Below are 71,681 nucleotides of genomic sequence, written 5' to 3' on the forward strand. Positions count from 1 at the left end.
AAAACTAGGTTTCAACTTCCACCAGTTCTGCAGCTGCAATGGTGTTAGGTCATGCATGGAGACAATTTTCAGGTGTTCTACCACTATGTCATGAAAACGTGCTCTGTTGTAAACCTGCCCTCGCCTCATCAATGCAGCACTGACATCCTTGCTACCTAGTGCAGGTGCAGGGTTGTGAGAGTTTCCTTAATGTAGATTGTGAACTGAAAGCACCCTAATGCCAGAGGGCAAGGGCTTCCCCATATCAGTGAATCTCCACTGCTCTGACCAGCTGGGTGTACCCCAACTCACTGTTGTAATAATCTGTAGCTAAAAGGTATCATGCAAGGGATCAGATGCAAACTGGTAACATGCTGCTCATTAATATTATTGTGTGGTGTATGCAGAGGTGATATATGAAAAATTATAAATATATGATGGACATATGTCCTTAACATGTGTTTGGCAAGTAAGGTTGAAGTCATCCTGCCCTAGACAAAGGAATGTGGTCTTGCCTGCTTGAATGTCTCCAGTATAAATTGAGCAAGGAGAGACAATGCAAGTACATTTACATAAAAGGTCAACAAAGCCATCGAACTAGCAAGTGGGGGAGATAGTTAAGAAGTGATCTTGACCAGGGGAGGAGACTGCACAAATGAACATGTCATCAGCTTGCTGGTGGACCTCCCAGAAGGGCTTCTTGCCTTTGAAAACAAAGATAAAACTTGGAGGCCATTTTGGCATTGTGATGTTGTCTAATTAAAATGTAACCATGCAAATTATTATTGCTACCACTGTTATATAATGGCAACAAATCTTATATAAAGTATAATACATGGCTAGAAAGGGTTAAACAGCTTGCAGGCTGAATGACTGAAAGCCAACCTTTAAAGTCATGTTGGAATGGTAATGAGGGCCATTCAATGCTAGATAGGCTAGAACTTTGAAATGCAAACCTATGTTGGTAGAAGTTAGAAGTAATACTAATTGTCTGTGTATATTCATAAATGTTAGCCATGTAAACAGACAGTTCCTGTCTGTCACTATAACTATTAATTCAAGGATCAAAAGGAAATATTAACATTTAGACGAATACTGGGTGTAATAATGTAATTGTCTGTATGTCTCTTTGAAGTTTGTGATAGATTGCCTAATGGATAAATTGCCCTATGTTAATTTGTGTAACTAATTACTGGTGGTGCTTAGGAAACAGAAGGCTACATCAAAAGCCTATTGTTTACCCAGGACTGTATGGTCAAGTGGCTGCTAGAAAACTGTATAAAAGATCCTTGGATCCTGATCCAGTCATCTCAGATCTGCTTAAGCTTCATCAGGGGAAGTTTGAGTCGCAAGATTGAGATCCCAGTTAAGCTGGAACACCCTGAATATGATATTGGACATAGGACTATAACCTATGGACTAAATTCTAAAAGAACTCTTTGCAACTACAAAGCTTACCATCTCTGCTATGAATCTGAACCTCAAGAACTGAACTCATGTCTGTATGCATATTGATCATTTAACCATACTCTCTCTCTTTTCTTTTTTTAAATAAAATTTAGTTTAGTTAATAAGACTTGGCTGTAGCAGGTATTTGGGTAAAATCTGGAATATTCATTAATGAGGGAGGTAATGTGTCCGATCCTTTGGGATTGGAAGAACCTTTTCTTTTATAGGATGAAAAAGATTTTCAGTAATCTTCATCATTCTTGACTTGGGTATCTGGGTGGAGACCTGACGCTGGGTTACTTTAAGGGAACTGTGTTGTTGGCTTGTGGGCAACCAATGAGGTAATAAAGAAGCTGTTTTATGCTGGTTTGGTAAATCTAAGTATTGGAATATCCACCAGCTTTATGGGGATTGTCTGCCCAATTCTTTGCAGTTCACCGTAATTGAGTGACCTCGGCTGGCTCCCCGGAATCCCAGTCACAGGCATCTTTCTCCCTAGGAGTCAAATAAACCAAGTGCTTTGAGCTTCATTTATTGGGTCCTTCCTGGCTAAAGAATGGTCCAGCCATGCTGCAAGAATGACTGTGGTGGCAAAAACTTCTTTGGACTCTAAGTTGTGCTTTAGTCTTAGAAGCATATTTTTACTTTTTTTCGCTTGTAACCATTTTGGTCCTTATTCCTCATGGGTGGTATCCCTTAACCTATGTCCTTTTGGTAATAAACTGGTTTTCCTTTTACCATAAACCAACGTGGTGCTCTGATGGAAGTGTCAACCCCTGTTAGTCAGCTGCTGTGCAGTCCCTGTAAAGGAGCAGCAAACGTGAGACGGTTTTGTGGGTGCCACAGTCTGAGGGGCTGAGCACTGCAAAGCAAGATGGTTTGGGGGAGCACTTGGGCCTGGGAGGTTGTTAGTATCACCCTGCATGGCATAACCAGGCCACAGTAATGTGCGCACATTGCTGGCACCAGGGCTCTGAGCCAAAGCTGCACCGCACAGAGACACCCAGAGTTACAGGGCAGGAAGTGACAAAACCCCTGACTGGGCTGGGTTGAATTCCAGAGCGTCACACACATCCCCTGGCCCCAAATCCTTTTTTCTCTATTTGTGGATGAGTTCTCTTTCCATTTACCAGGTTGGCATTTGCTATACATGTGGGCATACTGCAGACTCACCCCCTGCTCTGATCAATGCCAAACCTCCCCCTATCCCAAAGGTTTGTTTTATTATTATCACATTGACATAACAGAGATTTTATTAAGGAGTAATTAGTTGATCAACACAGCAGACACAGAACAGTGTCAACCCCAAATAGTCAAAAGTCCTGAGTCATCCCCCCACAACTCAGAAAAATGGTTTAAAATCATGACTTAACCCCTCCCAATTTGCCTTCTGGTTTTTTAGCCTTCAGAGTTCACTTGCGTCATGTTTTAAACTTTTCTCTGTAACCAGAAGGGCCAGATGCACACTTTTTAAAACATGAAAGCTGAGGTTCTCATGCTATCTCGTCTCTTGGCTCCAGCAGCTGGGACTTAAACAACAAAACAAAAGACCGCAAGACATGGGGTTAAAATCCCGATCGCTGGCAACTCTGAAAAAGAGAAGCAGAATTAAAAACAGGATGATGCCATGTTCCCATTACTAATATCCATGGGGTGTGTATGCAGCCCAATCCCTCTCTGTAGGGGGCTGTAGGGTATAAAGCCACATCCGCGCACAGACGTGCCCCAGTTTAGCTAAAGGTGTGATTTCAAACCAGTTCTGTTTTACACATACACACCCACACCCTGTGTCCACACTCTTATCGGTGTCTTTCATCAGCTTAGCTTGCAAGGTGCATGTTAAACTGATATGATTGTGCGTGTGTCCCCTCATCCCGCCAACCGCAGCCGTTTCACGAAAAGGTGTGATTTCACACCAGTTCCGTTTACACACTCCCACACGGGCGTGGATGGGCACGAGGGTCCTTCATCAGCTTCGCATGCAAGGTGCGCGTTCACCCCCCCTGGGCGTGGTGTCCACCACCACACAGCCTTGCACCCGGTGCACGGCGCAGCACCCTCCGGAGCGCCCCCGGCGGCCGGCCGCGGGGCGCGAGGCAGGCGGAGAGTTTCCATCAGGCCCCGGGGAGCGGGACTCCCACCCGCGCCGCAGCCAATGGGAAGCGGGCGCGCGCTCCGCGCCCCGGGCCGCCGGCAGGGGGCGGGCTCGGCTGGTTCAGTCCCTGCCCTGGCCGGGTTTAGTTGCGCTCCGCCGCGCACGGTGCCGGGCTGCCGCTGCTCCTTTCCCCGCGCTGCTGGAGCGCTGCCTGGGGGAGGCGGCTGCTCCCCCTGCCCCCGGGGCTCGGATGGACGCAGTGGTCCTGGGCAGCGGCCCCGGGCTGCTGCTGGCGCTGGGTAAGGAGGGGACGGGCTGGGGGGGAAGGGAGCAAAAAGGCAGCCCCCACCTGCGGCTGCAATGGGACGGGGGGGGCCCAGGGGCGCTGCCGGGAGTGGGGAGTCGCTGCCGCCGTTGCGGGGGGATCCCGTGGCGAGGGAGAGCCCCGCCGCCCTCCCGGCCAGCTGTTTGCGTCCTGCAGGGCCAAAGCTCCCAAGTCAAACGTGGCAGGTTGATTTGGCCCTTCCTGGGGTGCCCAGTGGCTTGTCAGCCTGGCTGTTCGCCTGGTGACCTCGCCAGCCCTCACCCTGTTTCCAGGGGGTTGTGAGTCTCTTGGCTTTAGAAATCTGCCCTGAGCAAGGGGGCTATTTTTAGCTGTAGAACAAACATTTTATTTTAAGGCCCTTGAGAATTCAGGTTCTTCCTGCGTTTAAAATTATAGCAAAAGAAAAACAACGCTGCATGGTGTAACTAGGGGCTTTGTCTCCTGCCCCCCACCCCCTCCTGTAACTCAAAACGGGTTATTTCTTACATACTGACACTGTGTGGTCCTGGAGCCATAGATCAGGGTTAGAGCATGGAGTGTATCTGGCTACAAAACTCCTGATGTGTCTTGTTTAAAAGCTGCAGTCTTCTGCATAGGCCCTTTGAGATATTTTCAGTTAAAACCCTCATCAGGTTATGGGGGTGATGGGGGTGAGGGTGGCTGCTGGAAAGGTGTGGTCAGAGCTGTGATCTTTGAGCAGGGGGTTGGATGAGATGACCTTCTGAGGTCCCTTCCAACCCCGCTATCTATGATTCGATATAATTTTATGAAAATATGCTAATGAGTGTGAATATGATGTAACTGGAATATGCTTCATGCAAATTAGAAGGTCTGTGTTTGTAGCAGGCTAGCATGTCTGGCTCAAGCAGGCAGGGTTCTGGAGTCCCACGCTGGCAGGGAAAACGGGTTAGAAGTAGTCTCAGCACATCAGTTGGCAGTCCCAAGGGGTTTTCTGTGATCCAACCCGTCACAACAGCCATTAGCAGTCCGAGCAGGAGACACCAATAGAATATTGGGCTCCTTGACCAAAGTAAGTGAAGAATCAGTCACCCTGTAGATTAAGGGTGCATTTATAAATGGCATGTGAAAGGTTAATAAGTGACTGATAGCTGTCTTACAAATGGTTGATCAGTTGTTATCGTCAACACCTGGGTTATAACAATCAAGAACAGCTTTGACTGATGCACTTATAACCATGTAGAACACAGTACTGGTGTTGGTAACATGTATATAGCATCTCTTAATCCTTATTAGCTATTTATATTGAAGATATACTTTATAAAGTGTGGCCCCAAAATCTTCTATGCTCAAAACATGTCTTGTTTAAAGCTTTCAGCAAACAAAAAACCCCAACCCCCTTTAGATGTTTGATGACTTAACATCTGAGAATAAATAATAAAGGGATTTTTGGCTAGCATAAACAATGTGCAGTTTTTAACAAAATACATGTTTATCAGGTAATGGTTGAATTCCTGCTTATTAGCCTAAAATGCATGCCTGAAATGTCACAGCTGTTCCAGGCTCCTCTGAATGGTCCTTCTTCCATCTTTCAATGGAGTCCTTTAAATGATTGCTTTAAAAAAAGACCAAGAAAAAACTTACTGAAGGGGGAGAGAAAACCCCACCTGAAATAAGATGGGAGAAGCCTGGTAACTTTGAAATTAAACCTGTCAGAGTGGGCTCTGTGTTAATTCGGAACCGCTGACTTCTAATGGGAGCTCCATGCAAGTATTTGAGGGATGGATAGATTTACTGAGTTGTTAGCAAAAGTTATGGTTGCTTGACTCTCTCCCCCCCCCACCCCCGCCCTGATATAATATCAGCCCTAAAGTTGAACTGTAAAGGATTTTTACAAGACTTAGGCTTATCTCCTATTTTAGTCCTTTACCATGTATAAAGAGGGTCCAAAAGTCTTTTTTTAAAAATAATTTTGTTTTTCAGCCTTAGGCTTAGTCTGAACTTAAAAGCACCCTTCCAGTGGTGTACCTACATCGCACCAGGGTTTTCTTTGCTGCTTTAACTATAGTGGTATGTTTAGAGCAGCATCACTGTCCAGTGTCGACAAGGTCACCGACGCAGTGGGCATGTCAAGCCTTGCTCCTCCTGCTCTCCGTGGCAGAGCCAGCGGAGGTCTGGTGATGAGTGCTGCAATCGCTGTCCTTCACAATTGCTCCACTTTGCCTTTGTGCTGTCGTTTCGCTGCTTATCCTGTCATGACGCTGTCTCCCAGGGCCATTGGGACCTGAGGAGGGAGAGGAAATAAATTTCCAGCGACAAGCCCGTCAAGCCGTCTGGTACGTGATAAGGAAGCTAGAAAGGGCTCAAGTTCGTAATATTTCCCCTGTGCATGTTCCCTTCCGTGGGTTGGGTTGCCCTCACTGTCTGCAGAGGGACGGTTTTCAATTTGATGCGTGAGGGGCTTTAGACCTGCAGTTCTGTCCAGCATTAGTGTGAGGTGTGGGGCTTTCAGTGCTCATCTGTCCCATCAGGCTGAAGGTCTGTTCTCCGAGTGTGTGTAGTAATACGAGGGGAAGCTCCCCTGCGTCGTCATGGGGCTGTGCTCCACGTGTGGTGTTAGATACGTATTTCTGTGGGCACTTGGGATGGAATTAATCTTCCCTTTCCAATCTTCTGCTGTCTCCCATTTGCAGGGTCCTGCTCCAAGACATCAGACGATCCGGGTTGGTTGTTTTGTGAATGCCTGCCCTGTTTCCCCTCAGTGCGTGTCTGTAACAATCAGTATCAATGGGCAAGGAGCATGCAGGTAGAAAAATAGCCCCATCTCACTGGTGTTTTCATGGCAGGGTCTCCATTTTAAAGGCTTTGCTTTACCGAAGGCTGGATTGAAATTTTCTCCCCATCTCAGGGGGGTGGTGGTGAAGTAAGCTTTAAAGGTCCTGGGTTTTTTTTTTTCTTAGACCCTTTTATGTATACTTCTAAAAAGTTGCCCTATAAAATGTTTTACCAACCTTCGGAAAAGTGCTGGATTCCTGCTGGTGTTATGGACATGTGAACACCGTATAGCACAGTCCACTATCCAGAATTCTGGGCTTTTTACAGGAGTATGAAAACCACCAGCAGAACAGGGACACTGTTCCTAATCCCTTCTGAGTAACGCCATTTAAATAAACAAGTATGGCATGTTATATGTACATCAGCAGGGCGTGATGAATCCACTTAGCCAGAGTGAGTTGGTGGTTTTATCAGGTGAGAGGTTCTGCTGATGGCAAAGGTTTCATTTGGGGGTGTGTGTGTGATGGGGTGGCAATTCGTGGTTGGATTTTCAAAAGGACTTCACGCTTAGCAGCTGCCAAATCCATCCACCTCAATGTAGGTGTCTTAATGTCTGCTGAGCTCTTTCTGGCCGTATGTCTCCAGTCCTTGGGGTTGCCGAAAGAACCTTCCAGATACAAGCGCGATGCAAACTGATGCAGCCTTGTCTGCCTGAGCTGGCAGAGAGACTGCTGCCTTATCTGGAGGGCTGCTAGCATAGAGTGGGGTGTGGAGGCGGCTGGGAAGGGAGCTGTCCCCCATTGTTACAATAGGATGCTGGGGAGTGGGATTCCTACCACTGCTTCAAGGAAGGTGCGCCAAACAACATCAGCAGAGGGCTGTCTGTGTAGGGGACCCTACGAGCTGAAACGGCTGTCATCCCAGCACGCACTGATTTATTGGCAAGGGTGGGGCTGCCCAGTATTAAGTGACTTGGAGGGGGGGCAGCATTCAGCTGCGGGGAGAGCAAGGTCTTCGGGGCCGAAGCAGTGGTGATGCCCACCCAGCAGGAGACTGAGCAGGATAAGGTGTGAGGTGAGATGAGGGGGACGTGGCCCTTGGGGGATTTGGGATTGTGTGTCTGGGGTACCAGTGTGTCTTGGCCTGATGATTAGGCTTAGTCTGGGGGCTAGTAGACACTGAGTAACTTTTCCAAGCCCTATATACATGTGGTAATTTACTTTCTTTTGACATACTATGCAGCAGCGTTGTCTGCTATTGGCTCTGATTTCCATCTGAACACACGTTGCCCCGTCCTGGGCAGGGGGTCAGAAATGATTATTTCCAGGTATTCCTGCAGTGACAGTCTGCCAAGATTGCCACGCAAACTGTGAATTTGGATCTGGGTCCTAAGCATTCTCAGTAGCCTTAAAACCCATAGAAGCTAATGCCTGACGATAAGCGGGGCATTCTTTTTATGTGTTGCAGCTTTTTAGTGAAATCAGTGCAACAAGTATTTTAATATTTTGCTGGCTTTGGGCTGCTTTCATCCCTGCCCTGATACGCTAGATTTGAGCTCACCCATTTTAAATAAGACTTGTAAGTTGAAAGTCCACCGTCTGCACAGAGAGGAGGCACGCATTATTTCATCTGCCTTTGAGTGGAAGGGACTTGGCCTGGCAGATCTGGGTCTTTGGGGAATGCATGGCAGAGGGGAGTACTGCCTTCCCAGCATCAACTTGCTAAACTCCTGAGCCCTTTCATTACTGCTCTATGGGGTTTGGGCTGCATGGGTGAGGAGGGGCTAGCGGGTTTCTGTGCTTTTGTGGAGTCTACTAGGACCTTTAACATGCCAGTTGGGGTATAAGATGTGTTCATATGGGATTCTGCCCATTCAGAGATTCGTTACTTCTCAGTGTCGTGTGATTGAATAGAAACTGTGCTACTCTGGGCTGTAGCTATCCTGCAGCGTGGGGATTTTTGGACTGGCAAGCTCTGTGTACTCTTGTGTCAATAAAATTAGTGTGTGTGCAGACAGTGTCATTAAGAAATTATGCATAATATACAATTTTGTTTTGTTATTGACTGGCAAGCTAAGGGAGTTCTTATGGGGTTTGGCAGGAACAGGTTTTTTTATTTTTGCTGGAAGGCTCAAAAGAGTTGACGACAAACTCGGTTGCTTTGGAGAGCCCCACACCCTCCAGCTAAAGTTTGTAGGGAGCTACTTGTCCTGGACCCCATTCATAGATGTTAAAGCCAGAAGAGACCACTGTGTTTAATCATCTAGTCTGACCTCCTGGATAACCCAGTAATTTGTGTGACAGAGTGAATTATTCTTTTCTTCCAAGTAGGTGAATGCCACTGAGTCCAATAACTTGTGATTGGACGACAGTCCTATGAAAATGGGAGCCATGACCCCCTGTAATCAGCCTTTTAGAGCCCTAGTCCCTTCATGTTTACTCTGAAGAGCCCTCCCACTGCTTCTGAACAGAGGGGAAATGTCTTGCCCAAGGTGTCACAACAGGTCAGTGGGAGAGAGACAGCATCACCTCTCTCTCACCCAAATTGAATGTAATCCAACCAGCTGTCATCCAGGTCCTTATCTCTGCCAACCACTGGGAGAACAAGGAAATTTTATCATCCTAGCCAGGTTACTCATGGGGGTAGGCATGTGCGGGATTGGGCCCTAAGCATGGAACTAAAAATGAAGTTAGTTAAACTGGAAGCTTTAAAACAGAAGTGCTTTGGTATAGGTTGGGTGAGAAGTACTTGGCAGGAAAGGCTTCCTGACATGGGACTGGCTCTATATTTAACACTTGCGATAGATCCTTGTCTCATTTGCTAGAATGTGATGGCGCTTGATTGCTGACGTATTAACAGTTCTGGAGAGGAGGGAGTTCTGCCCAGCTACAATTACAGTGGTTTTGCAGTGGCTTTATTTTGCTAATCTAAAGTTCCTGAATTTAAGTCATATTAGACATTTAAGCCAAGATTTTCATAAGCGACTGACAATTTTGGCTGCTTCCAGTTCTAGAGACCCCATCTGAAAGGGATTTTCAGAAAATGCTAGGTGCCCACTCTTTGAAAATCAGGTCGTTTTAAGGTGTCTGAAAATAGGCACCCAAGAGCTGTACTCAGTTGGCCTTGTAGGGCTGCAAGTGCATCTAAGATAACGATTTAGGCCCTGATCCTGCTGTCGCTTAGACTTACGCTGAACTTCACCCACGAGTAGTCTGACTGATGTCAATGGAGCTGGTCCCATGCTTGCATTCAACAGGTGGGCAAATGTCAGGGGATTGAGGCCTTAGCTTCCATGTGGATAAAGTGTCCAGCTGTGAGATGGAATGATCCCAGGATGAGTCCGTGAGTGAACATTGGATGCCAAGATTCTAAATTCTGTCTCTTTCGTTCTCCCAGTGCCCTTGTCTTAATGTTTATTATTGGTGATTGAGTGGGAAAATATCTATATAGCTCTTTTTTTTTTTTTTTAAGGGGAGCAGTCAGGGGATAGTTCTGCCCCTGTGGTTCGAGCGGCTCCGTTGTCTGTGGGGGGTGGGGTAGCCATGCCAGCAATTTGCATTGCCTCCATGAAGGTTGGCTTTGTGTGCCAGTGAGCAGGTGCTGGAGGCAGGTGGGGCTGTGAGGAGCCAGAAGGTATCTACTGCTGTGCTGACCCACCAACCTCTTCCTCCTGCCCTGGCGGAAGGGGTGTGGGGATGCAGAAGCTACTGCAGTCTTCCCACAGGCTGAGAAGCAGCTCTGCCGGTTGAGAGGGGTGATTCTCTCCCCACCCATGTCCCTGCAAAGCAGGCAAGTGCTATCACCTTCCCTGCGGTCTGTGTTGCTCTGGCTGTGGGCGTGGTGGTATGGAGTAGGTGCATGTGCTCCGAGCAGATGCTGCTTTGCAGCCTCCTGCTTCCATGACCCTTCCCACTCGACTGCATTCATTCATGAGAGGCATGCCTGGAGAGGGTGCGGCCTGTTCCCAGAGAGACAGAAATACACACAGAACCGCCCTCCCCACCACCTGCAAAGCAGTAACTCTGTCCTCTGTGCAACCAGCTGGTTGGCAGAATAGCCCACCATCACCTTTATACGCAGTCGAGACTTTGCTCTGTGGACGCAGTACTGAGGAAGGGGAGGGAGCTGTCTCTTCTCATAACAGGTGTAACTTGCCGCTTCTCACCTGTTTCCCCTCGACTGCCCCTGGACGCTATTATGGCAGGCTTAAAATAAGGAAAAGAATTGTTTCTCTTGCCCTTCCCCTGCTATTATCCTAGATCAGTGACTGAGAACAGCAAGCCAGGCAGAAAACTCAGCAAGGCACGTATGTGAAATATGCAATATGTTAACTATCTGGGTACTGTATTCTGTATTTCCAGGGTCATGCAGTTGATCTGATGGATCTCTTCTGTTTCTAACTGTGGTGACCTAGGTGTGACACCCATGCTAAGTAAAATGGAAAACAGATCTATGGTTATCTTGACTGACTTTTGAACAGTGGTATAAAACTATGCATAAGGATAACCTACTATGGGCAAGGAGCTCTGAGGTTGGATTCTTCAAAGGCACCCACTGTTGATCTATGGTAAAATTCCCATTGATATAAATAGGAGCAGAGTTAGAAATACACGTAAGGGTAGGATTTTAAAAGTGACTAGTGACTTTTGGATGTCTCAGTTTTTAGGAATCCAACTTTTGAGATGCTTTGAAATGGCGTCATTGTCAGAGGTTGGTGCTCAATGCTTTCTGAAGATCAGGTTCCTTCAGGTGTCTTGAACTGAGGTACCAAAATCACTGGTCGCTTGCAAAATGCCCACCATATACAATCCTGCCTCCTGGCCTCATGACTTCCCTAAGGATCTGTGGCACTCCACTCCCACATCTGTTCCTCTGTGGAGAGGAGAGAAGGTTGTTTCAGTCTTGTCCTTAATTTTTCAAGATGTTCATATGAAACAGTTCGGTCCATTGACACAGCAGATCGTCAAGCATCTCTAAGGATAAAGCTTGATGCACGACCAAAGGCAATTGCTGTTTGAAAAGCCTCAAGAGCAGTCATGTAGCAATCCTAGTTCTGACTTAGCTGTTAATGGGTGATCTGACCCCCTTTTGGGTGGGATCCTTAGTTTGAGAAATGCTGATTTGAGGCACCTGGCATTGGCCACTGCCGGAAGACAGAATATTGGGCTAGATGGACCTTTGGTCTGACCCAGTATGGCTGTTCTTATGTTCTTAAGGGCTTTACGTGTTTATTTTGCCTTTTTAAAATACGTATCCCTGTAGTTTTTGTTGCAACGCTGTGAAATTTCAGATTTACATATCTGAAACCCTGAAATTCAAGCTTTTTAAATGTGAAATTTACAAAAATGGACTGTGAAGTTAGCAGGGCCATGGTGAGAAGTGATGGAGCCCTGTACTGCTGTCCTTTCTCTCCTTGACTTTCGGTGCCTGATCCTGCCTCCGATGGAGGTAGGGTGAGAAAGGAGCCTCATGTGGGTTTCCCCACAGCGGCAAAAGGTGGGTCAAGGGAGAAGGGAAAGGGGCCTGGGATTGCCTGCTCAGGAGAGGAGGTGAGAAAGAAAAGCCTCTGTTGTCAAGGCTCTGCCTAGAGGTGCGAAGGGCTCTGATTCCAGTAATGAAGGGCTGCTTCTTCTGAGCCCTCTGGCTGCTTCCCTGCCCCATGCAGCATTGTGAGGAGCAGGGCGAATGAGTAGCTGCTGCTGCCCTCCCTCTGTCAGCTCTGAGCAGGGTAGGAGAGGGTGAGCTGGCTGGGACCCCCATGGCAGGTACTCCAGGGGGCCAGTAGCTGGAAGAGGGATGAAAGGGCGGGACGAGGGACACGGGGAGATGAGAGTTGGCAGAGGCGGCGGCAGTGGTACCTACCGGTGCTGTGCATTTTGCCCTTCGGCTGTTTCCATCCTGTGTGGTGCTGGAAGCAGCACAGACCTGTACTGGGCACCAGTCGCGTAACTTCCTGCCTTTTCCCCGGGCACCAGTGAGAATGCTGCCGTGGCCCAACGTTCTCACTGGGCCCAGCCCCTTCCCTTAACAGGGCAGTTCAGCCTGCCCCACAGGGAGAGCCTGACCCTCTGCTTTCTGAGCTCAGGCCCCTCTCTCCCATCCTGAGCTTGAAATATTGGCTGCCTGTGTCCTTGCCTCTTGCTGGCCTTTCTGGGAGCCTGCCACCTCTTGCCAACTCCCTGCCAGCTGAGGGGGCAGGCCTGCCAAGGCCGCTCCGATCACAGTTTTCCTGTGTGATAGTGTGGGACCCTGCCCGATCGCGGCTGGGCTGGGTGTGGTACGGCTTAAAATGTTAATGACAAAGTATTTGCTTGAGTCTCTTGCTTGTGTAGAGGTCTGGCACGCAGGGGAGAGAGGCCGTGTTGTGTGGTTCCTAGATCACCCTGCTTCACTCAGCGCGTGTGTGTTAATTGCTAGTTTGGGCCTAATAGGAATTACATGGCCAAGGAATCCATCAGACTGCATGAGCCTTAAAGAGTAGGTCTCTTCCCTCTAACCTAGTAGTTACTTTCCCTTCATTCATTGGCATTTTGTTGCTCTTATCCCATATTTCAAAGTGATAGAAGTAGGGGACATTTGTCAGGTTAGGTCCCTAATGAAACGTGCCGTGACGTTGCTTGGAGCTCCATTCCGCTCCAGAGGTGACGCACGGGGAGTGGCCAGGAACGTGCACCAGAACTGTAAGTTAGGAGAGGATTGCTCAGGCCTTTCTAATTCCCAGCTAGCTGTCGGTGGTGGTGTATACCCCGCGCCTAGCCAGAGCAAGTGGAGCCCTTTGAAGACCCTGTTATAACCTCTTTTTGTTTTAATTGAAGGCCTAGCAGTTTTCAACTGTGTGGTTGCCAGCTGGAACGAGACTGCTGACTACGGAGTGAAGAAGCCCGTATGCAGCTTTCCGGAGGAATGTACAGGTAACTCTGTGTTATAACAAGATACCGATTCAGGTTAAAAACAAACCAATGAGTTGAAATGGTACAGTCAGTATAGGTCTCAGTGGTGCTACAAACAGCCAAGCGATTTTCAGTGCTCCAGTGTCCATCCTGGGGTAGACAGGCCTGCAAGGTGCATTACTGATTTTGCAACAGTATTTTAATAACTGTGTCTTTGTGATCTGGAAATGAAAGATAACGTTAACGTGCCCCTAGCTGTCTGCTTTGGGGATGTGGTAGCACTGTGTAGCACTGCGTACAACTCCTGAAATAAAGCTCTTTACGCCGCAAACTGTTCTGGATTCAGTTTTGCAAACCATTTATCCCGTGCCCCACCAAAGAGCTAATTGGCCTGTTCCCGGCGCACACTGACAAGGTTAACGCTGGCCATGGTTCCACTCGGCTTCCTTATGATCATGCTGTTTGTTGCTGCATCATAAGAGGGAGAGTTCGAAAACTCTTAGCCTGAGCTGTCGTTGGGCAGTGGTTATGGAATGTGTCGCTGGTGTTTCAGGCCTTCTCAGCTGCATTTAGACTCCACTCACGTGGTTGCAGCTCAGGCTATCCAGGAAGGGAACCCCTCCAGATCTGGTTGCCAGGACTGCAGTGTGCCAGGGATACTTTTGTATGCTTTCTGCATGTCCTTAATCCCAGGTTTTAGCCTTCAGATATGCACACCTCAGCCCCATTGCCTCCAGTGTCATTCATACACCGGACCCAGGATGGTCTTACAGAAGCATCAGAACTGCCATTGCCCAAATGTGGGTCTGTTGCTACCTTGACATGCGCGCGCCCATCTCTTGTGGGCATGTATCGTAGCAACGTGGGAATAGCATCATGCTCCGAAAAGAGCAGGAGACTTGAGGGAAAATCCCTTCGGGAATTGTCACTGCTCTCCAACTAATAGTCTGATTCCCTTAGACTTATATATGTATATATATAATATGTATGTTTATAAAAGAAAAATTTTAAACTGGGCAAAATCAGATATAGGAATTAATTGGATTTTGGTGGCTTCCTGCCACCCCGTAAAATAGCAGAAGGCTACTGTCTGCTGGGATCAGGTCAGATGGGTACATCTTGGTATAATGTACCAATTCTTTTCTTTAGGCTCAGTTTTGTGCCCTTGCTCCTCTCCTGTTTGGAACAAAGCACCCAAATGAAATTAACCGAGATCTCCCCAGTGCAGCACAGTGGTGCTGCTTGAAGATCTTGTTAACTTTGCTTTACCTGGTATGGAAGCGAAGGGTATCACTGGCTATCATCCTGGCTAATGGTAGGAAGTGGGACACTTACAGGCCAAACTTGTATGGCAGCAAGATGACAAACTATCAGCCACTTGCACAAAAAGGATCAATGCAGCAAAAATTCAGTATCTACTGAAAAGAGACTTTTAAATAATAAAACGTTTTAAATCCTATTTGCATTTTAAAAAATGACACTACAAAGGTGGGATTTTCTAAAGCATTCAGCATGGGCCTTACTTTGCTGTCATCAAAGGCAGTGGGAGTCTTGTCTTTATGTCAGTGAGAGCCGAGTTAGGCCAAGGAGATGTGAAAATCCCTCCTACGGTTGTATCGTTACAATTTGGAGAAAGAGAAACTAACGCAGCATGCACATGTGTGACTTCGTTAATAGGCCACACTTCTGTTTGTTGGTAAGAATGTAGGAAGAATTTAGAATGGCCTTCTTTAAAGAAATGCTCCAAACCGAGAGCAGCAGTATGTTAGAGAGGTAAGTTAGATTCATTTCAGCCTTATAACCGGTGAATTGTGATGCCAGGAAACTCTGACAGTATGGAATGCATTGATAATGGGAGCCTTAATGAGCTGGGGAAATGCAGTGCATTGACTGTAATGGAATGATTTTAGGAACTGATTTTCAGCCAGTTTGCCATGCCCACACTAGAATGTTTTCTCCTGGCAGCATGGGATTTCCACTTCAGACACCTGTTTTCCCTCCTCCAATCCTGCACTCCTAGCAGGATCTGGCTGCTGCTGTGGTACTGCCCTCTCTTTCTGGGAGACACAGACACGCGGCTGCAGTTCAGGCTGCTGTTTTATAGGCTGGTATTGCAACTTAAATGAGAGCAGCGTCAATCAGCTGCTTCTTACAAGGTAAACAAACTCATTTCTTTATGATACACCCAGCAGTTTAAAAATAATCCCTTAGGCCATTTCTGATGTAATTGGGATCTATGATCTAGTGGTGACATATTCGAGTCTGGTAGCCAAATGCAAGCTCTGTGTGTGTGTGTGAGAGAGAGAGAGAGAGAATTCTGAATTTCAAGACCCTAAATTCAAAGAAACTGCCTGATGACACTGTCTCACTGTTGAGCATTTTGAAATCTGAGTACTTATTACCACCTCCTCCTGCTTTAGAAGCCAGGTGACAGTGAAACCACTTTCATTGAATTTCAATTATTTTTAATGAAAACTTCACTAATATTTTGTCATGGAACATAATTAGCTAGAAGGTACACAAGTGATGTCTGTATCAGTATACTTTGCTAATACAGCTCCATCCTCCCCACTCGACCTTGGGCACAAAGCATATTTTTGTACTCTGAGCGTGCTCACTTAACAAATTCTTATATATTCACTCATGAGAATTATTTTTCCACCCTTGAACAGTTATAGACGCTAACATAAGCCAAACACACATCAAATACAATACAAGCGATCCACAAAGAAGAAACGAAGTCTAGGATTGTTGCAGATGCAATGAACAGAGAAGTCATTGGTAAGAAGCTAGAGGTATGCATCAGTCCCTTAAGCCCATCTAAGCACACAGAGGCAATAGTAGGGTGGCACCAGTCAATGCCGATGATGCACTTACAACGGGAATTTGCTAAATACAAGAATTTGAACGAAGCTGGCCTGCCAGGTTCTATGACACAATATCGAGGATAGTAGAGATGCAGGTGGTGACAAAAAAGCATGTAGGTTGGTCCTACAAAGGTATTTGATACCAACCTTGCCTATTCAAGAGCAATAGGCCTACAAGCAAGTTCATGAGAGTCTGACCTCAAGAATATTTTGTCAGTCCTGTACCAATGTCAATGTTCACGGACTCTGGTGACATGAGGATTGCCCGGCTAAATCTAACCTAAAGAAGCAGCTGCTGACAGAGGTGTCAACTTGACATACTTCAGAAGAAGTCATCTTCGCAGCAAATGATGTATGACTTGTCTTTGACGGGGCAAAGACTTCAGCACAAAGAGTGTCACAGGATCCAGCAGAGCTACAGAAGCAAGCAGAGTGCATCAGTTGAATACAAGTACACAGCTACCTCCAGCGAAAATTGTCTTGACAGTAACTGAAAATAAGAAACGTTTGATGGACATCAATTTTGTGCAGAACTCATTCAAGACAAGAAGTTTCACCAGCAACGCACTGGCTGGTTATTGCAGGCAGACCCAACATCCCCCCAGTTGAAATAAACCAGGCAGGTGTGGTGATCAACAGAGAAGATATATGGCCAGCATGGATGAGGAAGCCAACGACATCCTTGCACAACAAATGGTGGTGGTTGCAAAAGAGCAACCATTGGGAACGTCACTATTATCAGATGATGCTGATGTACTTGCCCTACTCTTGCACCATTGATTTGAAGAGTGTGTAATGTTTTTAGTGATCACGGGAACCCCCCAGTCTGAGAGAGCTGTGATGGACAGCTGTGCGACTGCCGGGCAACACTGGAACATTGTACCAGGACTCCTCGCTGCCTGCGCACTCTTAGACTATGATACAGGAACTTCCTATTTTGGTCTTGTCAAAGGCACTGTGCTGAAGATCCTGCAAGTTGCATGTTTCCTTCTCTGCTGGGCAGCAATATTCATGGCTGCATGCTACGGACACTCAAATTGTGCCACCGTGTCTGAAGCATGATAGAAACCATCGGCGGCATAAATTGGCAACGGTACCATGTAAACACCAAAGCGCTCAGTTCCTCATCACCAGCTGTGAAGCATGTATAGAAGAATGTCAAACAAGCATATCTTCAGACGTGTGTGGGAAAATGTTTTGGCTCCCAGTGCATCAGCACTCCATCCACTTCAGCGTGGATGGATATGTGATGACCGTTCCAAATCTGTTTCCAGAAATTGTACCAGACAATGTCTCACTTGCTCCTCCAGATATTCTGAAGTTTATCAAGTGCTCTTGTGGGAGTGTGGTACCATGTAAATCTGTGAAATGTGGATATATCCGTGTCAAATGGCCTCGTACCATATTCTGTGCAGGACATGGAGGTGAAGGGTAGTGGTGTGGGTATGTGTGTTGCAATGACCTGACAAAATCAGCTTTAGAATTTGCAGATGAGAATGTCGATTGACAAATAGTGACCAGTATTAGAATAAATTGCCTAGGGAGGTTGTAGAATCTCCATCATTGGGGATTTTTAAGAGCAGGTTAGACAAACACCTGTCAGGGATGGTCTAGATAATACTTAGTCCTGCCATGAGAGCAGGGGACTGGACTAGATGACCTCTTGAGGTCCCTTCTAGTCCTATGATCCTATATCAGGACACTCAACTGTAGTTTGAGTGAGAGAGAACACTAGTAATCATTTATGATTCCAAATGAAGTATTTGATTAAAATTATTATTAAAATTATAACTGTGTGTGTGTAATACTTGTTTGACTATTTTTCACATTAAAAAGAGTGGGCAGTGTCTCAAATGAAGATTGAGGTCTGTGCTGTTACTCTCAAATCCCCTCCTCATGTACCCCTATTATTCAGATATGTATGGTTATTGATTGATATTGCAAATGTTAAATACAGATGCTCCCTGACTAACTCAATCATTCCATTCCGTAATGCCTTGCGTAACTCTAATTTTGCGTAAGTCAGAAACGTATACCCGACCATTACACCAGAAAACCTCCCAACCCCTCCTATTTCTAGCTTACAGAACTCTTTCCGTAAGTGCGGATTTGCGTAAGTCCGGTCTTGTGTAACGTGGGGAGCATTTGTACATGCATTTTATGCATTAGAAGTCTTCTACCTTGATTTTTGTATGCCCCACATCATGCAAATTCTTACTGATTATGGGATGGTGAGAGTGAGATGAAATGTCAATATATCAAAATGCTCAGCAGTGATAGTGTCATCAGGCAGATTCTTAAAACGTATGATCTTGGGACATCGAATCCACCAAAAAGCCTTGTACAGCCCCAAAAGCAAGGCTGACCCGAGTGGCTGCCATGTTATTCCCCCGTGATACCGTCTCTTGGAAACAGAGAAGAGAGCAATTAGGTTTAGATATCCTGGCCATTGAGAACACAATCCCCTTAGGTGCTGGTGTTGTGCTCTTTAGAGTATTGCTTAGCACCAGCAGGGTAAGGCTATACTCCAGACTAATTATTCTTTTGTACTAGAATTAACTTTTAACCCTGGTGATGATTACTTCTGGGAGGGAGGAGAGCTTCGTTTCTGCTCTGCTACATCACTTGCATCCTGATCTTGGATATGGAATTTAGGTGTTCACAGTTCGGTTTGCAGGTAAGGCTGCTTTAGTGAATAGTAGATGACGAGAGCTTGGCATTTCATGCATACTTAACACAAGTTAACTGCTGGTGAGCTCGGATGGTTAGAGCCAGGTAGGACCTTCCTAAAACTCTAAGCTTGTTAAATATTAAGAATTACACCAAAAATAGAGAGGGGGGAGGGGGAGAAAAGCGCTAAAAACTTGAGCTGACCAAATAATTCACACTGAATAGCATTCAACATGTTTGTGGAGTCTCCACCCCCCGCTACCCCTGTTGGCATGTTGTCCTGCAGCAGGTTGTCAAATTTTTGAATGTTTCTATCTGAAATTCTTCCCGAATCTCTGCAAAGAATAATTCATGGTCTGTGCAGGTTGTTGTCTGCGTTCATTGTGTTCTGAGCTATGATGGTTCTTTAAATCCCGTGATGGTATTTCTAGTCCCTGATTGGGTGACTCATTTCACCAATGAGTGCACCCTGGGACTCTCATAACCTAAGGTACAATTTGAAATAGGTATTGAGTAATAAATACTCAAATAATACCTTTTTCCAGGAGTACTTGCAATAGTGAGGTTCAGGCATTTGAACATTCATGGAAACAAAAATGTTCAGACATATCCTACAGAAATTGTTGATTATTTCTCTGCCTTTGTCTCCCTATCCCACATCCTCCCTTTCCATCACTCATGCCCTTTGCTCCTTTGTTCTTCCTCTGTTAACTTCTGTTCCTCTAGCTTCTTCCCCTTGCCCTGCAGTGTGGTAGCACTTTTGTGCTGGTGGGACCTCCTCTGAAATGTCTCTGGTAATGGCTTCTACTCCTGAAGAGCATGGGCAGATTAGGGGTTCAGGGGCAGATTAGGGTTTCAGTACCAGTTGACTGAACTCTTGGAGGAACTCTGCAGGTGTCCAAAACGGGGACTAGTTGAGAGAGGCCATTTTCGTGGATCGCACCCGTCCTACAGCGAATTATTAAAGCGTGGAGGGTTAATTCCAGACACTCGGAAGAGTCCCTGAAGCGGTGTAGTTTTGAAGAGGTTCTGGGGTCCATTGGAATGCAGCATTCATGCATGGTGGTTAGTGACACTTGCTGTGGGCATGGACGTATGGATGGTACGGCAGAGGAGTGGAGAAGCGTGTGGTGTCCGTCTTGCCCTGACCAAGTCCGGCTTCCGTTCTGTAGCGGAAGGTGGCTGTTCTTTGGCATGGGTAGAAACACAGATGGATTCATGCTGTTAGGCAGAGGATTTATGCAGCAACTCGCTTGGCTGTTGAGACGAGACTCCTTATATTTGGTAAGTATTATGGACATTGACCAGCAGGAACATTAGAAGACTTTTATACAATAGTGACTGTGCCTTTCCTTATGGCATAGGTGCTTTTTGAGATCAGTCCGTGTAACCTTAACCAGGCTAAACCTGTGACCTCCTCAGGCTGAATAGCTTCCTGTCAGGAAACGTAGGAGCAGTTATAGAGGCCAGAATTGAAGCTGGCTCTACTAGAACTGCTGTCACCCGGGAGCTTACAGCACTTAAGAGCTCTGCCCAGGGAAGAGCTGCTCGACTGTGGAGCTTGGCAGGTTGTGCTGGGCAAGCTGGGAACCTCCCAAGGCAGGTAGCCAAGGTTATTTTCCTCTTCCTCCTTTCTGCTAAATGCCGGGGAAATTAAATGCAAAATCTCTCTACCACAGAACAAAGGCTGCTTTATCAGGCCTTCAAGAGTCAGGAAATCCCACTCATAATGTGGGGTCCATAAAGCCAGGTTGTGCCTATGTGATAATGTCTGCTCCTGGTTTTTACAAGTCACCTTTAGAATATTAACACGGCGAGTGTTGTCTGTGGGAGAAGTAGGATGTTCAGTGCAGCCGTTGCTGTGATTGGAGCAACTTGGACAGCTGGGATTTCCTGACTTGAGGGTCATGATTGTTAATGCCCTGTCACAACTGAACACTTACTTTTTCTTTTTTTGCATGTAATTTTTATTATTCTCTTTGTGCTGGGTGGTGTTACGGGACCTTACCCTCCTGGTCAAGAGGAGCCATGCCACAGCCAAGGGGAACATCTGTTCATGTGTGTGATGGCTCCTTGGCTCACACAGCAATATGGCTTTGAGTAGGAATACATCCCTGTGCCTCCCTCTCCGTTACCCTAATGGGTGTATAGAGCTTTGTTCGCATCCGGGCCAGAAATGCTCACTTACCCTACCCACCACCCCAGGGTATGTGCCCAGGTTCCAGTGACAGCCATGTCCAGGGACCCTGCTGTTACCTGGTTAGTAGGGTTAAGCATGTTAAATCAGTTCTAGGGTTAACTGCACCCCCTCCAGTATACCCCTGTGGGTCTCAAGTCTCCAGCCATCTATGGATGGGGATCGTCATGCTGTCTGGAGTGCTTCACAAGTGTGTGTGCCAACTACAGGGCAAACACACCAACCTGGTGGTATGTTCTATACCTAGATTTCACCAACTCAGTAACAAATGTGAACTCCTGGATCCCTGTGACAGTCTTACCATGGAGTCACGGACCGTCCCTGTGGGCTCTCCAGTCACCCGGGCAAAAGCTGGACTTCGTGATAAATGGTCACTTACACCAAAAATCACAAAATATTCAGGTTTCTCCCAGTTCCAAGAGACCAGTCACTTACCCCAGGTCAATTTATACCTTAGATCAGTGCTACTCAAAGTGGTGGTCCGCGGATCGGTGCCGGTCTGCGAACCATCGGCTGCTGGTCTGCGCGCACATTGGGGGGAAAATATTGCCAGTCCCCCACATCAGATAGCTTGAGAAGCACTGCCTTAGATCTCACATCAAAGGCAATATTGGTAGCCAATCCTATGGTAAACTAGTGAATGATTTATTAATTAGGAAAAAGAGAAGAGTTATTTTTATGTTTAATGCAGGTACCATATATGCACAAAGGAGTTCGGTCTTTGGTTCCAAAAGGTGAAATGGAATGTCTTTTCAGGGCTAACCCAGGTTGACCCTGGGGATCTCTGCTTTTTGTTTCTTAGCTCCAGCCCTTGTAAGAGTCCAAACAGCAAAGAGATGAACAATCTTTGTCTACTATCTTTATTTCCCTCGTCCTACATTCCAACCAATGGGACGAGTCCTTCTGCACATTCTTCTCCTTGGGTGGATGGGGTAATCAAAAAAGCTTTCGTCCTACCCACTTAATTTTAATAGTCCTCCTGGATGGGCGGGGGAATTTACTCTTTCTGTCTGTAGTCACAAGTTCAGGGCAGGCATTTTGACAATTATAAAACACTTATATTGTACTTTGTAGCATGGAACATAGATGTTACAAGTAAGATTAATGCAGCAATTTACAAGCATTTTCTCAAGTATAAACACATCCTTACCAGTCTAACACCTGCCTTGAACGATGTGAACATATAGGTGGACTGGTTTCCAGCTATAAATTTGTCAGTGCTCAGCTGACACCTAGAGGCTTGGCAAGAGGAGGCACCTGCTTTACCAGCATGTCCAGGTTTCACATCCCTCTCCCTCCAGATGGTGCTTTTAGGGTTGCATCTCCCGGCCGTTCACTGTGCTTATCCCCTAGCAGGTCTGACCTCAGTCCAGCACATGCAATTCTGCTCTCTCCCAGGTGTGTGACAGCGTTACCAGCAACCTGCCAGCTTTTACAGAGCACAGCCTGTTTACGTAGGACAAAAACAACTAGAGAAAACGTCACACAACAGTAAACGGTCGACGCACCTGCTAAGCTTACCAGGTGTCACCCATCTTCCACTTGGAGAGACTGGCAAGTTCCAGTCCTTCCAACCCTTCTAACAGGGTTTTGCTCTCTCTGTTAGTCTTACATCAATTTGAGGATCAAATGAGGGTCCCTGAGTCAGTTCACACTGCTCCTTTATACCAATGGCCCATTCTTTTCTGTTGGGCCTCTTGAACCCAGTCTGAACCAGTATATGCAGTTCTGCCTAGGGGCAGTACTTCAGTGGAGCCGATTACCTGTCTGAAACCTTGTAGTAATTTTCCCCTGCTGATTTTAGTTCCTGGAGGAAACCGTAACCTTCTCCCAGGGAGCTAGAACACAATCCCTCGCTCACACAAATACATCTAAAATTTATCGCTGCGCAAGTCTCTGGGCATTCTCTGGGCCTGTAGAGCCTGGCACCTCTCACTGTGCTAGCCTTTTGAAGTTTTCACACTTCGAAGGTCTACCTCTGGCACAGTAGTATTTATTTGCATGACTGGAGTGCCTAGGAACCCTAGTTATGGATCGGAGCCCCACTGTGTTAGGTGCTGCACAAACACAGAACAAAAATGTGGTCCATTCCTTAAACTGTGTACCATAAGACAAGAGACAACAGGTGATTATGGACTGGGAATGACAAGAAAACGGGAATGACACGTCAGCTGCCTAGCTATTGCCAAGTTTTTTGTAGCCATCACAGCAAAGGAGTGTTTGAAGGAGGGATTGGAAGGAAGGACAATGAGGTAGCTCTGCAGATGTTTGTTAGGAACACCTCTCAAGCATAAGGGGCAGCTTGAGTGAATGCACTGAGGGATTTGTTTGAACAACTGGGCGATGGAGCCTGGCATCCTTGGAGAGCAGGGGTGGGAGTCGGCATTTTGATAGTATATGAGATGGTAAGTAGCGTGGGGCTAGACCGTCAAAGGCCAGCAGTTGTTTGACCCAATATTACAACAGGAAATATTACAACACTGTTTTCAGCCACACAGAGACCTAGCTGTGTCCCAGAAGTGCTCTTCAGATTCCCTCTTAGCCATCATAATTTTAGCTTATATTTTTTTTCTGCCTTAGCTGGATGTGTTTCTTTAGGGCTGTGATTCTTGCATGGCCATGTAAGTAGCCTCTATCCTAAGATTTTTAAACTTCCTTCTTCCCTTTTGACTTTGAGTTTTCAGACTAGCTCTTTGAATCATTTTCTAACATTTAGTGTCACTGTGGTACTTAGTTCGCAGGATTTCCCCCTGAAAGATCTGGAACTTAGTTATGTAGCTGTCACTGTAGCTTAACGGCTCAACTGTATTTACTTATTGAACCAAGTCCTGAGTTATTTAGGGCTCCATAGATAATAGCCTCTCCTTTTGCACGCTCGAGAACTAGCTGCTGTTACTAGTGTTGAGAAATAGCTTCAGGAAGCTTTGCCCTGGTATGACATTGGAGCGGTTTCTTTATGAGAAGTTGAAGTCACCCATTATAACAGTCTTTCCTGATCTGGAGGTCTACCAGAATACGTGTATTCCTATAACTTGGGATTTGCATCCATACACGTTCTACTACATGGTCCCGTGCAACCAAAATTTTCCCCTGCAGATTCTATGGACTCCTTTAGCTACGGTGCCACTCCCTCACCTCTAACCTAATCTGTCCCATCGCCAGGTTTTGTATCCCATTGACTCTTGCCATCTGACCGTGTTCCTATAATGCCTGCTGGATCAAGTCCCTCTTCAGTTGCCAAGTCTTCCAGCTTGCCGATTTTTTGCTTTTAATTTTCTTGCGGTGGTACGGCCGCTTATCCGATGGTGGTGGTGGTGGTTGACAGTGTGCTTATTTTTAATGAACTCCTTCATCTGACATCTTATAGCTCCTCTGGAATTTTACCTTTGGGGTTCGGGCCCGCGTTTTATCCACCTACGTGACCTACAGAACGGAAATGTTTTGTGAGGAGCGTGGCAGTGAAGTTGATCGCTCGTAGCGTAAACCTGGTTTTGTGTCCTCTTGAAAACTCACTCTTGTTTTTTGTAGATAATATCACGCAGTTGCGGCGGAGAGGGCACTTTTCTAAGTGCCCCGAGGAATACAGGCATTACTGTGTCAAAGGGCGATGTCGATATGTCATGTCGGAAGAGATACCAGCTTGCGTGTAAGTAAAACTTCCAAACCAAGGGGAAGGACATAAAATTGCACTAGCCGGGGCTTGATATGGTGAAAATATTTTAGCTATCCACACACTGACTCCTAACTAACTTGGTCCACGTAACCCTCCACTTGCTTTCTCAGCACTGGGGGTTGTTCCAAAGTGTCAGGAGCTTTTCGAAAGGGTGACGCAGACGCTCCTATTGAAACGTGAGAGCATGAAAGTTTTGAATCTGGTTCAAGGTTGGAACCTTTCCCAGGCTGGCTGAAAGTACGCAAGCAAAACCTTCTGTGTCAAATAGTATTTAGGTTTTCCAGTAACACAGAGACACACAGGTGACGATAGTGGGAAGGAGCCTTTTGTGAAACCTTTCCTTTCAGTGAAAATGTAAATAGAAAGCTTGACTAGTTGTCTTCCTAGGTACTTTGAATGCTAGTCAGGGATAAACAAATTTTTAAATAGAGATCAAAAATATTCATAAAGGGCCTGATCTTGCTCATATTGCAGTTAACGGCAAAGCTCTTGCTGTCTTCAGCAGCAGGGTCAGTTTCCTAAAGCAGCTTGGAGAAGGGCTAAAATTGCATGCTGCAGAAGCCCGAAGGGTTTGATCGTTCCCCTGCAATTCTAGCTAAGCTACTGTTAAATTCCAGTAAAATATTGTCCGTGTCCTGCTTCCAAGCAATTTTCCGGTAAAGCTGCCCTTCTGATCTTTGCCAGGAAGGGACACTGGATCAGCTTGTTCTGAATTGGATTGGTCAAAGATGTGTCCAGGATGTGATGGGTTGGACCACCCTCCCCCCCCCTGCTTTTAGGGTTGCCACATGATGTGCTGGGGTCCCACTAAGCCCTCCTGTCCCATCAGCTTGGGCTTCACTCATTCTGTGTTGCTGTGACCAGCTGTCAAGCCCCTTTTCAGCACACACACACAGGTAGGGACACCCAACTGTAGAATCACACAGAGTTTGCGATCAGCTCTCTCTGTGGGAGGACTCAGCTAGGGGAATGGCCAGCCATCACGTGCACACCTCCTTTGGAGTGTAAACCCAAAATATTATCTTGCGTTGTATAGAAGATCTGCACAGCGCAAGCTCATAAAAATTGCTCCCTCCCTCAATGTGGAGGGAGGTAGGCACAGCTTCCCCCCCCCACCCCAAGATATGAATTGCACAAACTGGGTTTTGAAATAAACAAAAAATAAGTTTATTATCTACCAAAAATAAATTTTAAGTAATTATAAGGGATAGCAAACAGAACAAAGCAGATCACTGAGCAAATAAAACAAAACACACAAACTAAGCTGAATACACTAAAGAAACCGGTTACAACTAGTAATTTCTCACCCTAAATGTTTTAGGCAGGTTGCAGAGTTTTTGCAGTTCAGAGTTCCAATTATGTCTCTTTATAGGCTAGACTCCTGTCTCAGCCTGGACTCAGCCCTTGCCTTTCCCCTGCTTAGTTCCTTTGTTTCTCCAGTTGTTTTTAGCAGTCTTCCTTCTTGGGCTGGGAAGCAATGGAGAGAAGAGCCATGATTGCCTTACTTCCCAGCCTTAAATAGGCTTTACATAAAGCGGGAATCCTTTGTTTCCAGTGGAAAAATACCAGCAGTGTCCAAGGTGGTACTCCGTACTAGGTGACATCACATGACCCTGCAGTGTCAAAGCAACATCTCAGGAAGGTGGGAGACTAGTATCTTCAAAGTCTTATTGTTCGTCTTAATGGCTCATCCAGGCTGATTGCCGACTGTCTGGTGGGCATTCCCCCAAATACCCACACAGTTGTAATTGTTACATAGTCAATATTCCTAACTTCAGATACAGAAATGATACATGTATACAAATTGGATAAACACATTCAGTAGATCATAACCTTTCCAGTGATACCTCACATGACCCATCTTGCATAAAACATATCTTAGTTATGCCATATTCCTATCATAACAATATTTCTATGAAGAATATGGGCGTGATGCAACACAGATATCTTGTGTGGCTTTTCTAACCACAGTTTTGTCCTTCATTCAGTGTTATCACACAGTGAAATATATTTCTCCATTTGCTGTAATTGCCTGGAGAGAATTGTCGAAGGTGAAGGTAGTTTCCAAGATGAACAAAAATATCTTAAAAACAGTTGGTGGGTTGTTTTTTTTTTTTTTGGTTGCATTTTAAGAATTGGACAGGAGAGAGGTGGAAATATTGGGCATTGCATATTTCAGAATGTGTCCTCATTTTATAGCCACTTCCTACATGGCCCATGATGCTCCAGTTTTCCTAGTTAGGTCTCCTGCACACGATTACTCTTCCTTGTTTGTTAAAGTCTTTCAGCGTACAATTCCATTCCACTGAGAGTGCCGAAAGGAGCAATAATTATATCCATGAGACGCTTGTGACTGACTGTATAATCTAAGCTTTCATCTTAACCAGAAATACAAGTAGCTTTCAAAATGGATGTCTTAGGTACTTATCTGGCCCCATCACCGTAGTATGAGCGCTTCACAATCTTTAGGTTTCAGAGTAACAATCTTTAGTGCACATATCTTCATGGCCCGCAGGCGTCTGTGTGGAGCAGGGAACTGAACCCGAGGTCTCCCAAGTCCTAGTGTATGGAAACTAATCGCTGTGCATTTGCCCTGGTGACTTTGGAAAGTAGGGGAAAGGTTTTCCACTGTCCAAACCAAGCCGCTCCTATTCAGGACTTCCTCACCAAGGCCCCAGCTCAGCAAGATAACACACGGTTAGCTTTAAGGATGTGACTAATTCCACTGACTTAGTAGGGTAACTTGTGCTTAAAGTGAGGGCATAAGTACCTGGCTGAAGTGGGGGCTAGAGATCCTGCTTGTCTCACTCTTACGTGTGCACACTGAGGCCTGGTCTACACTACAGAGCTAGGTCGACGCAAGGCAGCTTACATCGACCTAACTATGGACGTGTCTGTGCTTAAATTTTGCTCCCACCGATGTAACTGCCCAGCTACACTGACTTAACTCCACCTCCACGAGCGGTGTGGAGTCAAGGTCAATGTAGTTAGGTCGCTGCAGTGTCCGTGTAGATACTGCACTGTTTCTGGCGACTGTTAATGGCATTCAGGAGTCATACCACGCTGACAGTGCAATCGAGACAAGTGCTTCTGGTGAGGACGCGCACCGCCAACACAAGGAGCAAAGTGTAGGGGCAAAAGCGATGCAATTACTGCAGCGGTGGTATGCTGACGTCAGTGAATTTTGTAGTGTAGACCTGGCCTCGCACACCTGGTGGCAGGAAGTCATTGGCTGCCCCATGAAGACTTTGGGGGGTAAGGTTCTTCCCCCTTGCAATCCCTCCCCTGCAAGTGTTCCAAAAAGACAGCTTCAGAGGTACATGGCAAAGGTGGGATGCAAGGTTTGAACAACCTTTTACCCCCAGTTCGTGAATGTGGGGCCAAGATGTGTGTGAGCCTCGACTTTTGGCCTCTGAAACATTCGCACAGCCCCTCACCTGCTGAGCTATGCACGGGCACCAACTTCCCCTCTTTCCTGTGGCTGCTCGACCCCCTTCTGCCTCCCGGCCCTGCCCCCACTCCACCCCTTTCATGAGCTCCCCCCCATTTCAACCCCTTCCCCAAAGTCCCTACCCCAACTCCGTCCCCTCCCTGCCCCTATTCCAATTCCTTCCCCAAATCCCTGCCCCACCCCCGCCTCTTCCCCTGAGAGCACCACATTCCCACTCCTCCCCCTCTCTCCCGGAGCGTGCTAATGCTGCCAAACAGCTGTTTGGCAGCGGCTGGCTGAGAAGCACTGGGAGGTAGGCGGAGGAGCGTGCTCAGGAGGGAAGGAGTTGGTGTGGCGGGGGGTATGGGGAGCTTGACTGCCGGTGGGTGCAGAGCACCCACTAATTTTTCCCCGTGGGTGCTCCAGCCCTGGAGCACCCACGGAGTTGGCACCTGTGGAGTTATGGCTAAGTGGCTGGGCTTTGTACTGGAATGGCTATTAGAATGACGGCTGTGAGCTTCATGTCGGTGCCTCGGTGCTTGTGGTTTGGGGGAATAGTGAGCTTTAGATAACACTAATTACAATAATCCACACTAACCTTTTGTAAAACCTCCTCTGACGGTGCTTGGGTGACTGTGCATTTGTTCAGCGTTTGCCGTTTGCTCTGCCCTGTGCAGGGTGCAAAAATCTAGTCCCGCCCCTGGGACGATACAGTCAGAAGCGCCTGCAGTCGGTGTGTGTCTGACTTTTCACGCTGCTACTGTAGCACTCGCACCAGTACGACCCGTGGAAGAGGAAGTGTAGATGGGCCACAGGTGTTTATACTGCTAGGCTCATCTAACCCTCTTTGAACATACCTAGCCAACACAGGGATAAGGTGGGGCTCACTGGGAAAGGTAGAGGTGACTTAGTGTGGTGTATTGTGATTCCTGATCAGAAATGCCAATATCCGGCACCAGGACAAAAGGTGCAGCATTTCTAGCATGCTTGTGCTGCATGGGGTTTTTTCCCCCCGGACCGTTTTCAGTCAGGAAAGTGGGCTAGAGGTGGGAAGAAGACCCAGTGTAAGCCGCGGTGGTTTTTGTATTGCCCCAATGTAGCTACACCTTTTGCTGTGGCACTGGTTCAAACCCTGGCTGTCGATGTGCTGTGTGCAGGCCACTTCTTATACCCAGTGCTGCAGCTAGTCTAGTGCAATCCCCGCAGTGTAGACAGGCCCTTTCACAACAACCTCCCACTGATAGTTGCCTTCCTGAGATGAGTGGGAGGGCAGCTGTGTGTGGGGTGCACTGCTGTTGATGGAGGGACATTACAGTGGATTGATCCCCGCAATGCCTAAGGGAGGAAAGCAAAGAGATTCAGGATGAAGATTTTTGTCCTGAGTCCCTCTCCCTTTGTGTGCTGTGTGTGCTCTCTTCACTTCTGTACCTTACGTACTCTGGATTTCATTTGCCCCTCTGAACAGAAGGCATGGAATTGGCTTCACCAGACAGCCGGGGAGGTGTTTAAATTCAGTCCACTCTTCAATAGCACTTCATCAGGGAGACTGGGACTTGGCTTGTAGTGGCTGGGTCACAAGTCAGCTAATGAGGTTCCGTTTCTGCAGCAAAAAGATTGTAAAGGCCCAGGGTGATTTTTGGCAGCTGTGCTGTTTCACACGGGTGGAAAGTGACTCCACACGTCCCAAGCCGAGTGTAACTCAGCACCCCTGCGAATGCTGCAGTTAACCTTGAGAAATTTGAAAATACAGTGAAATCTGCCCAAGATAATGAACCGGTCTCTTTCCCAGAATACACGGGGTACCCTGCTGCTGTCATAGGAGGTTGTCTCTGGTCGGTATCGATTTGTGTTGGTGCGTTAGTGGTCTCCAGGCGGGTTTGCGCTCTCCCTGCCTGCTGTTGAGTGGTGCTGGCAGCAAGTGTCCTCAGTGGGGCACTCCTTGGAGAGCCAAAGCCCAAGACCCTTCAGGAAAAACCAAACCATCCATCTCTGATTACCGGCCCGTGTCCCTCACCCTGATGAGTTCCAGGGTCCAAGGGACACCCTATGCTCAGGGGTGGCGTATTAACACTGGGGGTGGTACCTGCTCCACCAGGCATATGTGAGCAAGCTTGAAGCTGAGAAAGGTTATGCTTGGCTTTAACCCATCCCTGACCACATCTGCAGCAGCCTGGTGGCAGGGTTCACGCAAAGGCTCCTCTGGGCCCCAGGTTTCGATACAATGGATAGTAACTTGGGGCCCGATCCTGCAAAGCCTTGCTCAAATAGGGCTGGAATTTCACAGCCCTTGCTCAAGGAGGCAGGACCCCTCTCTTGCTCGCTGCTCAGATTGTGACTCCAGGCGTGTGGCCCCTGCTCCGTCTGATACCCCCACCTGTGAGCCAGGTGGTGGAACCCTGGTTGCTGTAGGAAAGGAAGTGGCGTAACATAGTCATGCCCCAGAGCGAAGGGGAGGGACTGTCTGGGAGCCACACTTCATGCTGTGCTCTGTTCCTGGGGCAGCCCCTTGCACAGGGCAGCGATTGTGTCCGTGTGCGCGTTTGAAGGACCTGGCCTCTGATGCCCGTTCCTGTGACCATTGGGTGTTCTCGTTGCAGTGTCAAGTCTTCATATTGTCCCGCTTTCCCTCCCTCTTGCAGCTGCGAGAAAGGCTACACGGGCGCAAGATGCGAGCGAGTGGACATATTCTACTTGAGAGGAGATCAAGGTCAGATGGTAGTGATTTGCTTGATCGTCGCCATGGTGGCACTGATCGGCCTGGTAATATGCATATGCATGTGCAGTCAGTAAGTATGCTTGTGTGTTTTGCATTTCTTTGTTGTGCTCGTGCGTATGAACACTTGTGAGGTCTGCCCAACTCCTCCGCCACTTCTACAACAGGGGGGTTTTGGCCTGGAAAGGAAACTTCGGGCATTACTAGGAACCTTTTGAGGAATGCTTCAAGGGACGCGCTCGAGATGGTCCTCATCGTGGCTTTTCAATACAGTTATTTCTCATTGCTCCTAATAGCCCCAGGGTCCGTCTACACAGCAATAAAAGACCCGCGGCACAGAGTCGCAGAGCCCGGGCCAGCTGACCTGGCCTCCTGGGGCTTGGGTTGTGAGGCTAAAAATAGCAGTGCAGGTGTTTGGGCTAGATCCTGGGCTCTGAAATCCAGTGAGCGGGGCAGGTCTCAGAGTCCGGGCTCCAGCCCAAGCCTGAACATTTGCGCTGTTCTTTTTAGCTCCCCGCCCCCACCTCAAGCCCAAGCCAGCTGACACTGGCTCGGTCCCCTTTCAAGACCCAATCCTGAAGCACTGCAGTTGCTAGGAGCTTTGCCATTGATTTCAAGGGACGCAGGACCCAGCCTGACAGATGAAAATGGTAATTGGGTTCCTGCCAGCATTTGGATTTTTCTTCGGGGAGCCATGTGAGGCGTGGTGGTGTCCAGGGCCTCATTTTTCTGGGCTCTGTGCAGGTAAATAATAGGACCGGTCTTGCCCCAAAGATCTTACACATTTAGTTTTGAGGATGGAGGACTCCCTCTTACTCACCAAGAACCTCTGACTGATGGCAAATGCCTGCTGCCAAAGGAGTTGCCCGTATACAGGGCCTGCTAATACCTGGAACAAGCACTGAACAGAACAGAAGTTATCCATTGATTTGATATACAAGCAAGTGGCAACTGAGAAATGGGGCCCACAGATGCTTCCCAAGAGTGACCGATGAATTAACGGTGGAGGCAGTGGGTCTGAATACATGGGTTAGAACTCCAATCGAGCTCTTCCCTGGATTCTGTCTGTGGCTTTGGACAATTCACTTGACCTCTGGAAGGGCTGGTCTAGGCACTGTTTTGTACTGATTTAATTATAGCCGTTTCTGGGAAGGCCTGAGGCTTCAGTGCTTTGTTGAATTGGAGCCCCAGGGCCCTTTTCAACCTGCATTGAAGTCAGTGGGAGTCTGCAAGGATTTTTAATGGGGGTTGGAGGAGAGTTGACCTCATGTTTGTTTATCTGGAAATTGTGGCAACTAGTTAATGACCTCCTAGGTGTGCTGGGAGGATTGTTCATGGTTTATATAGGGCGTTGTAGCTGGGAAGCGCTCTATGGGTCTTAAAATATTTTAAAGTGGTGGTAGGGGGGAAACATTTCTGATTTGAGAGAGACAGTGAATTTCTGCGACTAACCAAGTTAGCTTAGGTTAATCACTGACTTTGCTTTGCAAGTCACTGTCGGAAGCGCCGCAGGAGGAGCAAGGAAGAAGAAATGGAAACATTGGAGAAAGATTTGCCTACCAAACAGGAGGATGTCCTAGAGACGGACATTGCATGAAGGTGAGTTAGCATGGGAGGAGGGGATGCAGAAAACTAAGCCCTGTCAATGTCAGGTTTAAACTCCACATGCAGCAACTGGGTTAGGAGTGACTCTGTAAAAACGGCCCTAGGGGCATCTCTCGGTTTGCTCTCCGGTGACTCTGTACCAGAGTTGCTCAGTCTAAAATTAAAAACTAGATACTTTTTAAGAGCCAGTCCTGCCAACCCAAGCTGGGCTGTGAAAATCCAGCGGTGTTCTTTCCAGCTCCTGCCCCGTCCCACATGGGGCTTCTGCAGGCCAGAGTCATCCCTTGGGTTCACCTCTACAGCTCCATTTGGGGGCTGGGGATGGACAGGAAGGGGGGAGGGCGGGGTTGGAACGCAGTGAAAGGTCTGCAGAGGGGTGAGTAGAACTCAGAAGGAACATAGTTCGAACAAGCCAGGTCTTCATGCTGCTGTTAATGCATCTCTCTCTCTCTCTCTCTCTTTTAACCTCTACAGGTTACTGAAGGCACCTGCGGGCAGGTTCCACACAGCACAATGTCTTGCTCTATGGGAGAGGGACACAGAAGGGCTATTGCCCAGATAATAAATGCAGATGAATAACAGGTGTTTTTACATTGTTTATTTGTAGCTATGTCTTGTGAAAACAAAGGGCACAAGCACCATTGAAAGTCTTCTCCTAAATCTTTTAGCCTTAATACGTTTTATCAAGTGTAGCTAATGTTTATCAGAATAACTGATAGGTTTTTCGTAGCAAATTAATGAGTTATGGTTCTGGCATATGTAAAGAGTATTTTGTGTCAGGGGTTCCCAATCCATGTTACTGTTTGATCACATGCCATTGCTTCCACAGAACTCTGCCTCATTCAATGCACAGGATGGACTGTGCACTAGGAGAGAAACATGGTTATGTAGTGAAGGAGGCTGTTGTCTGTCGGGCCCCTGCCTCGCTTGTTGCAGTTGAAAGGTGTGTAGTGGATGAGGCAGGAATTACAGGGAGAGAAGGAATGGGCTCCTGGTGAAGGCAGTTGGATGCTGCCCTGGAGAATTGGATTCTAGCCCTTCCTTTGCCACAGAATTCCTATGTGATGCTGGACGAGTCATTTACACCAAAATGCTCAGTTGGCCATGAATTGTGTTTCCTGTTTTCTGGGTGCCCTGTTGGAGATACCTGGGACCAGATTTGCAGAAGTGCTGAGCACTCAGATCTGCAGCTGAAATTAGTTGGAGTTGTGCTTTCAACATCTCCAATGCTGTATAATGCTAAGTTCTCTGGAAGATCACGTGGTAGGCCTCGCAAACTGAGCACCCAAAGTTAATGGATACTCGATAATGATCTTAATCTCTTTGCCTCGGATCCCCAGCTGTAAAACTGTAGTCCTCGCCCCGAAGCACGGAGGTACTAGAGCACGTCAATTTAACAGCTGTAAGAATTTTTTTAACTTGGGCAAAACAAAATTTTTCCTACTCTTGTCATCAGAAACAGCTGAACCATTTTAGCTGAAACTTTCCAAAATAGAAACACCCAGCATGGAAAGTCTCGGACCAAACAGTTAGTCTTACAAAGTTACAAGTAACTGAAAACAATCGTATAAGGGAAAGTATAGGTAGGCATGGCAGTATTAGACTTTTATTTTTGATTTTGACTGGTGGTAATGTTTATTTTTAAGAATATTTTTCCTATTTTTATCTATTTCAGTTTTCAGTTGTGGGAAATTATGGGAAGGCCAGACAATAGGAGGGGCCAGACAATAAATATTTAATCGGTAGACCTTGAGATTCAAAAAGCTAGTTTGATAACCATTAAAGCACACGTTGTCAACATCACATGCCAAAATATACAAAGTAAATATCCTTACATTAAACTCTAAGTTCCCAGCAGTGTTTTTCTTTCTTGCCTGTCTGTACATTTAGATGATCATCAATGGATATATTTTTTTCGTCACTTCGTGTGTGTACAAGCCTGGGCGGCGGGTATTGTAGGCAGGGGGAGGCTGTGCCTCCCCAAACAGCCTGGCATGGCCCCGCCCACACTCCACCAGGCTCTTTCCTGCCTGCTGTTTCCTTCTGTGGCCGAGAGACCGGGCAGGCAGGCCGAAGGTCGTGGTGTGCAAGGCCATGACACGCCGCAAAGTCCATCCTCCCAGCGGTGGGATCACACTGGGGCTGGAGGCACTCCTGGGCCACGCTGGGGCCACGCTGGGGCCGGGTTGGGGGCGCTCCGGCTGCGCTGCCGGGCCAGGGGCGCATGGCGGGGGACAGGGTAGGGGAGCAGAAGGAGCGGGGCAGAGGGGGCTGGGCTAGTGGCTAGCCTCCCCCAAGGGCGCATTTACCTGCCACCGCCCCTGTGTACAAGGAAATCCATGTTTACCCACAGTTACCAACAAAAAATCTCATCCTTCCAAGCTTAACTATAGGCAGCCGGGATCAAGTCCACCTGTAATTTATTTTAACTTGGCAAGGTCTCATTGATATGAACAGGACGCTTGCCCTTTTGACGCATCAGTGGTTGTCTGCATATTGATTCCCACACAGGAATATTGCCTTGAAAAGAGCCAAAATAATGCAGTCGATTGGTGCCCCTATGAAAGTGGCTCATCAACGGAAGAGAATTCTGCTGTTGGACAGTGGTCTGTTGCAGCACTGTAAACTCTCAGGCAAAGAAAATGTGTTTGACGCACGGGTGAGCGGCTGCAGCCATAGAGCCGTCTGGTGCAGCTGCGTTCACGCTGGCTTGGAGGAGGGCCTACTGTGCAGCACATTCGAGACCTGCCTCCCAGTAAACACACAGGGCTGCTTCTCCCCAGCACCGTTCCCGTGAAGCGAGTTACCCTGAGGATGAATGGGCGCCATCGCTTTGAAAAGGCGTTCTGTGGAGCCGCTCTCACAGGTCGGACTGAGCTCGTTGGGTTTACGTGCACTGTGTGGGGGCTCATCTTCCGGAGGGGGATTTCCCTGCTGTTGCGCACCGAAAGCAGAGCCTGTTAGGGAACGGTGGCATTAACCTCTAGGTCAAGATGCCCTCACCAGGGCCGAGTGCCATACAGGATGGCTTTTATCTCGCCGAGCGGTTTTGGTTTCAGAATGCTTAAAAATAGGTGCCCCGAGGAACTCAGTGGTGAACACGTCCAGATGGGGACCTCTCCCCTGAGGGGAAACAAGTCGGCAGCAGCACCCACACTGCAGCCACCACTTTTAAAGCTTCCAATGCCGCTTTGAGCGTTTGCTAGTGGCCGGTGAGGGTCACCGCGTGCGCACACACGAGCTACAGTACATAGCAGGGCAAAGCTTTCAAGGACGCCCGGTGTCGGTCCACAAAAACAGGAGCTGCCTTTTGCATGCAGTAGGCACCAGAGTAGTAAAAACAGACTCCCTTTTTTCCATAAAGGGAGGCAGCCTGGCCTAGTGGTTAGAACCCTGGCCTGGGACTCAGGTGACAAGGGTTCTGTTCCCAGCTCTGCCACTGGCCTGCTGAGTGACCTCCAGCAAATCACTTCCCTGCCCTGTGCCTCCGTTTCCCCATCAGTAAAATGGGAATAATAATGCTTAATTCCCTTGAAAAGTGCTTCGAGATCTATGGATGAAAAAAGCTGTATGAGAGGTATTGTTATTCAAGCCAAGGGAAAACTTTACACTGTACATTGTCTAAAGCAGGGGTCTCAAACATGCGGCCCGCGGGGTTATTTTCTGCGGCCCGCCAAGGTCCGCATGCCCCCGCCCCCTGCCTAACTCCAGGCACTTCCCGCTGCCAAACAGCTGTTGGCGGGGCTTAGAGCTTTCCAGAAGGGAGTGGGGAGGAGCGGGGAGCTGTGTGCTCAGGGGAGGAGGCGGAGAAGAGGCATGACAGGGGCAGGGCCTCATGGAAGGGCTGGAGTGGGGGTGGGGCTGGGCACAGCGTGGGGGGTTGTGTCAGTGATGCGGCCCTCGGGCCAATGCACTCGTCCTCATGTGGCCCTCGTGGTCATTTGAGTTTGAGACCCCTCGTCTAAAGTAACTTTTTATTTCTGGAGTAACTGTGTATCTGCTAATGCAGCTGAAAACGCAGGCTTAAGTCCTTTGCTGAACAGGAGCTTTGCATCCTTGTCCTTTGAGCCGTGTTCAGGAGAGGACATCTGCACTGTTGGGATATTCCTCATGGCCCTGAGCCCAAAGCATAGATGCATTTTAACTTTCAGCAGCCGTGCCTAATAGGTGGTGATACTAGTGCAACATGTGTGTTTAAAATTTGCCGTTATTTTCCCTGTTCTGTGAGCCCGCGCTGCATGTGTGCAGAGTGCCTTGATAGATCTGCTCTAGAGGGTAATGGAAATGGGCAGGTAATTCAAATAGAATGGTAAGCAATAGCGTTTAATAGAGCTCTGTGCTCCCTACTTGGAGAAAAACAGAAGTCTTTACTGACTGAACTCTGCTCTGTAGGATCACAGGCAATACCCTTCTCTTGTTCGTATTTTGCTGCCTGGTGGATCATTCTGTAAGCAGGGGAATAGTCCTGCTATTGTGGGGAACTTTCCTGGCTTCTGCAGTACCCCGGTGAAGTAGGCTAGCGAAAGGATCTGAGTCCTCGCTCCCACTTCCTTTACCCAGTGGCCTCCCTGCCCTTGAGGACTCCCCTTCCGCTCCCCTGTCTGGCAGAGTCCTCATAACTCCAACAAGGCTGCGCCCAGGATTCCTGGGGGGCTCGACCCCCAACCCTGCTGTGGTCATCTAGGACAGGGGCTAGGGTGTCCCCACTCCGGGGTGCTCTCTCTGCACTGGATACTTCCCTGACCCACTGATCGTTACATACAGTTTAAAGCAAATGCAAGTTATTTAATCAACAATTAATTTTAAAAAGAATAAGGGAAAATGGGAAAGGTGAAAGGAAACACATCACCCCGCTCTGTGGCAGGGAACATCACCAACAGCGTCTCTGGAATGTCCAGGCAGTTCACAGTCTGTTCCTTGTAAGTCCCAGACCCCCTGCTCCGGCCCTGGCTGTACTGCAGGGATGCTGCGGGTTGGACACTCACTCTGGTGGTGGCCACATGCTCTCAGGCTCTAGGTGGCAGGGCCCTTCTTCCCAGCGTCGCCCCTGCCCTGTCGGGGTTACCAATCCCCCTCCGAGTCTGGCCTGCAGAGCCTCCTGGCTGAGGCATCTCCCTGTGCTGGGCCCACTGCCCAGGGTCCCCCCTCGCTCTCCCCAGCTGCTCATGACACCCGGCTCTGGACTGCTCCAGCCACAGTTCCAGCTCTACTCTGCCTCAGCTCGGCTGCTTCTCTGGCCCCTCTGGCTCTGGTTGTTGCAGCCCTGCTCCCAGGGCAAGTCTGCTCTGCAGGCTGCTTCTGTGACTCTGCTCCCAGCACTGTCCTGCTTCGTGGGCTGCTTTTCTGGACCCTCTGGCTCTGGTTGCTGCAGTTCTGCTCCCAGGGCAAGTCTGCTCTCTCTGGCTGTGCCTCTGGCTTTGGGGCTGCAGCTCTGCTCCCAGCACAGGGTCTGCTCTCTCTGGGCTGCTTTTCTGGTCCCTCTGGATCTGGCACAGCTCTGCTTCCCCAGCTCAGGTCGGGCCCCTGCTTCCTCCTTAGCTCGGCCCCACTCTGTCTGACCCAGGCAAATCCAGCTCACGCAGAGGACAGGGGTCTCCTGACTCCCTGATTAGCCTGCTCGCCCTATCATTCAGGCTGACCTGGAGCATTGGCCTCTCCCCATTGTTCCTGGGGGCTGTCAGTCTCAGGGTCCTGATTCCCCATTGACCCTTCCCCCTTTTAGTAGTGGGACCTGGCAACTAAAACACCCCCACTGAATGTTAGTAAGGGGGCAACAGTCCCCTTATGTTAACTAGCATTTTGCGGCTGAGTTTTAGAATTCTACCAAGGCCTCTCTTCTAGTTGGGAATCTCCGTTCACTCTGCCAAGCTTTTACACGCCTGGAGTATTGCGTCCAGTTTTGGTCCCCCCCCCACTACAGAAGGGATGTGGACAAATTGGAGAGAGTTCAGCGGAGGCCAACGAAAATGATCAGGGGGCTGGGGCACAGGACTTACGAGGAGAGGCTGAGCGAACTGGGGTTATTTAGTCTACAGAAGAGAAGAGTGCGGGGGGATTTGATAGCAGCCTTCAAGTACCTGAGGTTCCAAAGGGGATGGAGCTCGGCTGTTCTCAGCGGTGGCAGATGACAAAACAAGGAGCAATGGTCTCAAGTTGCAGTGAGGGAGGTCTAGGTTGGATATTAGGAAACACGATTTCACGAGGAGGGTGATGAAGCACGGGAATGGGTTACCTAGGGAGTGGTGGAATCTCCATCCTTAGAGGTTTTTAAGGCCCAGCTTGACAAAGCCCTGGCTGGGATGATTTAGTGCAGGCGTCGGCAAACTTTTTGGCCCGAGGGCCACATTGGGGTGCGAAACTGCATGGAGGGCCAGGTAGGGAAGGCTGTGCCTCCCCAAACAGCCTGGCCCCCGCCCCCTATCTTCCCCCTCCCACTTCCCGCCCCCGACTGTCCCTCTCAGAAGCCCTGACCCATCTAATGCCCCCTGCTCCTTGTCCCCTGAGCACCCCTCCCTGGACCCCCTCCCCTAACCACCCCCCTGGGACTCCCACGCCTATCCAACACCTCCCCCCCAGAAGCTCTGCCCCATCCGACTGCCCCCTGTCCCCTGACTGCCCCCCAGGATCCCTTGCCTCTTATCCACCCCCTCCTCCCCACCCCCTTACCATGCTGCTCAGAGCGGCAGGAGCTCGCAGCTGCACGGCCTGGCCGGAGCCAGCCACGCCGCCCAGAGCGCTGGCAGCGCTGCGAGGTGAGGCTGCGGGGGAGGGAGGACAGCGGGGGAAGGGCTGGGGGCTAGCCTCCTCGGGTGGGAGCTCAAGGGCCGGGCGGGACAGTCCCGCGGGCTGGATGTGGCCTGTGGGCCATAGTTTTCCCACTTCTGATTTAGTGGGTGTTGGTCCTGCTTTGAGCAGGGGGTTGGACTAGGTGACCTCCTGAGGTCTCTTCCAACTCTGATCTTCTATGGGTCTATGCGCAAATGCACCAAAGCCTGTTTTGAAAGAACGCTGTGATCGCTACAGCAAAACCTTTCCTGGTGCTAGCACGGAAAGCGTTACCGGCTGCTAACGTGCTGTTTGGACGTCCTGTCTGGCAAATCTCATGTGTTCTAACTGTCAGCACCACTTAGCCCAAAGGAAAGCGGTACGTCCTTTGTTCAGTGCCTTCTTGCCTTGAAGGCTGGAACTGTGGAAGAGGAACAAGTTCATCTTCAAATCTCTATATTAGGAAAGTAAAGCTTTAAGTGCAGTATTACAGTTTATCTTAACAGGTAAATTATACTGGAGTCCGTCAGCGATTGGGCAGTTCAGATTGTTTACCTCTGTGTGGAGTCTGCTTTAAATATCAGCGTCATGTAGTCACTGTAGAAGAACAAAGATGTACGTAATAGTCTATGCTAATTTAAATAGCATGTTGGTATCCTGGTCTTATGCAAGATTTGTATTAAAGTGGGGGGGAATGAACCTGCATCCCTCCCCCCAGTTCTTTAAACATTAGTTTTTCTCTTCAGCACCTTGTGTAAAAGCGTGAGCTATTTGATACGTGCTTGGAGCAGACAAGCAGGGCCCTTACAAGCAGTTCCTTATAAATGAACTGAGTGTGCTAGTTAGTGAAGGGGCTTTGAAGAGTGACTGACTGTATGCTCATGTTTAAACTTACCTGTTTTAGGAAAAACACAAAGGGCAGAAATCTCATGTTTTAAAACACTTTCCAAATATATGTACCGCTGTGGAACTCTTTGAATACCCCTGTCTCTAGCACAATCGCATAACATCTAAATGAGTGTTGTTTGCATACGGAGCCAGGAACCCTGCCTGTTCAATCCAGGGTCTGAAATCACTTTGACTGCCTCATCTTGTGGGCTGCAATCAGCTTTAGGGAAGGAGGGGGGGCCCTAATCTGAAGATTCCAGAAAGCAGCTGTGGTTAATCTCAACTGGATGAATGGAAGAAATCCATCCTGAACACCCACTTCTAAAGCAGACTTTGGCTTTCTGTTAAATTCAATAGCTATGTCTAACAGGGTCATTTTTGCGCAAAGGATGGTGTATGCGAGCAGCTGCCTCATTATAAACCCGAGTTTGTTTTTAAAGGTACTCCTGTGCCTGTCGGGTAAAGCCATTTTTCTTCTGTCCCAGACCAACGCCCCCACGTTCATTTGGTGGTGGAAGAGGTGTCATCACAATACCATCTTCATCATATCAGCTCTGACAAGTTCAAAGAATGCACACAATACAATCAGCACTAAATGCAGATTTATGTACCATCCTCTTACATATACTCTTAAGTAGATTGCTTAGGTAAAACCTTTATTGAATTTAACTCAACAGGAGGGGATTCAGCCAGTCCTGGTGGCTTAACTGAGTCATTGCTGCAAAATATACCTGAAACGCCCCGAATGGCCCACTGATTACATTCCATTTCAGAGCAACAATACAGGAATATGTATAGGTTGGCATCCTTTGGTGCATGGTTAGGATGAAGAAAACTCAAACAAAGATCTGTTTAAACAGGTCTCTTCTTAAGGTAGGAAAATGGGCCATTCTCTGTAAAGCAATTAGTTAACTGGCACAGCTGTGGGAGTGGTAATTGCAATAGGCAAGGTAAGTGACTGAACTGGTGCTGCTCATGGCTTGGCTTATCTTCACTTGCAGCTGGAGCATGGTTCACTAGCTATTGCTGACCTGGTATGTACAGGTTGGGGTTTCATATTGGTGCAATCAAGGCCCAAATTTAGAGGAACTAAGAAGAAGAAACCCCCAAGACTTGCACCGTTTGTGCTATTCATTTGGGGGAAAACTTCCATTGTTTGTTTCTCAATCACTGGCAATAGCAGTGATGGAAGCGCTAGTCTCCTTGTTCCTGGTGAGTTTAGCTCCTATTGCTGAGGATAGCTGCAGCTCAGTTTGGTTTATTGTGCAAAGTACTTTCACAGAAATGTGGGGCATTCCTGATCTATCGTGCACAGAAGTAGAAAATGCTACACATGAGGTAAGCTTATGGGGGGACCTGTTGTGCTGTAGAGATCCTTTGGGGTAATACATATACGCACAGGGCAGGCACCATTAAATTTACCATTTCCTGATTCTCAGGGGTGCTTCCCTATGTAACCTTAAGTTGTTAGTTGTTTCCCCTGTGGGATATTTTAAAATCATTTTTGTCATGTTTTGCACTGCAACAAGTGATTCCATTACGCAGCCTGATCCAGCACAGAGAGATTCCATCGGAGCAGACTCCACTACAAGCCTGGGTGTACTTTTTTTCCTCCATGCATTTAACAAATCTTCAAGGGGCTGTTGAGTTTATGCTGCTAGAGTTTCCCAGGCTCAAATTCTGTGTATATGTTCTTAGGTAAGCAGTTCAAGGCTGCTTAAAAGAACTTACTTTGTGCCCTATGCTTAATCCATTCTTCTGAGCGGTCTGCAATAAACAATGTGTCATTTCTTCAGACAGAAGAATGTCTGCTGTAACATCTCTTACTTCCCTTTGCTTCAGGCACCCTCAGTCTCTTTTCTAACAGCCGTAGAAAGCTCCATGACATAAATTCAGGGTTTGGTGGAAAGCCTGGCAAGTAAGGCCCATATCGTGTCACTCCAGTGCTGACGACTTGTCAGTGGGCTTGACATCCAAATGTTGGAGCCTCTCCCAGGTTTGGGGCTGGGTTCTGAGCCACCACTGCTGGCTCTAGCTCCGCCTTTGCAGTGGCGGATGGAGAGAACTGCTGTGTGCTAGCTCTCCGGAAAACCTTATTTTGCCCTGATTGGGGATGGTGATGCCCTCTCATGAATTCAAAAGCAGGTCTGCAGCCCTTGCCTGGCCCAGTTTTCGAGGTTGCCCTCAGGTGATGTGGGCCTCTTAATTCTGTCTCCTTTGCCTCTTCCCACAGCCCTTCTTCATAGTAATGTGGTGCCAGAGAACAATTTCTTCCAGCCAGTGACTTCCTTCCAGAGTCTCAACATCCTCCCTTGGGACTGGACACTGTTACTTTAGTGTTATTGACTATTACCTTACTTCTCCAGTGGGCCCACTGGTTTAAATGGGGCTACTTAGAGTAACATGATACTCACAATAAGAGATATTTAATCTAGCCCTGCACGCAGGAGTCTTTGTAATCAGCACCTCAGGTATCAGTTGGGTAAATCTCAGGTTCAAGACCTGTTGTGTTAAAGAACCTGGTGTATAGTCCATAATCTAAGTGTCTAATCTCCGGCACCAGGCCGTCATGAAGTTGTAATTACAAATGATGACTGAGTGAGGCATATAATAAAAAAGAATGTTGTCCCTAGTTCTTTACCTGGGGCATGTTATTTACACTCTGCATGAGGCACTGGGTGCTCCGTTGATGGAGCAAGAATGGAAAATAAGAATGGCAGTATCCATCTGTTTCTTACCAAAGGAAAACGCAGCCAGGATTATGCCAGTTGACAACACTCATTAGTGAGGCTGCTGCAGAATCTCCTTCCTAAATTAGGAGTGAGTGTGGCAAATGTACCATCTGAAAAATGCCTAGAAGTCCTATTGCCGTGCTAGGTCACCTTTGGCCGCTGTCTCCAGCTTACCACTGGGAAGAGTACAGTAATATTGACATTGGGGTGCTACTGTGAGGAAAACCTTTTCCTCAGGATTCTCACGAAGTGGTGAGCTTCCCTCTTTCATTTCATTTCATTTCATTTCATTATTTCTTCACCCCATTAATGCTGTAATGACTAAATCCTAAAGCAAGATCTGACTCTAGAATGTGGATTTATATTTCTGTATGTGGCCTGGGGAGGTGCCCCAAACCTAGCACCTGGCCCACAGCACTGAAAAGCTTGGACCACCCTGAATGGACATCAATTGCTGCAGGTTATTAGATGTGAATAAATTGCTTGTAACCACCCGAACATCAATCACTGTGTTTATAATCTATAATGGACACTATTCATGCCTGTAACATGCTGATAACATTTGCTAACCCTTTATATTAAGGTTCTGCTTCTGTATAGTTCACAAAGTGTAATTCATGGTTCATTACAATAAGTATGAAGAAAAACAGTAGGGTTAATATTCTGGCCCCAAGGCCTTATTTGTTATAAATAATATTTAGAACACAGTGTCTAGTTAGAGGGCCGGTCAGCAGTTTGGACTGAAAGTGGCTTGTCATGTTCCCAGTAACCAAGGTGTCCCTTCAAATGATCAGTCTCGTTTTAGGCAAGGCAGTTCTTCCAAATTACTGGCTTAAGTTTGCAAGAGAGAATGGCTTTGGGAGTCTAACTTGAAACTGTCAGAAGGAGATGAGCACCCGCCCTCTGAAAGTCAGCCCCCAGCCAGGTGCAGGACATTTGGCACGCTTTAAGGCACTGGTAGCTACCCTTATGCATCAGGCCGCTGCAGCTGCCAAAAGGACAGTCGAGCTGGGCCATGGGCTTCCCTTTAAAAGAGGATCACAGCACTGAAGTTTTTTCTCAGAGCAAGATGTTAGAGTTGCCACCTAGTGGCCAGATTGGCACCTCACGCTGTGCACTATTTCTGTAGCAAGGTGTCGTGCAGCAGGAGTATGGATGGCAGAATCTAGCCTAAGGGCCAGTAATGAAACCTATTTTTAAAATATTTTGTATCGTGCCTGTTTGAGAAATGTGACTTAAATGCTTGATTCGGGTTTTATTAATCAGTGGTCACTGTTTAAATCACTAACAGTGTTTCTATTACACTCCTCCAGCAAGTCTCAGATTGCTGTGTCTGATCATATTGCATGAATCAACCTCATTATTCGACCCTACCTTCATTTAGTTTCTGTAGCCTCCATACATGGGGTTCTGATACGGAGTCATGTCCTCCTGAAGTGCCATCTAGTTGTTCATTCATGATAAGACACTGCTTTGATACTTTGGATGAAAGAAGGCCTCAATCCAGCAAAAATTGACCTTCATGCAAACGAGTGGTCCTGCTGCCTGTAATAGAGTACTCACACTTTGTAGCAGAGGGCCTACTATTGTTCACACTAGCACTTAAAATTTCACCATGCAGCCCCCCTAGGGGTAGCGTAGCTTGGCAACCAACATTTTAACCAGTGTTGTCCAAGCACGCTCAGAGCAGGTGGAGATAGCAGTGGTCTACACACCAGCAACACTCTACATGAGCACTCCCGCTCCTGCTACACGTGAGTAGGAAGCTGTAAGGAGAGCAAAAGTGTAGACAAGGCCTAAACAAACACAGGGATTTTTTTGAGTGCATTCCCTGAGCCTTCACTCTTGTTGAGACGCATGGCAAAGAAGTGGAATCAGTCCAGTAACTGCAGGTTCTACAGTATTCTAGTCTCTAGTTCTATGTCTTTTTTTTCTTTTCATACTAAGATGGGAGTCTGTTTTGCACGTGTATGGCTCATAGGCTGTGAAGGGCCCTGTAAAACTATGGCTCAGTAGAAGTATAATTTATGGACCCCATAACACTGCAGAAATGAAAATCTAGCCTGGATATAGACCTGACTGTCTCATACCACTTAGTTCAGACAATAACCAAATGATGAGGCCATTTTTTTTAATAAAACGTTTCCTGAGGCGGGGGGGGGGGGGGAGTAATGGATCCTGTTTCTTAAATGACATGGACTAATAACTCACAGCCTGAGGTTGATAGTGAGGTGGACGGAGGTTGAAAATATAATTGCGGTACTTGGCTTTGGCTCTTAAAATTCTTAGTTGATGGAAGCGGGGACAGCATCAGGCTATTAATATTTCTAAATGCAGCTCGTGATTCACTGGAAATTGTAAGAGGCTCTGGAATGCTCCGGCTTCATTGGTGGGGGGGGCGAAATGCCAGCTCATGCAGTGGAATGTCCAACAGATCCCTAGTGCGGCTGCTGGGAATGGCAAATTTACATGTTCCCTATTGTTAGCATCATAGTAGCACCTGGAGACCCCAACTGAGATCAAGTGCAAGGTGCTGTACAGACTCCCAATAAGAGAGCGTCCCTCTCCCGAAGAGTTCAGTCTAAAGAAGCCAGTGGATGCAATTATTGCCGGCTTTGACTCAGAGCCCTGATTCCAACAGCCTGCTCCCAGCACAGTGGCCTGACGCTGGCTCCCACCAGCCAGCCAGCTTACTCTTGGCAGGGTGACACCAGCAGCCCTTCCAGTCCCAGGTCTCCCCAAAACTGCCTCTTCTGCAGTGGTCAGGCCCTCACTGGGCCCTCACAGAAGCTCTCAAGTTCACTGCCCCTACAGAGACAGAGCACACCCACCAACCTGGCTGAAGACCCACCCTTCAATTTAATAGGCTGCACTGAGGTGAGTTGGTAATAAAACAAGATTAAGTTTACTATCAAGACCAGAGGTTGATGTGATCACCAGTTGGAGTGAAAAAGAGAGGAAAGATTACAAACCAGACACGCTTTCTAGTGACTAAAATGTAATTCTAACAAGTTACAATCTTTGTCTCCATGTTTCCTTACTTGCATTGAGTTCTCAGCATCCTCTGTCCTCCAGACCAGAGGACCCAACGATCCTAGGCTCGAAGGGTGCTGTACTCTCTTTGTCCCCTCACTGACGGATCCCCAAATGGCTTTTTACTTGTCTTTATAGGCCCCAAAATTCATTGTCTCTCTCTCCAAGAGGCCAGATGATGTCTTGCTGTTCTTCCCTTTGTGTTGATTTCCCATCCCCCTGCTGATCATTCTGTATATAGGGCTTCCATTTTTAGGATTCCATAGTGCTTAATTTACATTGAAGACAGGTAGGTAGCTAGCTACCTTCCCTCCTGTCGGGGAGAAAACCTGTTTCTCCTTTTGTTTGGGCACAGACTTCAAAACCTTAATATCAGCGAGCCTCCATAATTCCTCATGTAGCATTTAATACGTACATTTCACAATGGTACTGATCACTCGTGTGGCACCAGCTTGCGTAAGCGACATTATTCAATACATGTTTATAGTACAGTAGTAGTATATGCCATCAGTTGATTCAATCGGACATTCTTTGAGGTTCACCTCTTAGAATTTTTTGTGCATGTCAAAGTAGTGGATAAAAGGAGAACCAGATGCTCTAATTAATTAGGATTTCCAAAGGGTCTCTGCCTGAGTCCCTTAAAAAGGGCTACTGAAAAAACTAAAGCTATGTCTTCACTGGCAAAAATTTTGGTTTCTACCATGGGATCACTAACTCTCTAGTGCTGACGTTGCCAAGCTGCCTTGTGTCAAAAACGACACGTGCTGTGTGTCCATTTAGGATTTTACAATGAGGTAACTTCGTGCTGTGTTTCTCACCATTCCCCCACACCTTTTGGGTTAGTGAAGACCAAGCCTAAATAGTCATGGTGAGCGAGGCCAAAATATTGTCCTGGATCAGAAACTGGTTGAAGCAGAAAAGCTCATCAATAAAGAATCAATTTGTATCCTAGCACAAGTTCAAGTGTGGTTACCATGAGGGTCTATGCTAGGACTGTGTTTTGTTTAATATACTGAATGACTTGGAAGGGGGAGGTGGGGTGATGATTGCAGTGGTGAAATATGCAGATGATGAACCTAACTAAATGTGCTGCGACCTCGTTAGACTCAGCAATTTCAGAGTGACCTAACCAAGGTAGTGAATGGGCAACGGGATGGTGCGTAAAGTTCTGTGCTGACAAATGCAAAGTAATGCACGCTGGAGGGAATTATGTGAGCTACTTCTACACTAGGCTAGATTCTGAGTTAACTGTAACCACCTGGGACTGGGGATCTCTGTGGGCAGCTCCACGGATGCTTTTCCACAATTTGCAGCAACAGTCCAAAAAAAAAAAAAAAAAAGAAAGCAAACAAATTATTGGATGTATATAGGATGGGATGAAGAGAACCGAAATTATACAAACCAATAGCCTGCCTTCATTTGGAAAATGGGTGACTAGAACAGATCATAGTAACAGGTACTGTCTTCAAGGTCAGAGGAGGAAGCTTTGGAGGCCAGTTATCCTAGTCCACATGTCCCAGGGAAACAGAGGAAGGCTGGAAAAATAATTGAAACAGTCTGGGAGAGAGGAAGACGGTCCTGGGGCATGGTTAGGGCCAGATCCTCAAAGGCATATAGGCTTCTAACTTTGATTTCAATGGGAGTTAAGCTCCTAAATACTATTTGAGGTTCTGGACCTTATGGTCCAAGTGACTATTGTTCCTCTAAGTGCCTGGGACTGTTTAGAGTGGGTGAGGCAAGGGTCCCCTCTTTCCCAGCCAGCACAGACTGGTGTGGGAGGTTATTAGACTCATCTGGGGAGAATCAAGAGGGTGGTTGGCTGGGAAGCTGATTCAAAAGGAGGTTCTGAGGCCAAGCCAGGAGGAATGCAGTGGAAGGAGTGAGCTGACAGGAGGACTCTGCTAGGATGCAGTCATTAGCAGGCAGGTCGTGGAAATGCTGATCTAAAGGGGGTGAGTTTCTAGGCCGGAGAGGCCATACTTAAAGGACACAGTCCTAGGAGGAGGGTTGTGGAAACCCTGAACAAAAGGGGAGGGTTTGCAGGTGAGGGAGGACAGTACTTGAACCACACAGTCCTAGGAAGGAGGGCTGTGGAAAGCCTGAACCTGGGGTGGATGAAAGGGGGCTCACTTTGGGACCTACCCTATGGTGAATACATTATACCTCAAGAGAGGGGGAATATTGTTGTAAAGACTCTGAGTGGGTCATTTCCAGAAACCTGGCAGGGAAATTGAGGCAGGGTGTCTGCGGGGCCATCCCAGGCCATGATGGGGCACTCGGGAGCAGCACTCATCTTCAGCACCCATCTCAAAACCATGCAGAAACAGGGTGTTCAGGGTTTTTGGGCGGCACTGTGGTAACTATAAATAATAGTAAATATGGGCAATGAGTGATTAGGGGAGTGGAAGCACACGTGTGAAAAGACCGTGCTTACTTTAGAGATGACGGGATACGTTGGAGAGGTATGCAAAATAATGACTGGTGTGGAGAAGGTAGATGAGGGACTCTGTCACCCTGTCTCAGAAGAAGGGGACATTCAGTGGAACTGAAAGGTGGCAGATTTGAAATGATACTAAGAAACCCTTTCACATGACGAACAATTAGCTTTTGGAGCTCACTATCCTGAAGTATTATTGGGCCAAGAGCTTAGCAGCCTTCAAATGGAGGATCAGCTGTTTATGTAAATAACTACTGTTGTAACCCTCCTGGCTCTCCTGGAAGGGATGTAATATAACCTCTCTTGTCCCTGCCAACCTCTCCTAGTGGGGGTTTAGGAGGAAGCTTTCCCAGGTTATCCCTTAACTGTCTACTGCACTTTCTGAAACATCTGGTACATGTCACTGCTGGAATTGGGCTATGTGAGTGGGATCATTAGTCTGGTGTATTGTGGCAACTCCTTTGTTATGTTTGGTCATGTGACAATCATTCCTCCATTAGCTGTGGTTTACGAGAGCTGCATACAGGGTGTGTGCACTGCACAGCTAGATGTGTAGGGTGAATCTTCGCTGCACAGAGAACTTGGGTGGTCAGCACCCAGTTGAGAGCTGCCGTACTGGAGTTGCTGGGTTCTCGCTGGTGCTGCGCTCCCCCGGGTGTGCTGCTGGGGCATCTATGGCTTGAAACAAGCAATTGTAACCTGGGGGTGGGAGGTCCTGTGCCTTTCCTCTCCCAGTGCTAAAGGTGTGAGAGCCTACACTGCTTGAAGGAACCTCGCCTATGGATTGGCACCTGGTTTCCTACTTCTGCTGCTCTGTTCAGCGTAGCCCATCCTAATAGACTCCTAGAGCTATTCCAGTGGCACGCTGGAAACCAGGTGCATATCGGCTGCCTGCTTTCAAGTGCGTTTTATGAATAACTTTCCCTCCTTTTAGTGACAGTTAATCTCCAGCTGCACCCAACACACAGAGAATGACTGCACTTCACAATGACCTTCGAACGCACTTGCCGAGCACATGGTCACGTTGCGATTACATTGTCCTGGCAACTTTTAAAAGGCTCATTGGACATCTTCACTTGAAGCTGAAAAAGCAACAGCCTTGTTTGCAAGAACCAAGTGCAACAATGATCCCAAATATCTGAGCAGCTGGGAACTGCAGGAGACACCCAGGAACCCTCTGTGTTCTACAGAAGCTGCTTTGTAACTTTGACACTCTCTGTAAATTAATTTAAGTTGGGGGAATAAGAACCTGATCCAAAGTCAACAAGCGTCTTTCCTTCAGTGGGCATTGGGTCAGATCTATGTGGCTGATTTTCACGTCTTACCTAATAGCGTCATATGTCCAGGCAGAAACTAGCACGAACGGTGACAAGAGGCAAAGACTTACTTTTTCAGTTGTAACCGGGACACGATACAGAAGCGCTACTGCTGGGTGCGGCAAGATGTACTGGAAAACACTGCAAGCGAAATGTTGTACAGCTACTACTGACTGTCCTTGTACACCCATATAAAATGCTCAGTCTCTCCCTTTTTACAGATCTGGCGAGTCAGTAGTAAGAAGGTTAGGTCCGTCGGAGACTCGTTCAGCTCGTGAATGGCAGCCGCCGTCAGAGACAACTTTGGCCCAGATTGCCTTATGGGGAGTAGTGCTTTACTCCAAGATGTTATTATTGTGCATGATAGTAGCTAGTGGCTCCAACGGAGATCCGGGCCCCCAATACGCTCGGCCCTCTACAGACATACAGTAAGACAGGTCCTACCCAAAGAGATGGCAATGTAAATTTATATGACAGACTACAGGGTGGAAGAGATTCCATATTGTTAATGCCTTTTTTACAGACGTGGAACTGAGGCATTGAATGATTAAATGATTTCCTCCAGGTCAGAGAGGGGCTGTGAATCAACAAATGGGATCTAAAAGGACACTTTCTGTTAACCTAAAATCGCAGTTGGGAACTTGAAAAAGGAAAAGGCCATTTAACATTATGTAAAAAAGGTTTTGCTGACGAAGACTCACACTTCAAGCACCATGCAAGAAGCCGGCCCATAACTGCATCACAAAGCAGTCAGGTGTAACGGCAAAAGGAAAAGGCTATTTTCACTGTCCAAACTTTGCAAAATGGGGAAATAAAACTATGTACCCCGAACATAAAAACACCCTTACAGGGTCAGACCAGCATCCTGTCTTCCAACAGTAGCCAATACCAGATGCTTCAGAGGGAATGAACAGAACAGGTAACCATCAAGTGATCCATCCCCTGTTGCTCTTTCCCAGCTTCTGGCAAAAAGAAGCTAGAGACACCATCCCTGCCCATCCTGGCTAATAGCCATTGATGGACCGATCCTCCATGAATTTATCTAGTTATTTTTTGAACCCTGTTATAGTCTTGGCATTCACAACATCCTCTGGCAAGGAGTTCCATGGATTGACTGTGCGTTGTGTGAAGAAATACTTCCTTTTGTTTGTTTTAAACATGCTGTCTATTAATTTCATTTGGTGACCCCTAGTTCTTGTGTTATGAGGAGTAAACACTTCCTTATTTACTTTCTCCAGTCACGATTTTATAGATTTTTATCCCCCCTTAGTCATCTCTTTTCCAAGATGAAAAGTCCCAGTCTTATTAATCTCTCCTCATACAGAAGCCATTCCATACCCCTAATCATTGTTGTTGCCCTTTTCTGAACCTTTTCCAATGCCAATATAACTTTTTTGAGATGGGGCGACCACATCTGCACGCAGTATTCAAGATATGGGTGTACCATGGATTTATATAGAAGCAATACGATATTTTCTGTCTTATTATCTATCCCTTTCTTAAGGATTCCTAACATTCTGTTCACTTTTTTGACTATCGCTGCACGTGGAATGGATGCTTTCAGAGAACTATCCACGATGACTCCAAGATCTCCCTTCTGAGTGGTAACAGCTAATTTAGACCCCATCATTGTATATGTATAGTTGGGATTATGTTTTCCAGTGTGCATTACTTTGCATTTATCAATATTGAATTTCATTTGCCGTTTTGTTGCCCAGTCACCCAGTTCTGAGAGATCCTTTCGTAGTTCTTTGCAGTCTGCCTGGGACTTAACTATCTTAAGTAGTTTTGTATTATCTGCAAATTTCACCACCTCACTGTTTACCCCTTTTTCCAGATCATTTATGAATATGTTGAATAGGAACGGGCCCAGTACAAACCCCTGGGGCATACCACTATTTACCTCTCTCCATTCTGAAAATTCACCATTTATTCCTACCCTTTGTTTCCTATCTTTTAGCCAGTTACCAATCCATGAGAGAATCTTCCCTCTTATCCCAGGATTGCTTACTTTGCTTAAGAGCCTTTGGTGAGGGACCTTGTCAAAGGCTTTCTGAAAATCTAAATACACTATATCCACTGAATCCCCTTTGTCCACTTGTTCATTGACACCCCCCCACCCAAAAGAATTCTAATAGATTGATGGGGCATGATTTCCCTTTACAAAAGCCATGTTGACTCTTCCTCAACAAATTATGTTCATCTAGGTGTCTGATAATTTTGTTCTTTACTATCGTTTCAACCAGTTTGCCCGGTCCTGAAGTCCGGCCTGGAGCCCTTTTTAAAAATTAGCGTCACATTAGCTATCCTCCAGTCATTTGGTACAGAAGCAGATTTAAATGATAGGTTACAGATGACAGTTAGTAGTCCTGCAGTTTCACATTTGAGTTCCTTCAGAACTCTTGGGTGAAGACCATCTGGTCCTGGTGACTTATTACTGTTTAGTTTATCAATTTGTTCCAAAATCTCCCCTAAAGACACCTCGATCTAGGACAGTTCCTCAGATTTGTCACCTAAAAAGAATGGCTCTGGTTTGGGAATCTTCCTCACATAGTCAACCATGAAGACCGATGCAAAGAATTCATTTAGATTCTCTGCAATGGCCTTATCGTCCTTGAGTGCTCCTTTAGCATCTCGATCATCCAGTGGCCCCATTGGTTGTTTAGCAGGCTTCCTGCTTCTAATGTACTTAAAAATTTTTGCTATTGCTTTTTTGAGTCTTTAAGTAGCTGTTCTTCACATTCTTTTTTGGCCTTCCTAATTATATTTTTACACTTTGTTTGTCAGAGTTTGTGCTCCTATTTTCCTCAGCAGGATTTAACTTCCACTTTTTAAAGGATGCCTTTTTGCCTCTCACTGCTTCTTTAACTTAGTTGTTTAGTCATGGTGGCTCTTTTTTTGGTTCTCTTACTATGTTTTTTTTTTTTAATTTGGGGTATACATTTAAGTTGAGCCTCTCTTATGGTTTCTTTAAAAAGTTTCCATGCAGCTTGCAGGTATTTCACTTTTGGCACTGTACCTTTTAATTTCTGTTTAACTGACCTTCCCATTTTTGTGTAGTCTCCCCTTCTGAAATCAAATGCTACAGTGTTGGGCCACTGTGGTGTTTTCCTTGCCACAGGGATGTTAAATTATAGTCACTATTACCAAGCAGTCCAGCTATATTCACCTCTTGGACCTGATCCTGTTCTCCACTTAGGACTAAATCAGGAATTGCCTCTCCTCTTGTGGTTTCCAGGACTAGCTGCTCCAGGAAGCAGTCGTTTAAGGTATCAAGAAATATTATCTCTGCATCCCGTCCTGAGGTGACATGTACCCAGTCAATATGGGGATAGTTGAAATCCCCCATTATTATTATGGTGTTTTTTTGTTTTAATAGCCTCTCTAATTTCCCTGAGCATTTCACAGTCACAATCACCATCCTGGTCAGGTGGTTGGTAATATATCCCTACTGCTATATTCTTATTATTCAAGCATGGAATTGCTATCCATAGCAATTCTATGCTACAGCTTGGTTCATTTAAGATTTTTGCTTCATTTGAGTCTATGCTTCTTTTCACATATAGTGCCACTCCCCCACCAGCATGACCTGTTCTGTCTTTCCGATATATTTTGTACCCTGGTATTACCATGTCCCATTGATTATCCTCATTCCACCAAGTTTCTGTGATGCCTATTCTATCAATATCGTCATATAATACAATCACCCATCTTATTATTTAGACTTCTAGCATAGGTATACAAGTACTTTAAAAACTTGTCACTGTTTAGCTGCCTGCCATTACATGATGTAATTGAATAGGACTTTTCTTCATTTGACTGTTTGTCATCAGACCCCACCTATATTTTATTAGCTTCCATCCTCTCCTCCTTATTAGGACATAAGGAATCTCCATTTATAGATCCTCCCCTAAGGGATGTCCGAACCATGTGCTCAGTGAGAAGTAGACTGCACCTGAAGAAGTTGTTCAGTGTTAATGATCTAGGAGTTAACAATGGGGAAAGTGAGTTAACTTTGTGAAAATACATGGGCCAAAATGTTAAGACTTGGGTCTGTCCCCTCCTCCCCCAAAACTCCAGTGTTTAGGCACCTACAAGTGACTTGATCGGCAGAGACACCAAGAACCCCATAGAACCCACTCAAGTGAGTTGCATGTGCTACTGAAAATGCTTAGTAACAAAAATAAATGTCACTCATTATTACTATTTATCACTGCAATTCACTTCAACAGGAGCTAATGGGCGTTCAGCATCTCTGGGGGGGAAGAGGGGGAAAATCAGGCCACATATAGATGCCTTAACATGCATTTGGGGGCCTAATTAAAAAAAATGGCCAAACTTTTTTCAGACATGTCAATGTCACTTTAAATCAGAATTTACTGAACTCATATTTATTTCATGAAAAATAAGCCATATGTGGGCTACCCAACATCTCTGATGCTATGGCATCCATTTTAAAGTTCAGCCCCCATGGGGCTGTCTGACTTCCTGCCATAAACTGGGGTAAGCAGTGGGCTTTTGGGTATTGATCCGTCTGAATCCGCTCCCCTTTCTGCTCTGTCTCAGCAGCCACAAGTTAGGAGACCCCGTCAATGCAGATCATCTGCCTCAAATTACAGCTTGAACAGAAGATGCTGAGCTGACAATGCTTCCCTGTACAAATGACATTCTTTGGTTGTATTCACATTGGTCCCGGGTGCTGTTCATAGTTCATATCTGGGATCGTTCAGTCAGCAGAGGGGGGAAGTGTGCAGGAAGGAATGAGAGGAAATGACTCTGAAGAATACCATGATATTCCAGATCCTTTGCTATAGTGATGGCAATGGCCAAGCTCCAGCGCACCGGCATTGTTAGCTGTACAGGTTTGACTGATTAGGCATCTTGTCTGTTTTAGACTGTACTGAAACCCAATGGAGAATCGGAGACTTCACAAATGACCACTTTAAAGTAGCTATGGCCTGAAGCCAAAGGAGGAATGGTTTAGGCTGGTTATTACGAGAGCCCTGTGAAATGTGGATATAGTATGAGCCTTGTTTTTGTTTTTCCAGCTGGTGGCCCCTGAGATTCAACCTAAACTCAGCCAGAACCTGGTTTGCTGTCACCCTCTTGTGAAATGGGTGAGTTGTGTAACTTCAGCCTGGAAAGACACAACTTTTTCCTCCCAGCCACCTGCTCCTGATGGATGCCTGCCTCCCTTTCATCTCTGTGGGGTGCTGATTGGGGGCCGGTGAAGTGATCATGGAAGTACACAGCAGCCAGCATCCTCCTCCCAATGGCTTTGTAGGATGGCCAGTTGGCCCTCTCCCAGTGCCTGGGAGAATCTGGCTATTCTGCCGCTGTCTGAGATAGCGGGAGGGCTGGTTAATTCATCAACCAGTTTAATAATAATAATTAATACAAAAAGATGGTTGAGCTCCAGCTCCCCTCAGATGTTCTCCTTTAGCAGCCTGAGGCCTCTTAACAAAGGCATCAAGCCAAGACTCTTCAGTCTAACAGGTCCGCCTCTCTTTCCTCTCCACACCTTCTCACCAGCTTCAGCATCCTCATTAGGTGACCTCACCAGGATCCGCAATGGTTCACTCTGACCAGTTCATCCCCATTCTGTCCCTTGCTTCTCTGATAGCATCCCCTCCCCCAACTGTCAAAGGAGAAGAATTGCAGTCTTTACTTAGGCTTAACTCCCATGTGTTGTCAGGATGGGCCCCAGGCATTTAAGAATTAGATTCACTTTGGATGCAGCAGCTCAGACAGGTGGTGATAAAATTTGCTGGCTGGAAGGTACACTGGTGTCACTGGTTCCAGTGTAAAAACAAAACAAATACCAGATGGGTAGATATTTTTGCAGCTCAGAATGCTGGGGTTGGCTCACTAGGCTTCATATGAGGTCTTATTGCATATGAGGAGCATTCAGATGACTTCTGCGTAATCAAAATGTTTGTGAATCCCAAGAGCTGTACTAAACTTTCACACAACGAGCCTGTGGAACTCATTGCCACTCGGTATCACAGCAACCATGAGCTTAGCAGGATTGAAACAGGGCTTAGACACTTACATGGAGAAGAATAGCCAGAGTTTTAATAAATACTAAGAAACCAAATAAGTGGTGGAAGGGAAATCTAAACCCTCTTGTTTGAAGGCATAAGTCACTCTCTAACTCGTGGGAGTTGGAGGAATGTTCCCTAGGGGCAGGTTGTCCCATAACTGTTTATGGAATAGTTTTGCTGAACCTTCCTCTGAAGCAAATTGTATGTTCAGAAGTTTCTTGGCTCCACCACTTAATCTGGGTGACATAAAATGAGCTTGTCCAATTATCTGCCTATTCGGCAGGAAAAATACCACTGAGCACCATTCTGCAACAAATCCACCTCTGCAAATAACCACTGGTACTAAATAATCCACACAAGGCTGCAAATCCAGGGTTTGTATGTTGGTCCTTGAACTCCAACCTCAGATCTCGCTCCCTTGAGCGAAGGCCAAACCTCTGCAGCAGTGACACAGGACAGACAAATCCATATGTTCTTTAAGGTTCCCCCTCTCGCAGTCAGACTGTTCGTGCACATCTCTGATCATTACAAGTAAGTGCATTAATAACTTTGCTTAATTATAATGAAATACAGCTGGTGGAGAAACTTTCCAGGAGATGTAAACAATATGAAAAGTTAGCTGGCTAGTGGGAACTGAAGGACAGAGAAGAGTCAGTTTCCTATTGGGGTTAACTTTTTTTTTAAAAGTGACCTGTAACTCAAACACAAGACAGATTCTCTTCAAACACAGCTGAAAAATTCTCCTGTACTTACAGAATAAGCCTAGCAATTTTCAAGCCAAACCACTTGAATCAGTCAATTTGTGGGACAAAGGATTTATCTGAAACTAGGGCTAGTACCAGAACCTGGTTGCAATCTTTAACTATGGAGAGCTTCTTGTTCTATCAAGTTAGAAGAGTAACAGCTGTGTTAGTCTGTATTCGCAAAAAGAACAGGAGTACTTGTGGCACCTTAGAGACTAACCAATTTATTTGAGCATAAGCTTTCGTGAGCTACAGCGCACTTCATCGGATGCGTACTGTGGAAAGTACAGAAGATCTTTTTATACACACAAACCATGAAAAAATGGGTGTTTACCACTACAAAAGGTTTTCTCTCCCCTCACCCCACTCTCCTGCTGCAATTTGCAAATTGAATCCAATTAACTTAGGCTTGAATAGAGACTAGAAGTGGCTAAGTCATTACGCAAGGTAACCTATTTCCCCTTGTTTTTTCCTACCCCCCCCCAGATGTTCTTGTTAAACCCTGGATTTGTTCTGAAAATGGCCCACCTTGATTATCATACACATTGTAAGGAGAGTGATCGCTTTAGATAAGCTATTACCAGCAGGAGAGTGGGGTGGGGGGAGAGAAAACCTTTTGAAGTGGTAAACACCCATTTTTTCATGGTTTGTGTGTAGAAAAAGATCTTCTGTACTTTCCACAGTATGCCTCTGATGAAGTGAGCTGTAGCTCACGAAAGCTTATGCTCAAATAAATTGCTTAGTCTCTAAGGTGTCACAAGTACTCCTTTTCTTTTTGCAAGTTAGAAGAGCCAGTGGGACAATTCTGTCCTCTGTGAGAAGTGAAGACCTTGGTACTTTGAGGTGCACATCACTTCTGGGTTATTTTCTATGTACTCTACAGTCATGTAGGTCTGTCATTCTACCACAAGAGGGTATTGTAATGTAAGCTTTACTTTCATTTGCCTGGCACAAGCATGCGATTCTCCTATCTGTCTTGAGGAGCTAGCTGAGCTATGATAGCTCTCAGTCCTAGAGCTGGGTGAATATTTGTCCCCCCCCCCCCCCTGCAAAGAATACAAATTTTTGCTGAAATGCATCCATCAAAATTATTTGTGACATGGGATCAAATTCTGCAAATAGTTTCAGCTGGAAAAAAAATGGAAGTGAAATCTGTGTCAACATTTCACTTTGACAGCTTCAAAAGGAAGTTTCATTTCAAAACAGGACTTCAGTGAGAAATTTAACTTTTTTTTTAAAGACATCAAACCCCTCCAAAATGTAATGGAAAAACTGAAAGTTTCATTTTAGGGTTGAACAAAATGATTTGTTCGACTGGAAACCATTTGTTTTCTGCTGTGGCAAGGAAAAACTTCAGTTTCAGGTCAAAAATAATAGACTTGTTTTGCCAGAGAGTTTGTTTTCGTTTGACCACCATACTGAAAAATCCAGTATTCCCTCATCTCTACTCAGGTCTATGCCCCCTTTATTCAGCCCGCCAGCACAGCGATGCAGTGGTCGGCCCAGGAGAATGAATCCAAGAAGCTTCGTTCAGCTGTCCAGTGACCGTAGCCCAGCTAAAATAGCTATGGGTTGTCCCATTCAAGTTCAAACCCAGACTATTCAAACCCTACTCCAATAACACACACATGGAAGATGTGGCTGCAATGGATGCTGGCCCTGTATGAACTTATAGGCTGGATGGTCCCCAGTTGAGCGTAACTTTTGGCCATTTTTGGAGTGAATGTGAATAGCCAGGCAGGCTGTGTTGTATGGTACTGAGGCTTTCCCGGCTCTCCTGTTGGAAGTGGTGAACTGGGAGAGCAGCTCAATCTGTCCTTAATGGTGGGCCATGCTGGATGTCAATCTTCTCACACTGTACCTGGATCTGACTGTTGCGGGGCTGGGTGGGTGCATAGAGGGCAGTCTGCTCTCCGGCATGCCGAAAAGCTGCATAGCAACCCACGGCTAGCACTCCTGAGTCTGTGGCCCTACATGTGTCCTCGTAGCCTAAAGTTTCAGGCCAGAACCCTCTGGCTTCTCTGTGCCCTGAGCCGGCACCTGTGCCCTGCAAGCTGTGCATCACGCTATACCTGGTGCCAAGAGCTGTCAGTGCAAAGGCAAGGATGGGGTTCTCCCCTCTGTGTTTAGGGTCAGAAAAACTTTGCTTTCATCATAGCATTGAACAAGGACTCTCACACTGGATGCTGGTGCTGGCTTCCTCTCTGAGCCAGGGTAAGCTTAAGGCTTTCATACAGCTCTTGTGGCTAGTTTCCAAAGCCATGGGCTAAAAGTGCATTTGGTACATCCACGCAGACATCCTGGATTTCCTTTCCCATGCTTGCTAATCCGCAAGTGCGACTTTTTTGCTGGTTCCTCTGGTAAACACACATGCCCAGGCTGTAACATGCGTGGCCATTTGCTTACATCCTCAGGTTAGCGGGTCCATTGGGCTTTAGCCCAAATAAACGGAATCCTGTTTAGTTTCTTACCAATTCCATTTTGAACAAGTGCTGCGAACATTGTGTATTTTAACTGTCACCTGGGTTAAGCAGATCATGTCATGCCATGGGGTTCTCCTGGCCCCAACTGACTGATCCATTGGAACCCTCCTTTGGGTTTAAGCCAGAGTTGGGTGGAGTCGTGTGGAGCACTAGCAAGCTCCAGAGGAAAGGAAAGCATCCATGGTGGTGGCCAGTGAAACAGTAAGGAAGGCTGCTTACAAACCCCTTTATGGAAGGGGAAGAGTAGGGTCAAGTGGGTAAGGCGCAGGATCTAGCCCTGGCTTTGCCCCTGACTTGCTGTATGCCTCAGGAAAGTCACTGCCCTTCTCTGCTTCTGCTTCACCCCCTGCCCTTGCTCTGTCTTGGCATGTAGATTGGAAGCTCCTGAGATACGTGTCTCACTAGGCTCTGTACAGCTGAAGCCTCCTGGTACTACCATAATGCATGTAATAATAAATCACTCCACAGCTGGGAAATATTGCAGAGCCCTGCTCTGAGGTCCCAAGGGGGGAGGGTTTGAGGTTCCTGTTAATAAGATCCTAGCTATGCTGACTAATGGTGGCACTTGGACCACAAAATTGGGATCTGAATGTGAATGTTTCCAAAGAGAGATTCGGATTGGGCACCCCAATAAAAATCCAGTTTATGAAAGCAGGGCTGAGCCACCGAGATCTTATAAAAAGAAAAGGAGTACTTGTGGCACCTTAGAGACTAACAAAGTACTCCTTTTCTTTTTGCGAATACAGACTAACACAGCTGCTACTCTGAAAAGAGATCTTATACACATCCCAAGAGTTTGGGGGTCTGGTGCTTTTTTGGCAGACCTATCTTTAACATTAACTCTGCATCTTGTCTCTTGCGCAAAACAAAAAAGTAACTGACTTTTTTTACTCTTTGGTTTTTAAAATCCTTTTTTAAAAAAAGGAACACACATCGCTGTTGATGTAGGAGCCTTAGTGGGATTAGGTGGCAAGTGTCACTCACTAACCTTTGATTCCACGATGTAATCTTATCCTTTGCCTTTCTAGAGCCTTTAGACGCACCAGACCCCTACAGAAGCAATTCACAAACAGAGCAGAACAGAACCAGGGTCTCTTAATTAGAGCTGGGCAAAATTTTTCATCTGAAACTTTTTCTCTGCCAAAAAAAAGTAAATTCCAGTCCACAGAAACATTTCATGAATTTCTGTTGACTTTGCTGAACTGTTTGTCAAAAAATAAAATCCCCCAAAACATTGAAATGTTTTGCTTCAGCACAATCAAAATGGGAAAAAAAGCAAAACCCTTCCATTCAAAATAAATGGAAGGAAATTTCTAAATGAAAAGTTATTTAAAAAATAGAAGTTTAAACAAAAAATAGCCCAAACCCGCCCCTGAACATTTTGTTTCGGATCATAGAATATCAGGGTTGGAAGGGACCTCAGGAGGTCATCTAGTCCAACCCCCTGCTCAAAGCAGGACCAATCCCCAGTGAAATCATCCCAGCCAGGGCTTTGTCAAGCCTGACCTTAAAAACTTCTAAGGAAGGAGATTCCACCACCTCCCTAGGTAACCCATTCCAGTGTCTCACCACCCTCCTAGTGAAAAAGATTTTCCTAATATCCAACTTAAACCTCCCCCACTGCAACTTGAGACCATTACTCCTTGTTCTGTCATCTGCTACCACTGAGAACAGTCTAGATCCATCCTCTTTGGAACCCCCTTTCAGGTAGTTGAAAGCAGCTATCAAATCCCCCCTCATTCTTCTCTTCCACAGACTAAACAATCCTAGTTCCTTCAGCCTCTCCTCATAAGTCATGTGTTCCAGCCCCCTAATCATTTTTGTTGCCCTCCGCTGGACGTTTTCCAATTTTTCCACATCCTTCTTGAAGTGTGGGGCCCAAAACTGGACACAGTACTCCAGATGAGGCCTCACCAATGTCAAATAGAGGGGAACGATTACGTCCCTCGATCTGCTGGCAATGCCCCTACTTATACATCCCAAAAAGCCATTGGCCTTCTTGGCAACAATGGCACACTGTTGACTCATATCCAGCTTCTCGTCAACTGTAACCCCTAGGTCCTTTTCTGCAGAATTGCTGCCGAGCTATTCAGTCCCTAATCTGTAGCAGTGCATGGGATTCTTCCGTCCTAAGTGCAGGACTCTGAACTTGTCCTTGTTGCACCTCATCAGATTTCTTTTGTCCCAATCCTCTAATTTGTCTAGGTCCCTCTGTATCCTATCCCTACCCTCCAGCGTATCTACCTCTCTTCCCAGTTTAGTGGGATCAAATGAAATGGTTAATTTGACCCCAAATAATATATATATATTTTTCTATTTGTAAATGCCAGTGAACTGAAAAATCACTTATTGACCCGGCTCTACTCTTTGGCCATATATATGCTATAGTGACTATACCAACATAGCTGCACTGCTGTACCTATGCTGACATAAACCCATAGCACAGACACACACAACACTGACAGGATTTTTTTCTGTTGGTGAAGGAACACCCGCTCCCCAAAAGACTGCTTCTGTCAACCTCGCTACTGTCTTCACCCTTACTGAATGATTGGCAGCATGTTCCGGGGAAAGGACACTGGACCATCTGGATTGTCCCCAGTTCTGCCACTGACCCGGGGTCACTTTGCCACTGTGCCTAATTCCTCCTTCCTTAAGGTGGGGATAAGGATGTTTTTGAAACTATGAATGAGAAGCACCAAGGAAGAGTTAAGTATTCTTCTCTAGCCACCTTCTTCTGGTCCGCACCCACCCTCCCATCTCATATTGCTTGGTCTGTGTAGTTTCCTTGAACCCCTGGAACAGCTCCATTTCTCTGCCTTGGTGACTCATCGCTTCCTGAATTTGCCAAGGGCTGCTGTGGAAGTCAAGGGGGATGAGTCAGCACTTGAGAGGGGAAGTGACGGTTGCTTTGTGAGCAGTCAGCAATAGGAGGCAGCAGACTTTAGCCCGGAGGAACAGCAGAGGAGCGCTGTGGCTGTACTTGGAAGAGATAAGCAGGGAGCGGTGGCAGTAAGAGAATTGTTTGTACAAGTTAATTTTGTCCCTCTGCCCCAAATCTCGGTATAGATGATCTTTATAATCACCTAAGTATTTGCACAGCTAGGTGAATGATTCAATAGACCTTTTGACTCCGTATCTTTCAGCAGATTAACATGTACAGGCAAATTATCCATTCTTTGCGAAAGGAAATGAGAATTGTACCAGCAAGCCCTGATTGTTTGGGCAAATACCACAGTGAATGTGGCAGCACGTTGATTTCACTCACTGCTCTAAGACCTCCTTGCATATGTGAACATATCTGTTATCTTCCAGTCACCTACACTCCACTTTTGTCATAGTCTGCCTGGAACTGATCTTATCAGAACTCTTCTTCCCAGCTGCACACTTCAAGGGATGGAAAGGTTAAGGGTTGAGACGCTTGACGTGAAGAGACTTGCCTTCTGAGCAACTTCCACTTCAGGTAGCTGACACGTTCCTCCATTCCTGCCAGGGCACAGACAACCGACTTTTAGCAGGAATTTGTGAGTGTGCAGGAGCAGCTGTCGCTAAGAACCAACTGCAAAGCCAAATCCGAATCTGTTGGGGCTTGAACGGGGATCTGAGTCAGAACCCCGCTCACTGAGGCTGTTTGCATGCAGTAGAAATACCAGCACTGTCTAGCTTCTTCCTGCAGCTATTTTAGGTTACATTTTCAACACCATATGTGAGGTTTGTTCAGAGATGAAGGTGTTCCTAGTCCTGTGGCCAACTTTAAGGCACTCGAGCAGTTAAAACCATACTATATAGACTACTGGAGTTCTTCAGTTTTGCTTTTTCTCAATGTAGCTGCTTGAGTTTTCCCTTCTTTTGGAGGGAACTGAATAGTTCCTGGCCCTAATTATAAGATTCAGAGTCATCTCTAGGTCACCAGCTCAAATGTAGCCTCCAGGCATGATTCCTTTACTTCAGAGAGCCTTTGGTAAGGGCTGCTGCATCTGGCCCCATGTTGGTACTGGCCAAAAATGAAACCACCAAACAGGAACATGTCACATGATTAGGGCCCTACCAAATTCGCAGCCATGGAAAAACATGTCATGGACCGTGAAATCTGGTCTTCCACTGTGAAATCTTGTCTCTTGTGTGCTTTTACCTTATGCGATACAGATTTCACAGAGGAGACCAGCCTTTCTCAAACTGGGGGTCCTGATCCAAAAAGGAGTCGTGGGGGGATCACAAGGTTATGTTAGGGGGGTCTATTGCCACCCTTACTTCTGCGCTGATTTCAGAGCTGGGCAGCTGGAGAGGGGCAGCTGTTGGCCGGGCCTGCAGCACCCTGCCAGCAGCAGTGCAGAAGTCAGGGTGGCCATACCATATCATGCCATCCTGTGCTGGTGTTGGCGGAAGCTCTGCCTTCAGAGCTGGGCTCCCGGCCAGAAGCTGCAGCTCTCCAGCTGCTCAGCTAAAGGCAGCTCTGCCGCCGGCAGCAGTGCAGAAGTAAGGGTAGCAGTACCTCAACCCGCCCCCCTCCCCCCCCCCCGCCACACACAATAACCTTGCAACCCCCCACAACTCCTTTTTTGGGTCAGGACCCCTACAATTAGAACATTGTAAATTTAATGATTTCAGCTATTTAAATCTGAAATTTCACAATTTTAAAAATCCTATGACCATGAAATGGACCAAAATAGACCATGAATTTTGGTAGGGCCCTACACATGATTAAATGAAAGCCAGTATTCTCCTATCAGAGAGTGAAGTAACCTTGCCTCTAGGGTCATGCTTTAGTCCTATTGCCAGAGAGGTTCATATTGTGAATCTCACCAGCAATATTTGAAATCCCCGTCCATATTTGAATTCAAAATAACAATTTTGAAACAATTGAAGAAAAAGTTTCAAAATGAAATTGTCGTACTATCTGGAATGGCTCATGACCATGAGTGCCGGCCTCAGGCAGACTGTCAGAAAACAGGGCAGAGACCCCAAACTCTGGTGTGTGTGATCCATAATTAGATTTCACCAAGCCAGTAACAAATGTGAACTTCTGGATCACTATACCAGCCACAAAGAGACTAGAGAGTCTAAGGGGACTATCTTGCCACCCAGGCAAACTGGAATTTGTGATTAAAAGGTCACTTACACCAAAAATCACATCATATTTATGTTGCTTCCAGTCCCAGGAGACTCACCCCAGATCAACTGGTACCTTAGATCTTACAGTAAAAATAATGTTAGAAGCCAATTCTATAGTAAACTAAAGGTTTATTAGCCAAGGAAAGGAAATGAGAGGTTAAAGCAGGTTAAAATATATGTACAGATGAGTCAGTCTATAATTCCAAATGGTAGCAGAAATGTAGTCATCTGCCAGTTTCCCAAAAGTCTCTCAGGGTTACCCAAAATAACGCTGGGGATCTGTCTTCTCGTTCAGTTGCTCCACCTTTTGTAAGAGTCCAATCAGTCCAGAAACAAAGGAACTTTCCCATACTCCATACTGAGTTTCTTCTCACAGAAAACAAGCTGACAGGATCACTACCCTTTGATGACGGAGAGTGAGGAATGCATTTAGAGTCTTTGACTTCTGATCATCACATACAATGCCCACTTGCTTTGAAATTAGCACTTTTCTGTTAAAGTTCTTCATTTTCATTCCACAAGGCTTCTTTCTTGCTTGATGGGTTATTTAGTTACAGGGGTGTACGCTGTGTAAATGTGTGCTATTACATTATAACGGGATACAGATAAGTGAAACAATGCCAGTAACATCCCATTAGTTTTCATGACGTTTAAACACCAAATATGCTTGTATACATTTTAGCAATCCCTTCGATCTATACGAACACATAAGTGACTTGGCCTGGGGCTTTGGCATGAGTGAACACCTATTCTACCAGCAACACAGAAATACTTTAACATTTTTGAAAAATTCTCAGCTAAAACTATTCATTGACTTTGACCCAAATTTATGAGTCACTTGGAGCACTGAGAAATGCATTTTTCATTTGACAAACAAAAAAGTTCATCCAGCTCTAATTGTGATGCCGTTTCTGGTGTCCAGGAAGCACCTGCCCCAACATCCTGTGCCAGTGGAGCCAGGGCACATGTGAGTACAATGAGTCAAGGAATATTCTCTGTGCCAATACCAGTAAGTGGAAAACTCATTTACATACACTTATAAAAGCTAAGTCCCAACAAGGCAAGTTCTTGAGGTGGTTCGATTGCTGGACCCTAAGGGGCCGGACCCTAATGGGTATGGACAAGCTCTGAATCAGGTGGAGAGACATTAAATCTTTCAGGTTCCATAGTTTCTCCATTTCCAGCCAGCATAATCCTTTCCTAAATCCTATGGCATTGAACTGGAGTGCTGGGCATTGCTATCATAGCTAGAAATTCTCCTCCTTAGCCTTTAATATGAAAAGGAAGGGAAATGAATTGGTGGCAGATGGGGGAGACGCTTGATGCAACAATCAGTCCTTTACCAGTGACCTAACATACTGCATGTCTTGGCTAGCAGGAGTGCATGGACCCCTGAGATGCAGAGTCAGGGCATGCTTTCTGAGGGATTCAGACCAACAGTTCAATAAGAACAGAATTCCTAATGGTGGGAATTGTGTATGTGCGTGGTTCTTGTGCATGCAACCTAGCGCCTGACTTCTGACCAAAAAACCTTCATACAGAGTAAAACACCAGACGGTTTTATAATCAGTGGTGAGTGACTTAGAACATTTACTACACATTTGTAGCTTTAGGATGATAGGTCCAAAAATCTATGCTCGTATATTGCATTCATAGCACGGCCATTAAGTATTGCCCTATATCCTCTGCAGTGGCCTTCTCGGCTATCCCACTCATGTTCTAGACAGAGTCCCTTGAACTGAGCATAACAAAGGGCAGAGAGATTGGCACTGAAAAGAGGAGTGTCTGAACTTTATTGAATATGGGCAGATCGAAGACAGACAGCCTCCTCGCAGAGCATCTACGAGAGATGACAGGGCATCTGGAAGATAAATCATTCTGGGTTTGCCTAAATCCATCCACTTCAGTTCCCAACTGTGACTAATCTCTTCCTAGCATCCACCAGGGGTGCATGCAGGTGAATAGCCTCTCTCAGAATGGCTGCCATGTTCTATTCCAAAGATGGCTGTTTTGTTTTGTTTTGCTTTTTTTCAATGGAGGATACAGGGGTCAAAATTGCAGTGGGGAGAGGAAGGGGGTGGTACTCTTCCAAGCTTCACCCACACAATAAGCTCCACCCATGTGAGTCACCAAAATGAGATGTGGCTCACAGTAGATTGTGCTGATATTCATAATATGTTGATGTCACTAAGCACCGTCTTGATTGGAGGAGTGGGGAATAAGTGGTGTCTCCTAACTGCCTCTTATGCAGATCACAGAATTAGATCTCATGCATGGTAAATTGTGCAGATCTGTGACCCTCCCTCTCCTTTTTTACAGGAGGGGTGAAATAGTCAGCAATGTTGCTATTTCAATTAACATCCGTGAGCGTGTGAGTGAACCCCCAGCTGAGACAAATGGGCCATTTCTCACCCCCATTGCTCCTAACTCTGCAGATACTTGGGTCATGTTTTTGAGGTTTTTCTCCACAACTCTTACACCTAGAAATTGTCCCTTTTTAAAGGGAAGTTGGGCTGTTAAAGAAAAAGATAGCAGATTGAGAGAGGTGCCCGTCCACCATGCCTTGCTGTACTCAACCAATCCACGCCATGGGTGGGGGTACCAGTAGCCACTGAAGTTAGAGGTTACTGACCGTCAGGCCTGTTGTAACCCAGACCCCTGTCATGTGATATAAAGGACCTGATTCACCTTGGCAAGATTCTGATTTTACACTTCTGTAACTGCTTTGAAACCATACTTCACCTATGCTGCTATTCTCTCCCCTAAGTCCTGCACCAGCATCTGGTGGCTGGCTAATAACAATCAGGTAATCCCACTGATGGTCACTGATTCATTGCTCCATCTGGCTCAAAGGATCCTGCCTCAATCTTCCACTGGCTGCCTGGATGGTGCTGATGGATCCTGCCACTGATTCTGGGGTTATCAGGCTAGAGCTGAGCAGTGGCCTTGAAGAGCTATACTATTGATGGAAGTGCCTTGGCTGAGTCCAGCAGCTGTATGACTGGTCACATTCCATATGGTTGATAAGAACGGCCATACTGGGTCAAAGCAATGATCCATCTAGCCCAGTATCCTGCCTGCCAACAGTGGCCAATGCCAGCTGCTTCATAGGGAATGTCCAGAATAGGGCAGTTATCCAGTGATCCATCCCCTGTCATCCAGTCCCAGCATCTGGCTGTCAGAGGCTTAGGGACACCCAGAGCATGGGTTTGCATCCCTGACCATCTTGGCTAATAGCACTGATGGACCTGTCCTCCATAAACTTAGCTAATCCTTTTTTGAACCCAGTTATACTTTTCACCTTCACAACATCCCCTGGCAACAAGTTCCACAAGTTGACTCTGTGTTTTAAACCCGCTGCCTATTCATTTCATTTGGGTGACCCCTTGTTCTTGTGTTATGTGAAAAGGTAAATAACACTTCCCACACCAGTCATGTTCTTTATAGCTATCCTATCCCTTTTCAGTCCCCTCTTTTCCAAGTTGAACAGGCCCAGTCTTCTTAATTTCTCCTCATATGGAAGCTGTTCCATACCCGTAATCATTTTTTGTTACCCTTCTCTGCATCTTTTCCAATTCTAATATATATTTTTTTGAGATTGGGTGACCAGAACTGCATGCAATATTCAAGGTGTGGGCATGTCATGGATTTATATAGTGGCATTATGATATTTATTGCCCTATTATCTATCCCTTTTCCCATGGTTCCCAACATAGTTAACTTTTTTGACTGCTGATGCACATTGAGTGGATGTCTTCAGAGAACTATCCACAATGACTCTAAGATCTCTTTCTTGAGTGGCAACAGCTAATTTAGACCCCATCATTTTATCTGTTTAGTAGAGGTTGTTTTCCAAAGTGTGTTACTTTGCATTTATCAACATTGAATTTCATCTGCCATTTTGTTGCCCATTCACCCACTTTTATGAGATCCCTTTGTGACTCTTTGCAGTCTACTTTGGATTTAAATATCTTGAGTAATATTGTATCATATTTTGCACCTCACTGTTTACCCCTTTTTCCAGTTACTAATCCAGGAGAGGACCTTCCCTCTTATCTCATGACAACTTAGTTTGTTTAAGAGCCTTTGGTGAGGGACTGTGTCAAAGGAGTTCTGAAAGTCTAAGTACACTATATCCACAGTTTATGCCGTAAACCTGTGATGTTACTAAAGCAGATGGTCTTATGACAAACATGTGCCAGACACCAGGTAGCTTATGAAAAGGTTCAAAGATTAAACCATGAGATAAGCCCTTGGCCTCTTGCATCACCTGTGAAAATCGTTATTCAGACATAGAGGAAGTGGTGCTATTCCCATGCATGCGAAGGGTAAATGATTGTCTAAGCCAAGGTCACTCACTGGGCCCCGTGCTGTCATCTAGTGTAGTAAGATGATTGCTGTAGGTCCTGTGATTGTTTGGCTTAAGTGCTTCATGGGGTATAAACCTTCCATTGCATCACTTCTGCACTTTGGTCTGGAAAACCGCTTGCTGACCTTGGGAAGCAGCAAAATGGACAGAGTGAGAGAAGACCGAATCCCTGGGCCGCTTCTGCTCTTACCATTAAAACAGAGGACATTGTCTCATGTATTTCTCCAGGAATGGTGGCTTTTTACTGTCTCTGCTTCCCTTCTCCTGCGGAGTCCACACCATGGAGCCATCCTAGTGGCTTTTGCCACCTCTTACTGAGGCTCCCACCTTTCCTTCATGGGAGGTTCATTGTGCCAATCTTTGATGGAGTATTTTCAAAAGTATTCAGGAGACAAGTCTGCCATGGTCCTTCAATTCCCTACTTCTGCACTGGCTCTTAAGACGGGGCCACACTTGCCAATAGGTCCATGACTTTGGGTTTGGGAGCACTGTCTTAGAAGGGACTTAGCCTAGGAGTGACCTCAAACCACTATGGCTTGCTGCTGCACTTCCCTCTAGCTGCTATAACCTGAAGATGGACTCAGTGATCTGGTGGGTCTTCTCCGGTGTCTCTCGCAGAAAACAATGGTTCCAGTAGCAGCCTTAGGACTGCGATAGTTGGAGGTCTTGCTTTTCCAAGAGCCATGCACCACCTGCAGGGGTGTCTCTGCACCATCCCAGACTCCTCCTCCATAGCTCTGTCTGGGTACTGTGTGAATCGGTGACCTCAAACACTAGATTCCTTACTGCCTTCCCCTACTCAATGTGGGAGGTTGCCACAGGCCACAGAGCCTCAGATGTGTAAAGGGGGTTGCAGGTAGATAGGATCAGTGAGAGAGATGTTATGGCAGGTCCCACCACACCTTTGTGCCCATAAGTGGGGAGTGAACGGGGTGGGCTCTTGCATGTGCTTTGCACAGGGCTCTGCAATTCCTAGGCCAGTCCTGACTGAAATGTCTGGCATGCTCAGCAGCAGCAATCACACAGTTAATTATTAGAAGGCATTGGCCCAGAGAAAACCAATTTTCCTGCAGCAGATATGGCACCAGTCAGCACACAGGCATGTAGAACAGAAACAATTAGCAACCGTTATAAACAGAGCTCTAGTGTAACTGGCTCCGGACCAAGTGGGACAATAAAGCTCCTTGCACTGGGTAAACAGAACATAACCTATTGCAATATCCTGGCAATCGGCTGCATGAGATGAAATCACTGTTTGATTCATGAAGCTGGGGTTTAAGATTTTTCTGCATTGGACTGGATTTTATGTATAGTTTGGGTGAATTGAGGAGGGCAGTGTGGTCTGGTGGAGAGGGACAGCACTGGAAGTCAGTGCTTCTGTTCCTAGCTGCCAGCTCTTCCCCTGACTTTTTATGTGGCTTTGGGCAAAGCCACTTAGGGCCTGGTCTGCAGGGGAGCTGTGTACCTCAGCTCACCAACTTCAGCTGGAACTGGGGGTGCTCAGCACGAGGAAGTTAGGTCTGCAACATCTGTGCTCCAGTCACCCCATCTATAAAATGGAGACGATGTCTCTCCAGGTCTGTACAAAGCACTTACTACCACCACATGTTATCTGGTCTTTGTAAAGCAAAGCCCTCTAGATTGTAATTGCTAACTCTATTAATGCCTGTGCAATTAGAAAAATATAGCAGGATGAGTCTGAGGGGTCTGTCTTGTCTATCATATCATGGTGGTTGTCCTCTCCAAGCTGTTAAGAACCTACAGGAATTGCCTTCTCTGAAAAGACAGCTGCCCCAGAGTTCCCAGAAACGTGGTGGCTTTGGTCCATGGAATCCTTTCCTTCGGGTTTGCTTTGCAGTCTCTGAATTAACCTTTGACTCTGGGGGGTTGAATGAACCCAGAAGCTCATAGTCAGCCCAAACTACCAAGTTACACCTGGCAGCAATGGGAAACATGAATTGACCTAGATTTTCTCAAAACTGGGCCCACAGTCTCTTGGAGGTAGGGTGATCAGTCGGCAAGTGTGCAAAATTGGGATGTGGGTGGGGGGGTAATAGGCACCTATCTAAGACAAAGCCCCCCAGTATCGGGACTGTCCCTATAAAATCGGGACATCTGGTCACCCTACTTGGAGGGGTTATAAGCTTTTAAAAATATGTGGGATGAGTTTCATGTTTGTAACCAAACCAAACACCAGCCATATGTTGGCTGGGAAGTACAAAATCAAGGGCTAAAGAGGCATTTCTTCCAAAGTGGAAACATTTCCTGGGCTCCACCAAGTTTATAGATGTAACTATTGCTCCACTGACTGTGGGCTGAGAAAGAAAGTGACCTTTAACCTGAAACGTCACTAGTGTTAGTGAGGCGGGCAGTTTTCCACAAAGCCTGCTGACTCAGACTCAGTGGTGCGCTTGCTGACGCAGGGAAGGCTCTTAGTGACCATCAGAACGCAAAAAGCACCGCTAAAGTGCACATTCCAGGGAATGACGCAAATCCCACAGTTTGGGAAAGGCGCCGATTTGGCTTCCTTGTCTATGTATTTCCAGAGCTTTAATAACAATCCACTCTTTTTTTTTTTTTTAAGTGATTTTTTGCAATGTTGGGCTGCCTGCTCATGGCCCAGTCCTGTGTGGTACTGAACATGTCCAGTTCCTACTGAACCCAATCCAATTCCCACTAAAGTTCAAAGGGAGCCTTTCTATTGACTGGAATGGGTGTTGGGTTGGACTCTTACCGTGTGACAGGTTGAACATCTCTTGCTTGAACATTTCATAGAATTATAGAATCATAGAGTATCAGGGTTGGAAGGGACCTCAGGAAGTCATCTAGTCCAACCCCCTGCTCAAAGCAGGACCAATCCCCAACTAAATCATCCCAGCCAGGGCGTTGTCAAGCCTGACCTTAAAAACTTCAAAGGAAGAAGATTCCACCACCTCCCTAGGTAATGCAGTCCAGTGCTTCACCACCCTCCTAGTGAAAAAGTTTTTTCCTAATATCCAACCTAAACCTCCCTCACTGCAACTTGAGACCATTGCTCCTCGTTCTGTCATCTGCTACCACTGAGAACAGTCTAGATCCATCGTCTTTGGAACCCCCTTTCAGGTAGTTGAAAGAAGCTATCAAATCCCCCTCA

At 46.6% G+C, this 71,681-nt stretch overlaps 1 protein-coding gene across 1 annotated transcript; it reads left to right on the top strand.

The window, feature by feature from the left end:
* Positions 1-3,773: 3,773 nt before the first annotated feature.
* BTC (betacellulin) lies at positions 3,774-33,186 on the top strand. Its single transcript, XM_077814335.1, has 6 exons — positions 3,774-3,822; positions 13,397-13,492; positions 24,734-24,851; positions 30,948-31,094; positions 32,513-32,620; positions 33,101-33,186. Exons 1-5 carry the CDS (start codon positions 3,774-3,776, stop codon positions 32,616-32,618), a joined length of 516 nt encoding a protein of 171 aa, XP_077670461.1. The 3' UTR covers positions 32,619-32,620; positions 33,101-33,186.
* Positions 33,187-71,681: the final 38,495 nt, after the last annotated feature.

This window comes from Eretmochelys imbricata, chromosome 4, assembly GCF_965152235.1.
Source record: "Eretmochelys imbricata isolate rEreImb1 chromosome 4, rEreImb1.hap1, whole genome shotgun sequence".
In the NCBI taxonomy this organism is placed as follows: domain Eukaryota; kingdom Metazoa; phylum Chordata; order Testudines; family Cheloniidae; genus Eretmochelys; species Eretmochelys imbricata.

Coding starts and splice junctions, on each gene's coding strand:
- BTC (XM_077814335.1), top strand. CDS start 3,774: ATGGACGCAGTGGTCCTGGGCAGCGGCCCCGGGCTGCTGCTGGCGCTG. Junction 24,852..30,947: donor GAAGAGATACCAGCTTGCGT/GTAAGTAAAACT, acceptor TCCCTCTTGCAG/CTGCGAGAAAGGCTACACGG. Junction 31,095..32,512: donor TGCATATGCATGTGCAGTCA/GTAAGTATGCTT, acceptor TTGCTTTGCAAG/TCACTGTCGGAAGCGCCGCA.